General features: G+C 40.2%; 2 long non-coding RNA genes across 3 annotated transcripts; both read right to left on the bottom strand.

Moving 5' to 3' along the window:
• Nucleotides 1–8,972: 8,972 nt before the first annotated feature.
• On the bottom strand, nt 8,973–10,521 carry LOC149165181 (uncharacterized). The gene is made up of 5 exons (XR_016260315.1): nt 10,474–10,521; nt 10,196–10,285; nt 9,932–10,039; nt 9,745–9,816; nt 8,973–9,608 (listed from the first exon to the last, which is right to left on the bottom strand). It is a non-coding gene; the product is annotated as an uncharacterized LOC149165181 (long non-coding RNA).
• A 23,100-nt stretch (nt 10,522–33,621) lies between these two features.
• Nucleotides 33,622–54,178, bottom strand: LOC149165180 (uncharacterized). Of its 2 annotated transcripts, none has more exons than XR_016260314.1 (4): nt 53,955–54,178; nt 34,755–34,833; nt 33,809–33,895; nt 33,622–33,691 (listed from the first exon to the last, which is right to left on the bottom strand). It is a non-coding gene; the product is annotated as an uncharacterized LOC149165180 (long non-coding RNA). The 2 variants fall into 2 exon arrangements; XR_016260313.1 differs by having other exon boundaries at nt 33,623–33,678.
• Between the last annotated feature and the right edge of the window lie 17,911 nt (nt 54,179–72,089).

The raw sequence follows: 72,089 nt of genomic DNA, 5'->3' as shown, positions 1-72,089 counted from the left end.
GCCGAAATTCTCAGAGGTTGTGCAACATCTAGACAGGAAGACCAAATTACCAGGGAAAAGGTTTGATTTTCAGTTGCAAGTTGGCAGAAAAGTTGAGTTGCCCAGTATAGTAATTCCAACAATCAGAGGGAGTAGCAACAACTCAAATTTTCGCTGAGGAGATTTCAAGTTGGATGCATAGGGTTTTGCAGTAGTTTCAGTTGTAGAATCAACATTGGGTGGAAGAGAAATTGCACACACAGAGGGAGATTTCTCTCAGAGGGTCTCTAGCCAAGAAATTCAATTTTCCTAGTTGCAGATTGGTAGTAGTAGCTTACAGATCTGCGCATTCCAGGAGTGAGTGTGAATAGCAGAGCAACAACCGCGCAGTGGAAAGAGGGAGACTTTCGGGTTCATTTCCTCCAGTTTTGAGTTTCACAGATTTTGCAGCTTTGTAGAGATGGTCGTACGAGATTTCCAAAGAAGGCCATACGAGTTTGTCAGATTAAAGATCTGGAAAGTAGATTGACTTCCAATTGCTGGAGAAAAGTACTGGAGGAGGTGCACGCTGCAAAGCAAAAAAGGGTCCCAGCCAGGGACTAAGCTTAAAAGGAGATAGTGGGGCACCAGATCTAGGAGGAGGAGTATGAAATTCCAGTGTGTCAATGGGAAGGGTCCAATGCAGCTGCGACAAGAAGATCAGTCAACTCAGTTCCGGATTGTTGTAGCAGGACCAACACTTTTGCTACAGGAGCCCACAATATCATAGTAGCAAGTTCAATGTGAGTAGATGCAATCTGTCATTAGACAATTACAAAGCTAGTTGCAGTCACTACCCGAGAGGCAGTGGCAAAACTAGTTGCAGTGACACTAGTGCGAATTTCCCAGTTACAGTATGTAGGTGCAATTCCAGCTAGGAAAATCCCAACGCAGAGCTACACAATCCCATTTCCAGTGCAAGAGGACAGTGCGAGTTTCCAAGAACGAGTAGAAAGATTTCCCATAGGGAGATCAAGACTCATAGGGAGTATAATTTCAGAGGGAGCATCCCTATGGAAGCTAGTACTTCAGGATTTGGGGAGATCATACTCATTATTGCAGTAGTTGCAACAATAGTGCAAAATCATCAATAAAGCAGTAGCAACAACAACATGAGTAGATTAGATTTCGCTATGTTGGCAACCATATCTTCAGGAGTGAGGTGGGGTGACTTGGAGCTGTAGCCCCAGAGAGATATAAAGATGGACAAGGTCCTTGGGGAGTCCACCTCATGGATCATTACCCGACTATAGGGGCCCACAGTATTCAATAGCAGAATGGATCAATGCCAGAGTTAGATATTGGGGGGTGTAGTGCAGAGTGGCACAGTGTAGAGTCAAAAACAACACAGAGTATTCAGTGGACAGTGCAATAGCTAGTAGCAACTAGAGACTCGGATGACATATGCATCATACTGAACACATTTGATTCAATATTTTGGATGCTTCTCAGTTGAAGTTGTAGTAGCAACAACAACAAATGAGAGGGAATTGCAGTGCAGATGTAGAGTTGGCAACAGTATGGCAGTGTCAACAGCAACAAGGATGCAACATCAAATTTTCACAGTAGTTGGTGGGCAGCGTCAGCCAGACATCAACAACGTGATAGGAGATGATACAGCAGCATGATAGGAAATGATACAGAGACAAAGTTTTGTGGCAGAGTGCGCAACACTAGAACACAATCATCGCTAAGAGGGAGTGTTAGTTTTTGTAGCATCAGATGTGTTCTAGCCAAGAAATTTGGTGGAGAGGCTAGAATACATGAGCTCTCCAAAACCCATAATCGTTTATGAAAATTCCACCTAGAGATGACTTAATTAGATTATTCACCAATTTTTAAATGTTTCCTAAGTCTAAACTTAGGGAATATGGTTAATTAATCAAAATTAAGTCAAAGGGGAGAATTCTCTAGAAACTCACACGGATCGACTCTAAGATCATGATCCTAGCCCCCTATTAGGTTTTAATCTTGGTCATTGGTGCTCCAACAAAGGATTATAAGAGGAAGTCGATGGGAACTTGGAGAACACATTAGATACACCAGAGACACTTCGAGAAATCAATTTTCTAGAGTAGCAAGAGTTAGTTGCCAGAGAGTTCGAGCTTTAGAAGGAAGCAGAGACAGTGAGGGGCAGGGATAGTAAGTTTGGAGGAAATTTTCTAGATCCGGAGAGTCAATGATAAGAGGGCTAAGTTTTCTCAGTGAGGCTGCGCAAAAGCAACGCAGGAGCTTTAGAGGCAGAGTACGATTTGGTGAGACAGAGGTTCGATTCAGTTGTTGAAGGTTGGGAAGATTTCCAGAAGGTGCTAGCGAGTCATTCTCAGAGGCTAGATTGGGCAGAAGACTTGATTAGTTGCAATTCTAGGTAGAGCGTTCTAGTGCCTACACATGCTTGATGTAGAGGCTGGTGCAGGGGTTTCGGGGAGCCCATTCAGAGCCAGTTTCAGAGCTAGATCAGTGCCAAGTGAGACAAAATTTGTCTCACTAATTTTTGGGGCCAATTTCTCCTGTAGTGGATTGCGAGTTTGTGCATCCATATTGTCTTCAGAATTTCTCACTGCGACTTAATAATACAAACCCTTAGATGCTGCACCAGTTTTCCCAAGTTGGGTTTTTTTTTTTTTTTCTGGGGACATTTGTCCAAAAATAACAGTGACTTTTATGTGTGTGTGTGTGTGTGCTAGAATTTGCTCAGTTTCCAGTGCTATTTTTTCTTCCATAGTTTATTTGTGAAAATCTCAGTGTGAATTATTTGGTATTTGTTGTAATAGACAACAAATAAAATGTTAAACAAATTAACAATTAGGAAAATAATTTCCAATTGCTATGATAGATGAAATTTTCACATGGTATCAGAGCATAACTGAGTAACTAGGAAGCTCAAAAGCGGAGGAAAGAATTTCGCTATTCAGAGGGAGCAGGAGGTCGAAATTCTCAAAGGCTGCGCAGTATCCATACAGGAAGGCATAATTACTGGGGCAAGGGTTCAAATTTCAGTTGCATGTTGGCAAAAAAGTCGAGTTGCCCACGATAGTGATTCCAATAGTCAGAGGGAGCAGCAACAACTCAGATTTTTGCTGAGCATATTTTTGGTTGGACGCAGCGGATTTTGCAGCAGTGTCAGTTGCAGAATCAACATCGGGTGGAAGAGGTATTGCACACACAAAGGGAGATTTCTCTTAGATTGGCACTCACAACTAGCAGATCTGTTCATTCCAGCAGTGAGTGTCCAAATTTTGCAGCTTTGAAGAGATGGCCATACGAGATTGCCAGAGAAGGTCGTATGATTTTGTCAGATTGTAGATCTGGACAACATATTGACTTCCAATTGTCGGAGACAAGTGCTGGAGGAGGTGCGAGTTGTCTAGTGCGAGCTGAAAATCGAAGAAGGGTCCCAACTAGGGACTAGGCTTAAAACGAGATAGTGGGGCACCAGATCTAGGAGGAGTATGAAAATCCAGAATGCCGAATGGGCAGGATCTAGCGCAATTTCCACAAGGAGATCAATCAACTTAGTTTCAGATTGTTGTAGCGGGACCATCACCTTTGTTACAGGAGCCCACAGTATCATAGTAGTAGTTTTAGTGCCAGCAGACACAATCTGTCAATAGACACTTGCAAAGCTAGTTGCAGTGAGTACTCGAGAGAATTGCAGAACTAGTTGTAGTGACAGGTAGGGAAAATAGCCCAGTCGCAGTATGCAGGTGCAATTCCAGCCAGGAGATTCCGAGTGAAGACCTATGCAATCTAGTTTACAGTGCAGAAGGACAGTGCAGGGTGTGAGGAAGGAGCAAAGATATTTCCCATAGGGAGATCAAGACTCATATGGAGTCTAGTTTCAGAGGGACCATCCCTATGGAAACTTTAGGATCTGGGGAGATCAGACTCATTATCACAGTAATTGTAGCAACAGTGCAGAAGAATCAACATAGTAGTAGCAAGAACAGTATGAGTGGATCAAATTTTTCCATGTTGGCGGCCATACCTCGAAGATTAAGGTGGGGTGACTTGGGGTTGTAGTCCCAGAGAGCTACAAATATGGGTAGGGTCCTTGAGGAGTCCACCTCATGGATCATTATTTGGTTACAGGAGCCCACAATATTTAGTAGCAGGATGAATCAGTGTCAGAGGTGCAGTCAGATTCCAGAGTGACAGTTGCAGACTACTAGTAGTCAAATATTGGGGGGTGCAATGCAGAGTTGGTAGACGTGTAGAGTGGCACAATGCAGAGTCAAAAACAACAAAGTTTTCAGTGGACAGTGTAATAGCCAGTAGTAGTCAGAGACTCGAGTGACAAATGCATCATATTGAACACAATTGATTCAATATTTTGGATGCTTCTCAGTCGCAGTTGTTGCAGTAGCAACAACAACATATGAGAGGGAGTTGCAGTACATATGCAAAGTTGGAAGTAGTATGGTTGTGTTAGCAACAACACAAACACAACATCAGAGTTGCATAGTAGTTTGTAGGAAACAACAACCAGACATCAACATCGTGACTGTGATGATACATAAACAAAGTATTGTTGCAGAGTGTGCAACACTAGAATACAATCCTCGCTAAGAGGGAGTGTTGGTTTTTGTAGCATCGGATGTGTTCTAACCACGAAATTTGGTGGAGAGGCTAGAATACATGAGATCTCCAAAACACAAATCGTTTCTGGAAATTCCACCTAGAGACAACTTAATTCAGAGGCTGAGTTCGATTTGGCCAGACAGAGGGTCGATTTAGTTGCTGGAGGCCGAGAAGATTTCCGGAAGGTGCCAACGATCCATTCTCAGAGGCTCGATTGGGCAGACGGCTTTATCAGTTGCAATTCCAGGCTGAGCGTTCTAGTGCCTACATAGGCTTGACGCAGACGCTGATGCGAGGGTTTCATGGAGCCCATTCAGAGCTAGTTTCAGAGCTGAATCAGTGGCAAGTGAGGCAAAATTTGTGTCACTAATTTTTGTGGCTAGTTTCTCTTGTAGTGGATTGCCAGTTTGTGCATCCATATTGTACTCATAATTTTTGACTGCTGCTTAATAATAAAACCCTCAGTTGTTGCACTGGTTTTCACAAGTTGGGTTTTTCTGGGCACATTTGTCCAAAAATAACGATGTCATTTTTGTGTGTGCTAGAATTTTCATAGTTTCTAGTGCTATTTTCTTCGGCAGTTTATTTCTGAAAATAACAGTGTGAATTATTTGGTATTTGTCGTAGTACACCAAATAAATTGTTAAATAAATTAAAAATTCAGAAAATAAATTCCAATTGCTGCGATAGATGAAATTTTCACATGGTATCAGAGTGTAAGTGATTGGCCAGAAAGTTCGGAAGTGAAGGAAAGAATTTTGTTATTCAGAGGGAGCACGAGGCCGAAAATCTCAAAGGCTACACAATATCCAGATAGGTAGACCAAATTACTGGGGCAAGTGTTCGAGTTTTAGTTGCAGGTTGGCAGAAAAGTTGAATTGCGTAGGATAATGATTCTTCCATAATTTATTTGTGAAAATAGTAGTGTGAATTATTTGGTATTTGTCATAGCAAACAACAAATAAATTGTTAAATAAATTAACAATTAGGAAAATAATTTCTAGTTGCTGCGATAGATGAAAATTTCACATGGTATCAGAGTGTAAGTGATTGGCCAGGAAACTTGGAAGTGGAGGAAAGAATTTTGCTATTTAGACGGAGCAGGAGGCCAAAATTCTCAAAGGGTACGTAATATCCAGATAGGCAAACCAAATTACTGGGGCAAGGGTTCTAGTTTTAGTTGCAAGTTGGCAGAAAAGTTGAGTTGCCCAGGATAGTGATTCCAATACTCAGAGGGAGCAACAACAACTCAGATTTTCGCTGAGCAGATTTCTGGTTAGACGCAAGGGGTTTTGTAAGAGTTTCAGTTGCAGAATCAACGTTGGGTGGAAGAGAAATTGCACACACATAGGGAGATTTCTCTTACAGGGTTTCTAGCCAAAAACTCCAATTTTCCCAGTTGCAGATTGGCAGTAGCAGCTAACAGATCTTCTCATTCCAAGAGTGAGTGTGAATAGCAGATCAATAACCGAGCAGATGAAGAGGGACATTTGCAGGTTTATTTTCTCTAGTTTTGAGTTTCACAGATTTTGAATCTTTGCAGAGAAGGTCGTACAAGATTGCCAGAGAAGGTCGTACGAGTTTGTCAAATTACAGATCTGGACAGTAGATCGACTTCCAGCTGCCAGAGACAAGTGCTGGAGGAGGTGCAAGCTACAAAGCGAAGAAGGGTCCCAGCCAGTGACTAGGTTTAAAAGGAGATAGTGGGGCACCACATCTAGGAGGAGTACGAAACTCCAATGTGCTGAATGGGCAGGGTCCAACGCAATTGCAACAAGGATATCAATCAACTCAGTTCTGGATTATTGCAGTGGGACCATCACCTTTGGTATGGGAGCCCACAATATCATAGTAGCAGGTTCGATGTCAGCAGATGCAATCTGTCATTACACAGTTGCAAAGCTAGTTGCAGTCAATACGCGAGAGACAATTGCAAACCTAGTTGCAGTGACACAGGTAATGCGAATTGCCCACTTGCAGTATGAAGGTACAATCCCAGCTAGGAGATTCCTAGCATAGAGCTACGCAGTCTAGTTTCCAGTGTAGGAGGATAGTGCGAGTTGCTAGGAGGGAGCAGAGAGATTTCCCTGAGATTTCGAGGGAGTCTAATTTCAGAGGGAGCATCCCTATGGAAGCCAATACTTCAGGATCTGGGGAGATCAGACTCATTATTGCAGTAGTTGCAGTAGCAACGCAAAAGCATCTGAAGAGCAGTAGCAACAATAGTATGAGTAGATCAGATTTCGCTATGTTGGAAGCCATACCTCTAGGAGTGAGGTGTGGTGACTTGGAGCTATAGCCCCAGAGAGTTACATAGATGGGCAAGGTCCTTAAGGAGTCCACCTCATGGGTCATTACCTAGCTACAGGGGCCCACAATATTCACCAACAAGATGGATTAGTGTCAAAGGTGTAGTGAGATTTCATAATGAGAATCGCAAACTAGTAGCAGTCATACGTTGGGGGCGTTGTACAGAGTTGGCAGCAATTCAGAGTCAACAGCAACGCAAAGTCTTTAGTGGACAGTGCAGTAGCTAGTAGCGGTCAGAGACTCATGTGACAGATGCATCATACTGAACATAGTTGATTCAGTATTTTGGACGCTTCTCAATTGCAGTTGTTGCAGTAGCAACAACAACAGATGAGAGGGAGTTGTAGTGCAGATGCAAAGTTGGTAGTAGTATGGCAGTGTCAACAGAGTCATAGATGCAACATCAGAGTTGTGCAGTAGTTGGGTTTTATATTAACAGCTTAGGTGCCAACTAATATTCAAGTCAAATAATCCAAAATATAATATGGTAGAAAGTAAGATCACAGAAAGATTATAGTTTTGTAATCAAACCCTAGAGTTTTAGTTTGTGATCATGAAGTAAATGAATTTAAGTGTATTCATTGATGAGTTGAACAGGACTTAATGGCTATAGGAATTTGTATTCTTGTAGAAGGGTTTGGAATACCCTTTGGTGAAAGGAAATTGCTATTGTTTGGTACGAATTAATCCTCCCCGTAAGAAATTACTGATCAAAAGCAAAGGTGAATGAGAAGATGGGATTTTGAACAAGGGAGAGAATTGTCATTGGATGTGTGTAGTCCAGTATTACTTCAAGAAGTTCTGGTAACTCTTGAGATTCAGGTAATTCATATGTGATTCTGGCAGTTGCTTTTTGTACAAATGTATTTGATGATGATGAAGTTGTTAATGAAGAGCTGAGCCTGAAACACGCTGAGATGAAATTGAAAGAGAAATCAATCAAGTCAAATTATGACTTCTGATGGATAAAGTGATAGTATTCCTTTCACTGTGGGCATAGTTTGACAAAATTGTGAATCGCAGTTATGAAACACTCCAAAATGGGGTTGGCATTCATAATTCTATGAGGGATTTTAATCATATTACTTTGAAATCTTGTCACTACCTTGACCTGTTTCATCCAGTATGACCTATGATGGCTCTAGCAGTTTTATAGTTCTAGAACTATCTTCTCTCTCCCTTGATCTGTTTCATCGCCCGGCATAATCTGAGATAACTGCAAGTTTCATAAAATATGCTATGAGACTAAAAAGAAAAAGAAAAAAGAAATTGTAACTTAAATTTCCAGAATGAGGTGCTGAGTTGAAAGTGAACATCATATGTATACAGCCCCAATTTGACAAGTTTCAGAGCTTTTTGTGTGTATTCTACCTGTACAGATTTTAAACTTAGAATTTTCCCGACATTTGTGGCATTTTTGTCAAAGATGTGCCCCTCATACCCTTGATGGAAAACTACATCTCTAACACAGCCATCATTCAAGAACAAGTAAATCATGCATGATCTTCTAAGAGGACAAGGACATCTTTGACTTATTAGCAATATTTGAGCAGTTAGTTCTTGACACATTGGTTAACACAAGAACCAAGAAGAACAGTGATGACTCATTTGTTTTTGTATTGTACCCCATCAACAATGACTCACTGGGCAAAGGAAAAACAATCCCACCGAATGCCCTTTCAGTTATATGGAAAGATGTTCACAGACCTTGCTACATTCCTGTTCAAATTTGAAATATTTGCCAACAGTATAATTATGTGAAGGATGAACAGAAACTTTGATTATTTCTCTTCATATTGAAGGATGAAGGGGTAAAATTGTTCATGGCCTTGGAAGACGACCTGAATAAATCATGGAAAGATATCAAGCAAGACTGCTGAGACAAATGCAAAGAATACTGCAGAACCACAGACCAAAAGAAGGAAATTCTGAGGATAAAACAATGAGAGAATCAGAACTTAGAAGGGTGTTACTTGCTGGAATGTAGGGAAATTTAGATATAATGAGAGGTGGAGATGTAACTACAAACTCCTTTACAGGTGGAGCATCAAGAGTTAATCACCTTACCTGTCTTCGGGGAACCTCTACTCGTCCTTGGGGAACCCAAATAGCCTGCGAGCATTCAACTATAGGTCTGACAGCTACAAGTTCTATGTTTCATTCTATAATCTGATCATCATACTGTATGCTCTAAGGTTTTATTGGTACCATGATGTTTTATAAAACATTGCATAAGTTACTTTGAAGGTGTGTCAAGGAAAATACCAGTATGGAAAACCTTGCAAGAAAATGCAACATAAAAGGCCTTGCACATTATACTATCTCACAGATCCATAATGGCCATACCTACATGGTAAACATTACAGAGAATGCTATAAAAAAAGTTGACATTAAATGGAAAAGGCTCATGATGTAAGGCATGATATGTTCTATTGGGAGCATCAATAGTTTGTCTACCAGTATCCAAGTTTTGATTTTAAACCAACAAGCCCAGCACACATGTTTTGTGAAATTCATGGTTCAGCCAACTATTCCATCATAATGAATGAAAACCATCATCACTGGGATAGTTAATGTAAGTCAAATTCCTTTTTCAGCTCAGCCTTCGGTGGAGCTGCTTCATGATAGAATGATGGCATGGGAGATGCTTTAAATGTCAAACTTTTCCTGAGCATCTTTATCTCATCTTCTTGCAACTCCTGCATTTTATGCACAGCCCATAAGAAAGTTAAAAGAATAGAAAATGCATAAGAGCAGATTAAAAAAATAGAAGCTAACAAAGAATATTAACAGTAGATGGATTAACACAACATTTTGTTATAGTGTGAAAAACACCTTTGTTTTAACTTGCAATTGGCTTTTCTCCACTTCCTTTGCATTCAATTTTGCCTCTAATTTTGTAAAAAACTGAAATATTTTAACAGAAATAATATTCAGTGACAAATTCTAAATCCATGATATGGAAGGGATAAGATTATCAAGACAATGAAAGAGTGTCATACCCACATTCAAAAACAATTACCTCTTTATGCTTCTCAGCTCTCTCATTACATCTAAAGCTGAAAACAGGTCCAAAAGGAGCACTGCCAGATTGCCCTTAGAATCTCTTATTGATTTTGCACTAGCAGTTCTAAAAGAAGTGAAAGATAAATCTTTGTATAAACGGCAACCAAGTCAAACAAGAAGGCAATTTCCAAGAGTAAACAAACTGACTAGAAGATTTCTTAAATCATAAATTCATAAGATATTCATTTCCTTACATTCCAATTAAAAGATTAAAAGATACGAGGAAAAAGTTGAATGAGCATCTTCCTCTAGCTTTGTATTCACTTGCTTGGGAGGATTCACATTCTGGTCATGTAGACTACCCATTTCACTATATGCAAGGAAGAATTCCACATTAGAGATTAAATGAACATCTTCAAGGATACTATTCAAACATGAAATCTGTTTATTCAGCATAAAAATTATCGATCCAGACAAGCAATAATTTACAACAGAAACATTCTTAGAATATAATATAACATTTGAAAAAGTTGAAAAGGCAAAATGAGGATTACTCACTTGTAGATTTTCAGAGAGCAAAGGATTGCAAGCAGCTTGTGTATCCAGTTTCACAGACACAAATATAATAAAAGTTGAACTCATTCTTGCCAATTGTCATAGACCTGACTAACCATCTGATAATAAATTAGGAAGCATGAGTCTTCATTGTAGCCTCCTGTTTTCACAAAAATGAATACACCTAGACAATGGACTTTGTCATAATTTTTCACTATTATTTTTATCTGATATATCAATATTCTCTTTCAGCTGTTTAAGGAAGACACAAACTCACTAAAGTTGAAACTTTTACAAGTGATACTGCAGTATGAGTCCTACATCTAAACCTAACAAATTTTCTGCAAATTTCTTGTGAACCTTCTTCAAGCTTTATGTCCAGCCTTAAATATAGAAATACCAGTTACACCTAACTTTTACCATGTCCTTCTTAGGAACTGAAGAATATGGGGTATCTCTTGCACCCATACGCTTGTTCATGTCATAGCTGCTACATCAACAGGCCATACTCCTGTAGAAGCCCTTTTGTCAGTTGTCTAAGTTTAACCCATTAGAAATTCTTCCTGTACTATCGGGTTTATTTCTTCCTACTTGTTTAATTATATACAAGTTATTTACTATGTAAATATTGAAAATAAACACAAGTACAATATCAACATCTACAAATCATTAACTGAAAGAAAACAAGCACACAAGTGACACCGTTATTTTTGGACCAATGTCCCCGGAAAAACCCAATGCGAGAAAATTGGTGTAGCGATTCAGAGGGTTTTATTATTATGCAGTTTTCAGAATACAACCGGGGTGCTAGAAATGGCTCACCCAACAGAGAATGCCCTCGGCAGTAGTACCTCTCGGAGACAAATATTTTGACTGATCAATCATCAGATGAACAATCCCACATCAACAATTGCAACTTCACTGCTCTGTGTCACTCTAATAGGGACTGCATCACCCTTCCTCGGCTCACCAACACCCAGTTTGCCCCACGAAAACCTCCCAGCGCTGCCTCTTGGCACTGCGTTAGCCCTTAGACCCTCTGCGTCACACACGCTGGCCTCTCCTGGCTCTGTGCAGCTCCTAGCTGCCTCTCCGTAGCACCCAGTTGCCTCTTGTCAACCTCTCTTGGCTCTGCACTATCTCTCTAGTACCAACTCTGCCTCTCTGTTATGTATTCATTGCCCCTCGCTACTGATCACTGATTCTATCTCCCTTAGCAAACCCTGCTCTAGAGAATAGAATGACTGATCACTCTAGTGTGTTCTCCAACTGACCCTCAAGCCTCCTCTTATACTTTTCTCGTTGGTCCATCAACGACCAAGATTAAATCTCTAATCAACGACTAACATTAGATTTGGCTTCATCCATGACTTTTGGAACCTTCTAACCCATTTTTATATTAATACCCATTAATATTTTATTTTTCCCAAGTTTAGACTTAGGAACTCCATTAAAAATATTAATTATTTTAATATCTCCCAAACTGGTTAGAATCTGCCCAACCCATTTTTGGGTCTTGGAGATCTCATGTGCTTTATCCTCTCCACCAATTTTCATGGCTAGAGCACATTCGATGCTACCCCAAATCAACAACTATCTCCAAAACACTTGAAGTAGCATTGGCATTTCATAGTTGTTAAGATTGAAGCATTTCTTGAATTCAATTATTTGGCTCCTCGCTTGAAAGAGTTTCCATGCAAAGCATACTACAATTTGAAATGTTCGAAAGCTATGCTTGAAGGTTGATGTCTCCTAGAACCTTTGAAATGAAAGGTATGTATCTTCACTATAACTTTGTTTGAAGATCTATTGTCATCATAAAAGCAACTCTCACCAAGTATGGGTCTAAATGCTCGAATCATAATATTCTTTGTAACTATTCACAAAATCGCATTATTGCTCCTTAATCTGAAAATTGTGTCAATAAAATACGCCCTTACAAATCATATGCATTATATGAAGAACAATTATGCAAACACCTATTGATGCGTGGTATGTAATCCATCTTGATATGATATGGACTATGACTTGTGTTTGAAGGTGCAAGGTTTGGTATATCTTCAAAACAAAACAAAAACACACATAGTACTGAATGTTTGAAGATGGCAGATGTTGAAAAGATTGCATGAATATTGTGCTATATTGATGACAAGGTATGTTTGCCCAGTCCTAATGTCTATACTCTAGGAAGTCAATATTCCAAATAAGAAATCATACCTTGATGAATTGAGTTCATTGGACATGTCAGGATTATGAGGTCGAGTTCCTATTCAAGATTGAAGGTTAAGTTCTCTTGAGAAAAATGATCCATTCTCTGGGGTTGAACAAGTCAAATCTGATGTATAGTTGATCTGTGAAAAATATCATTTATGATATAGATCTATCATCACATTGGAAGATCATTGATCTTGACACATTTTCCTATTCGATGACAATGATAAATATCATCACATGTGTTCTAGGGTTTTGGACGTTTGAGAATCTAGGGTTTGTAAACCCTAGTAGGGAAAATAGGCTTGGATAAGAAAGGTCTAGTGTTTATGGAAAAAACCCTAGGATTGAACCTAGATAAATTATTCTGCTAAAAGAAGGAACCCTAACCCTAGCAAGGATGGAATGACATCATAATGATTCAAGGATGATTAAGTTGTAAAATTGGATGCAAGGGAGCTAAGATCAAGGGGGAGCTGACATTCCCCTATAATCCTCAAAAGATAAGCATTTTATATCTCTCTTGATTGAGTATTACTATTGTTGATTTACTATTAATGAGTCTCTTGTTTTTTAATTCTTTGCTTGGTTGTAATTGTTCTTACATGGCCTCCTAGTGAGGATTGCAACTACATAATGAATACTTCTAGAGCTTTGGCAGTAGATGAAAAGAATGGAAGAACAAAGCAAAGATTGTGTTGAGAGATATTGTACTAAATGAGATCCAAGCTTAGAGGGAGCAGGCATATCAGAAACTTTGAAGTATACATGGATTTGTGTTGATGGGAAGTCAGTGGTAAATTCCAAATGAATCTTAAAGATCTTGCATGCAATAAGTTGACAAGATAGAATTGAGAATAGAATGTTCTCCCAGTAAGAGGGAGAGGATCATGACAAAATACTTTCTCCTGTTGTAAGGTACACTTCTATTAAAATTATTGTCATTGCTTTGAAAATGCACTAGGTGGATGCAAAGAATATTTTTCTCAAAAGGAAATGTACATGAAGCTACCTCAGGGCTTTGAGGTACATGAGAAGAAGTCTTGAGATTAAAGAAGGCTACTACAAGAAGACACACTCGGCTTGGTTGATCTCATTTGATTTGTCTCTGATGGAAGTTGGAGGACTCGTGTCAAAGGGAGTAGTTGTGGCAGAAACAATTGGCCATGGGAGAAGTTAGAGAGCCGCATATTAGTTTTAGAGGGATTAGATCTCTAAGTTCAAAATTATTAACTATCATTGACATTATCAGGCTAGATTAGCTTATATGTTCAGAGGCCACAATGGTGTAATTACCACAACAGGATATGTCTTAGTGTGAGAGGGAGCACCTAGTTAGGGTCATAGGCAAACAGTTGTGGTGAGAAACACAATAAAAGGGTTGGTATACCAGCGTGGTACATTTGGTCATGGTAAAGTCAGTTATGTTTTGAAATTTGTCTCAAATAGTGAAGTACAACTACATATTCAGATTGGGCAGAGAGTGTTGAAGACATAAAGAGTTCATCAGGATATTGTATCAGTTTGGGCTCCATTATGATTATGAGCATGAAGAAGATATTTGTTGCACTCAGTATTGCAATGGCTACATAAATTACAACTGGATTGGCTGGTTGATAAGTAGTTTGGCTTCAGAGGCTACTTGTAGGATTGTCTTGATTAGGTGCAAGTGACGACCATGATGACAAGTCGAAGAACCACGAGATTCAGTACTAAGACATGGTACAGAAAGAAGCAGAATGGCTTCAGTATTATTCTATAGTGTAACACACTATTGGTAAATCCTTTGTCCCTGAGTAAAGTATTTATGCTTCAAGGACAAGCTTGGACTTGTTGAGAATTCCTCTCTCATTGAGAGGGATTGTTGATGCAATAACATTGTGGACTGAAATTCTCCCTGTGTTTAGTACATTGGCCTTTGACTAGAATTAGGGAGATTATCCCTGTCTAGTACATTGACCTTTGACTAGAATTAGGGAGATTATCCCTGTGTCTAGTACATTGACCTGAATTAGGGAGAATGGTCCTGCAGAGGGTTGGCATTCTTCACGGACCCGAATTAGGAAGAATGGCCCTGGAACATCAAGCTCATTTAGCATAGGGCCCCAAATTACTCTGATAAGAGTGTGACCTTTGGCGATTCACCATGTGTCGGGACATTGACCTGAATGATGGTGAACCAAGACTATTCCAGATGCCATATGTCAAGTTTTGACCCAAATTATAATGACTAGTTGATGCCAAATGATACACCATGTGTTTGAAGTACTTACCCAAATTATGGTGAGGTTATACCATAAGTTTGAAGTATTGACCCAAATTATGGTGTGGATGTACCATGTATCTGAAGTATCGACCTGAATTATGGTGAGGATGTACCATAGGTCTAAGGTACTAACTTGAATGATGGTATCGTGCTAATGATATTGATTTACACTGTGTCAAAAATGTTTGACTCGATTATGGTATTAGGCTTGATGCTATCGATGTACCATGTGTCACAATTGTTGGCTCAATTATGGTAACTTGTTTTACCATGTGTTACGAGTGTTCACCTATTTATTGTGATGATTTGTAATAACTTTTTCTTAGAGAAATCTGTCAACATGATAACATCTAGATAGTCATTATGAATACCTCCCTAGCTAAGAGGGAGTGTTGAATTTTTGTATCTATGGTTGGTCTTCATAATTATTATTTTAGTCATTGATGTATTTGTAAAGCATGTTCTTCATGTTATTTTCAAATATATATATATTTGATATGTTCTTCATGTCGGTTTTGAAAAACAGAAAATTTGAATTTTGAAAAATTAAATTTTGGCTCCAAAATAGCTAGGTCGACCCTCCTGCTAGTAAAGTCAGCCTAGTTTCTAGAGACACCTATTCGGCCTATCAAGACACCATATATAGACATCATTCGACCTCCCTCCAAGTGCAATACAAATCCGCTCTATTGAATCAACTTCAAACTTCTTGAGGCAAAAGAATGAGCAAACATTTTGAGGCATAATCTTTTGCTTGGCCATGCAAAGGAGACAAGAAAGAAGGACAAGTTCAATGACAAATCTCTAGCTCATGTGTAGACCAAACTTCTGAGAAAACACCTTACCTATCTTTGTGAAAAATTGAATTTCTGAGGAAAGACTCTAAGACAAAAAAAGGATGAGTTCCTGAGATATAATAGAGTTGCAGGACAGAGTTCTATGAATTAAGGAGGACGAAATTCTACCCTAGCTAAGCATACCAGGGCAAGTTTCTTAGGCAGAATTATGACTTCACTAGGAGGCAGTGGACTAGGCTTGAACTACCTACTTTGTTGGCATGGTTGACATTGTATTTGACTGATGTATCTATGTTGAACTTGATGATTTCTCTAGGGAAAAGGTTGTTGGGTTTCCCCCATGTGGGTTTTCCCAAGGTAAACACTTGTATTTTTTGTGTGGTTGTCTCTTCATGATCCTATTGTCATATATCTTAATTTGTTGATTTCTTCTGTGTAATTGCTTAATAATGAAATAATGGATAAGAATGTGAAAAATATTTAAATCATGTGAACTTTGAAGTAATTATCAGTATAGAAGACACTATAAAAACTAAACACTTTTGATTATGATTAACGAGTAAAGGAATACAAATCTTACATATGCTATTGATTTGAACTTTTCTATTCCCCATCCCTCTCACATTATTGATCTTGAACAAGTATGATATAAAACATAGATGAAGTTTTTCAGACATGATGCAACATACTTATCCCTCGTTTGCTAATTTGGTATGGCTTTGAATTAATTTTAACAAGAGGACTATATTTATTCACTATTAGAAAGACCCTTAGGTTTTTCTAGTGTAAGTTAATTTTGCTTTTTCATCTTTGGGATTCATTGGATCCATTTTCAAATCAATCTTTTTTTTATCCTAAACATATAACAAATGGGATTTGATCACATTTTTTTCTTGAATATGATGTTTTAATTAATAGAAAATATTAATAACTTACGAACAAATTATTTTTCCTAGCCCTAAAAGAGCTTGGGGAGAATTCATACCTTGAGGAGATACATAGGAGATACATTTAGTTAAATAAAATTGACCCTTGTGAAAACCATAATATATAATATGCAAAAAAATGGTTTGACTCTTTGCATTGTGGTACTAGGGTCAATCCCCAATGCTATAGGAGCTCCACCAAATGGTTGAGATATAGTTGTACTTTGTTTTATTAGAACCAATTGAGTAGAAAAACCATTGAAAATGACATTGTTAAGTGTTCCTAGATGCATTATAGAATTTCAATCCCCTTCATGCATGATCTGACCCAATAACAATAATTCAACAATGAATTATATACGTAATTACAATTCATTCCTAAGACTGAGATATGTCATTCTGTGAAAGAGAAATTATTTATGTAATTATTCTTTGGGAGAACACACTCCTATTATATATGTCGTTGTGGTTCATTGATTTTGTGAAATCACCTAATGAAATCACCCCACTACATTATATATGTTGTGGTTTAACTTTGTTAAGATCAACCCCTTACTAAAATGACCAATGAAATAATATATGAGTTAGTGGTTGGGTTGCACTTGACATTATATATGAGTTAGTGGTTGCACAAGATTGATCTCTTTTCCAGTGATTTCCTAAGAGTGTTTCATGTATTTTCCTTCCTCGCCCGAAAAGTCAAAGCCAAACACATGAACGTTTTTAAGCTACTTGAAAATAAAACAAATTGTTTTCTTATTTTGTTCTTCTTATCTACCATCAGGAGTAGGGGCCCTGAAATAGAGATGGCTTTGGTGGTAAATTGGGGAGTGATAAGGTGGGCTTGTCAGGAGTAGCTAGTAATGTCACTAGTGAAAGGGTGAAGCCCAACAACTTTGTGATATGAGGTCCTCCCAAAAGCATAAGAATAGTAGAAGTGGAACACTTGGCCCGACCGAGAAGAAAGAGCTTTAGATTCGCCTTCCAAACCTTAATAGAAAAAGAAACAAATAAAAGAGAAGCTTAGGTTTAGAAGTCTAGGCAAATTTGTACCCCCTCTGGAACTCGAGTGTGGGAAAATGGAGGAAGTTGTTGGCCCCATCTTCTCTTCCTCTCAAGGAGTGTTCGGGTAGCCCAATCCCTAGGGGAAGGAAGCAATATCTACCAACCAGTGGTGATTGCAAACGAGTTTCCCTCCCTAGGGAATGGATATTGATAGGGATTTCATAATTGAAGCATCGAACTCTCATATGATATTTAAAAAAAAGAGGCTAGCACTAAAGGCAATGGCATCTTGGACTCGCAAAGCTTGTTCAACACTGCAAAGGGAAAGGTACACATTTATCCATATGGGAAGCAGGAACGGAATATTAATAATGCAAACACACCTTAGGCCAATATCTACCATAAGTCTTTTACCTATTGCTGTTATTTCTACCAAAAGAGAAGGAAGGATAAGCACTCTAATAAGGCTTTAGGGAGTACTGGAGTCTCTATCCTTCTATCCTTAATACACTTGGCCCAGCTGGGAAGAAAGAGCTTTGGATTTTCCTTCCCAGCCTTAATAGAAGAGGAAACAAATAGAAGAGAAACTTAGGTCCATAAGTATAGGAAAATTCATACCCCATTAACACCAAAGGAATATAGACAAATAAGAGGAAGACCCATTCTCATGGACATATGCATATTCAATTGCTTGTAGTAATATTGTGGAGGTGCAACAAGGTACCCAACAATGTTGCATATAACTTGTGCCCATGCCATATGGCTGCATAGAACCTCCCCAAGGAAGAGCATGACCTATACAACTACCAATAATCTAAATGGGCATGATACAAGACTCCATTCAGTTTTTTAAGGGTGGTAAGGGCTCAATAGAAATTCCATACACCACTCACAAACTCACCAATGGAAGGTAATAGCATCATAACCATAACCATTGATTCCTTTTAAGAAAAGTATGGTATGATCTGGGTTATTCAAACATTAAGCTTATGATTTTTAATCCCTGTGAAAATTTCATCTATTAGAATAACTAAAAAATATTCTTCTAATTTTTTAATAAATTATGCAGTTTATTTGCTACGACAAATATCGAATAAGTTTACTACTGCAATTTTCATAATAAATTACTGCGGAAAATAAAATGCTGGAAATAGAGAAATTCTATCACCCACATAGAAAATATTAACACAAATATTTTTGGACAGTTGCCCCTAGAAAAACCCAATGTGGGAAAATTGGTGCAGCAGATTAGGGTTTTTCTATTAATTTTCAGCAGTGAATATGAGTACAAGAATTCTGGCAATCTATATAGAGAAAAACACTGAGAGAAATTTTATAAGAAATTTCTCACTCTCCACAGCAACTTCCTGACGAAGAGATAGACCATCTGCCCATACGTTGGTGCCTCTGCGTCACTCTCTATGCAATGCTCTTGTGGAATACTGTTGATTTGGGGTAGCATCGGATGTGCTCTAGCCATGAAATTTGGTGGAGAGGTTGGGGCACATGAGATCTCCAATACCCAGAAAGGGTTTGGACAGATTCTAAACAGTTCAGGAGATATTAAAATAATTAATATTTTTAATGGAGTCCCTAAGTCTAACTTAGGGAAAATAAAATATTAATGTGTATTAATATGAAACTGTGTTAGAATTGTCGAAAAGACATGGATCAAGCCAGATCTAATATTAGTCGTTGATTAGGGACTTAATCTCGGCTGTTGATATGTCAACAGGGAAAGTATAAGAGGAGGCTTGAGGGTTACTTGGAGAGTACACCAGAGTGATCAGTGATTCTATTCTCTAGAGTGGGGTTTGCTAAGAGAGATAGAATTAGTGATCGGGAGATGCAGCTGAGGGGCATTTGAGTACAGAGAGACAGAGAGGTAGAGATAGTGTCAGGAGAGCAGCGCAGTAGCCGGGGAGAGTGACACAGAGCCAGTCAGGGTTCACGCAGGGTCACGCAGAGGGAGCCGGGAGCTGCGCAGAGCCTTAGAGAGGCCAGCATTGCTGACGCAGAGGGCCAGAGGGCTGATGTAGACCCATCCGGGGTGACGCAGGACCAGCGCTGGGCAGAGAGGGCTGACGCAGTCCAGAGAGAGGCTGACGCTGGGGTTTCTGGGGCAGATTGGTGCTGAGTAGCTGCTAGAAGGATTATCCGGGGTTTCAGCCAAGAGATTTGTTAGAAACTGAGGTATTACTACCAAGGAAATTCTCTGTTGGGTAGGCTAGTTTCGGTACTTAGATTGTACTCTGATATTGCTTAATAAGAAAAGCCTCAGATAGCTGCACCGGTTTTCCCACATTAGGTTTTTCTGGGGACATTAGTCCAAAAATAATGGTGTCATATGGTGTGATTATTTTTGTTTCCTTTAGTTATTGATCTGTAATATGTTGAGCATGCACTAGTGTTTATTTTCAGTATTTACATTGTAAATAACTTGTTAAATAAAATAACAAGTAGGTAGGAATGAATCAGATAAAGTGCATGGAAGGTTTCTAACTAAGTAAACTTAGAAACTTCAACATGGTATCAGAGCATGATTGCAGATCACAAGAGGACTAAGGACATCAGCCGAGCGGAGCAATAGCAGCAGAAAACAATTGTCCCGAGGTGACAAAAGTTGTTTCTAGTAGAGCAGCAACAAGGAAGGGTGACGCAGTGCCTGCATTATCAAGGGTGAGCCAAGAAGAGGTAGCGCAAAGGCTAAGGAAGGCAAAAGGAGCCTCACGCAGAGCCACGCAATAGCTGGAAGGGCTGACGCAGTTGGCTGAGGAGGTCGGGTAGCTGGTGCCGGGATTGCGCAGAACCTAGGAGCTCTCACCTTCAGGTTGCTGGGGTTTAGAAGGCTGCGGGAATATTGCAGAGTGGAGTTGGTGAGGTATTGTACTCAGAACAGTACCTGACAGAGCAAGGCCAAGAGGAGTTGCTACCGAAGGTTTCTAGCCGAGGAACCTGGATCAGTGGTGCGGTTGCACAAGATGATCAGAGTAGGGGGCATCTCGACAACAGCAGAAGGATTTCCAGGAGGGAAATCGGGACTCAAAGGGAGTCCATAAGAGAACTTCCAGACGGGAAGTAGAGACTCGGAGGAGTCGAACAGAGAACTTCCATGAGGGAAGTAGAAAAGCATCATGGCACTACACGGAGTAAGAGACCAGGATAGACTGGATGGAGCGTCGAATTTCGCATTTTGGAAGGCCAGAATCTTATCCGTACTTTACAGAAATCATGTCAAGAACTTCGCCTTGAAGGTAATAGTTATCCCAGTCAACCCCAATGATAACGACAAGTACGAGGAGGCAATGGCGAGGGCCAAGAGCATCATCCTTGATGGGGTCAAGGATCATGTAGTACCACATATTGCCGAGAAGGAAACAACATATGAGATGTGGGAGGTTCTCAAGAAATTGTACCAGCATACTTTTGTGCAGAGAAGAATGCTACTTGAGAATCGATTGAGGTCGTATCAGATGAAGAAGGGAGAACCGAGTGACACCTTCCTCGGAGGACTAAATGAGATCCGAGATCAGTTGACTGCTATAGAAGCCACACCGGATCAGGAGCTAATGGTGAGGACAGCCCTGAATGTTGTCTCGGAAGACTGGGAGGTATTTTTCCAGAGTATACTGGGCAGAGGGACTCTCCCACCTTGGGACGAGATGTGGGCGGCTCTTCGCCAGGAAGAGATCAGACGACAGTTGAAGACGGGTAGTAGCAGCAAGGGGATCAAAGTCAAACAGGAGGAGGAAGATGTTGCCCTAGCATCTGAGGGAAAGCAAGAAAAGCAGAAGAAGAAGGATCTCTCCAAGATCAAGTGCTTCCACTGTGGGGAGCTGGGTCATTATGCGACCCAGTGTCCAAGGAAAAAGAGTAAGGGAGAGTCTTCTGAGACTAAGGCAGTGCCAGCGAGGGCAGAGAAGGAAGTTTTGACAAACGATGACTGTGCCATGAGTGCACACGCACCACTTGAGCGGAAGTGGGGAGACATCGAGGTGTAGTCAGGTGGACTACAGGCGGTGAGGGGCAGGATCCTCAAGGTACCCAGCCTCTTGGATTAGACCTTGCTACAGAAGCCTCGAAGAGGAGTAGCAGGACTAGCTGAGTCGGGTAGAGACGGATTTAGATGGAGCAACAGAGAGAGCTACAGTGCAGGAGTCCCGAGACAGCGCAAGGCTAGCAGGCTACAACAGTGCGAGAGGCACAAGAGTGTTGCACCAATGGAGGATGGCACAGAGAGGTGTGCAACGGTGCGAGAAGCATGGAGTTGTTGCAACAACACAGAAGTTAGAGAGGGAGCACTTGTCAGCGGTAGAGGGAGCTTCAGCATCAGTGGGTGTCTCTAGCCCAACAATGAGGTCAGATTGGGAGATCAGTTACTTACTTCAGTAACTGAGTTGCAGTGCAGTAGTGGGAAGCACGATGCAACATGATGAGAGGAGGTGAGTGCGGATGCAGTGCTGGGAGAAAGGACCAGTAGCAAGCACATATGCAGAGGGAGTTGTCGTACAGATGCAACAGTGGCAGTGGCAGAACCATGGGCAGCAGTACAGGATACAACAGTGTAGAGGATGGTGGGCAGCAGGCCTAGCATTAGCACAGGGACTGATGCCGGATGATCAGAGTAATACTCAGTGAGGAGTATTGCTAGAGCACAGTCCTCGCTAAGAGGGAGTGTTGATTTGGGGTAGCATCGAATGTGCTCTAGCCACGAAATTTGGTGGAGAGGTTGGGGCACATGAGATCTCCAATACCCAGAAAGGGTTTGGATAGATTTTAAACAGTTCAGGAAATATTAAAATAATTAATATTTTCAATGGAGTCCCTATGTCTAACTTAGGGAAAATAAAATATTAATGTGTATTAATCTCGGTCGTTGATATGTCAACAGGGAAATTATAAGAGGAGGCTTGAGGGTCATTTGGAGAGTACACCAGAGTGATGAGTGATTCTATTCTCTAGAGCGGGGTTTTCTAAGAGTTAGAATTAGTGATCGGGAGATGCAGCTGAGGGGCATTTGAGTGCAGAGAGACAGAGAGGTAGAGATAGTGTCGGGAGAGCAGCGCAGTAGCCAGGGAGAGTGACGCAGAGCTAGCCAAGGCTCACGCAGGGCCACACAGAGGCAGCCGAGAGCTGCACAGAGCCTCAGAGAGGCTAGTGTTGCTGACGCAGAGGATGAGAGGGCTGACGCAGGGCCTCCTAAGGCTGACGCAGACCTATCTGGGGTGACGCAGGGCCAACGCTGGGCAAAGAGGGTTGACGCAGTCCAGAGAGAGGCTAACGCTGGGGTTTATGGGGCAGATTGGTGCTGAGTAGCTGCCGGAAGGATTATCCGGGGTTTCAACCAGGGGATTTGTCAGAGTAGTTGTTGATCTGTAATATGTTGAGCATGCACTAATGTTTATTTTTAGTATTTACATTGTAAATAACTTGTTAAGTAAAATAACAAGTAGGTAGGAATAAATCAGATAAAGTGCATGGAGGGTTTCTAACTAAGTAAATTTAGAAACTTCAACAAATACGCTCTCCCTCACGCTGCCTCCTCCTAAATTCGGAAATCTGCCTTCCAGACTCTTGTTTCTACCCTTTCTCTCATCTACTACTCACCCTCTAGCTCTCTCTCCTCTATTGAATCACAACCACTGAAAAAATCGATCTGCCTGGGCAACTAAGTAACTACGCTGGTGTATTCTGCAGCTACCCATCAACATCTTCTTATAATATTTTGTTGGAGCACCAAAGACCAAGATTAAAACATAATCGATGGCCCAGATTATTTCCCTATCGGTCCGTGTGAGTTTCTAGAACATTCACACCATGACTTAATTAATTTTGATTAATTAGTCATATTCCCTAAGTTTCAACTTAGGAAATATTTAAAAAACGAATAATAATCTAATTACGTCGTCTCTAGGTCGAATTTCCATAAACTATTTCTGGGTTTTGGATATCTCATGTATTCTAGCCTTTCAACAAAATTTCATGGCTAGAACACATCCAATGCTACAAAAACTAACACTCCCTCATAGCGAGGAATGTGTTCTAGTGTTGCTGCCCCTTGTAGCACCATCCCGTCTCTGCATCATCTCCTATCACACTGTTGATGTCTGGCTGTTGCTTCCCACCAACTACTGCGCAACTCTGATATACGTTGCACCTGTGCTGTTGTTGCACTTGTGCTACTGCTAACCCTGTTGAACTGCTACCAACACTGCAACTCCCTCTCATCTATTGTTACTGTTGCAACTGAGAACCATCTGAGATACCCGGTATCTGCTACTAAAACGAATTCTCCACCATACCCATTTGTTCCCTGAACTGGATGAACTTAGCTCTCCCTAGAGCCTTCATGAGTATGTTTGCTACTTGATCTCCTGTGGGAAAATATTGCAGCAGGATTTCCCCACACTGTACACAGTCTCTGATGAAATGACATTTGATATCTATGTGCTTCGACCTGTCATGAAACACTAGATTCTCAAAGAGTTTTATGCAACTCTGATTATCACAGTAGACACTGGTTGCTCCCATCGTCTGCCTGAACAGGCTCATGAGCAGCTTCCTAAGCCAAATAGTTTTGCATGTAAGTTTGTTGGTTTCCATATATTCTGCTTCTGTTGAGCTCAGTGCTACTGACTTTTTCTTCCTGCTACACCAAGAAACCATCCTTGATCCAACACTGAAGCAGTACCTGAAGATACTTTTCCTATCCATTGAACTACCTGCCCAATCTACATCTGTGAATCCACATAATCTGACATCATCTCTTCGAGTATATTTCAACCCATACCCAACTGTGTCGCGCACATACCTTAGGATGTGTCTTGCTATTGCCCAATGTACCTTTTTCGGCTCAACCATAAACTGACTAAGGGTATTGACAACGAAACAAATGTCTGGCCTAGTGTTGACCATATACATGAGAGACCCAATGTGATGTCTATACAAGTTGGGGTCAACTTCCTTGTCCCCTCATGCATCTATCTTCTTCCAATTGGTGATCACTGGCGTATTCATGGGCCGACAATCCTGCATTCTGAACCTCTTCAGAATATTTGTAGCATATCTCCCTTGCCCAAGGAAGATCTCCCCATTCTTTTGTCAAACTTCCAATCCTAGAAAATAGTGCATCAACCCCATATCCTTCATGTCGAATTTTGTTGCAAGGTTCCTCTTGCAGTCTTTTATGAGCCCTATTATCCTGTCAAAAAGAGATCATCCACATACAAAACCAGAATGAGTGGCTCGTCCTCTACCATCATGTAGTAGAGGTTGGGATATGCATCACTCTCGACAAATCCCAACTGCTGCAAGTAATTGTCAATCCAACCATACCACACCCTGGGTGCGTGCTTGAGCCCATATAGGGATTTCTTCAACCTGCACACATGAGTGCGCTTCTCGTGAATTTCAAACCCTTCAGGTTGTTCTATACACACCTGTTCTTCTATCACCTCGTTCAAGAATGTTGTCTTGACACCCATCTGGTGAATCTCCCATCCCATCTGAGCTACTAGGGATATAACATATCTGATAGAGGTATATCTTTCGACTGGGGCGAAGGTCTCCTCGTAGTCTATTCCTTCTTTCTGTGCACACACTTTTGCCATGAACCTAGCCTTGTACTTCTCTACATTGCCATATGCAGCGTACTTAATCTTGTAGATCCATCTGGAACCTACAACTGATCTGTTTTTCGGCCTTGGCACTACCTCCCAAACATTATTTGTCATGATAGAACTATACTCTTCTACCATGGCATCCACCCACACCTGATGTTGTGTGGCTTCTTGAAAGTTGGAGGGTTCTGCAACCTGAGCTACCAAGGCTTGATATCTATCAAGTTGTCTGCGTTGTCTCTTGTTCGTCCTAGAAGTTCTGATAAACTCCTTTGCATCTCTCAATGTATGACAAACTTCCCTGTTGGTTCTACCACTGGTGGTGGGAGGTCCAATCAGTTCCTCCTCCTGTTCCTGCTGCTTCGTTTGTTGAGAACTCCCCGAATCTCCTACCCCTGAGGAAATACTAGCACTAGTCACTGTACTTGATCCCTGTGACTGTCCTCCTGCTAGTCCCACTCGCTGTCCCTACTGCTGGACTAACAAAACTTCTATTGATTGATTATGATCACCTGCAAGCATCTCTCAAGATCTCCTAAAAGCTCTGTCATCCATGTGTTGAAGAAAGCGTAACTATGTCCGGTCTTCATAAATCTACTTTTGATATTTGTATTTATTCAAGAAAAGAAATATTATTTTTGTTATATTTATCAATGAGTTTCTTGCTCATTGAAATAGGTCTAGCACATGTCAAAGTTCTATAAGTGAGTCAAAGACTCAAAAGAAAATGTTAAAGACCCTTAAGGGCATGTTACACCATGTACATATTTGTATAAGAGTCAAAGAATATCCCTCCAAGCAAACACAAGTCCTCTCCATGCAACGACATCATCAAAGGAATAAAAAATGATGAAGGAAACTCAAGTCGGCCTACAGTCATCATGTTGGCCTCAAGTCAGCCTAAAGGAGGGACAATCCTCTATATATAGAGGTTGTCCACTCCCTCAAACGACAAGCAATCCACCTTTGAAATCAGCGAGTAAGGAAGACCAAGAAAAGGGTGAAAAAGGACGAGTATAAGGAGCCTTTAGTGCAGCGAAGAAGGAGAAGTCATCACCGAAGGTTGGCGGATTGTTTCTAGGGTAAAACACAGTCACACTGCGAGAAAAGGAGGCATCTATGCGGTCATAACAGCAGAAAAATAATAGTCTCATACTTCTCATTGTTTGGGCTTAAAACTTAGGCCTATAAGGCCTCCCACTAGAGCAAAGAAGAGACCCTCCAAATTGAAGAATAAAGGAACCAAATACTCAAGGAAACCTCCCACACTTGTGACAATTTAGGGCTGCAAGATAGTCATATCAAGTCTGCAACTACACCTTCAAGAAGAAGCTCGGTTGGTCAAGAGGAAGGAAGGGATCATCACAAGTAAAGGGTCTCACTAAAGATCAAGGATAAGTGTATCTTCTAGAGCAAGTACAACAAGGAATATCAACAGTTGTAAGAAGAACGAAGTTCCGAAAGGAGGACGAAGTGTCGGGGAATGAAGTGCAGGAAGAAGGAAGGACTTGACTTGTGCTTGGACGATATTCGTGTCAAGGGTCTAGGGTTTGGCATTGATCAATAGAAGCTCCAATAAGAGAAATTTACGAAAAGGTTTTCCTCTATAAGAGAGAGAGGTTTTTGCCTGGCAAAGAGCCAACATCTTGTGTGCTTGTTCTTATGTTTTTGGTAGCAGTTTGATGAAGTAAACACATGCATTAATAATAAGAAGAAGAAGATCAAGCTAACAAGATAAATTGTAAAAGAGCTTCACAAATTTTTATAAAGTCTAGAAGAATCCTACTATACCCCATTGCCCTAGATTCTTCAACACCATGAACTTTACATCTCGTCTCACTACAATCTTCCTACTACTAGGAATGTAGATCATGTATGCCTTTGAGTTCTTGCTATACCCGACGAGGAACCCCTTCTCTGCAGTCTGATCCAATTCACTGTGTTTTTCATCTGGCACATGGTAGTAAGCTACACTCCCAAAAATGCTCAAGTGACTTACTTCGGGCTTCTTTCTTGTGAAGACTCCCTCTAGCGTTTTCTTCCCCAATGCTCTATGAGGAGTTTTGTTCTGAATGTACATTGTTGTGTTACATGCCTCTTCCCATAGAAATCTCGGTAGTTCCTGATCATACAACATAACCTTTGCAACCCCAATTATTGTTTTGTTTTTCCGCTCCGCTACTCCATTCTGTTGAGGGTTATATGGAGTTATCCATTCTCTTTTAATGCCTTCCTTTGTGCAGAAATCTGTGAAATCTTTATCAATATATTCTCCACCATTATCTGAGTGAAGCACCTTGATCTTCTTCCCTGGCGCGTTCTCTACAAGTGCCTTAAACTCTTTGAACCAACCAAATACCTCATCTTTGGTCTTTAAGAAATAGATCCAGGTCTTTCTGGAATGGTCATCAATAAAAGTGACGAAGTATTCGCCACCACTAAGAGCCCTAGTGGACATAGGGCCACAAATCAGTCCTAACACACCATTTTCTTTGCAGTCACTTCTCGGGAATGCTTCCTTTGCGTACTTTCCAAGTACACATCCTCTGAATACATCATCGCACTCTGTACTGAGAACTAGAACTCCTGTTATAGTTTCTCTAAGAATTTTGAGTGCTCCATGGTGTAAATGTCCCATGCTCTTGTGCCACAATTCATTCAACTCCTTTCCACTACCACTGGCACTGCCTATTAGTGCCATTGGAGAATCAAGCTACAACCTGTATAGCTTGTTGCTTCGAGCTCCAATTTGTTTCACCTTCTTCCAGCTTGAGTGTTTGACATACACTTTCTTCCCTACGAAGTGTACATCATACCACTTGTCCTGCAACTGGGACACTGAAATTAAGTTCATACCCAATCCAGGCACATGAAATACATTAGTAGCGTTGGTGCTGACTCCTGACTCCCTCTGAAACTCTATGGTGCCTCTCCCTACAAGAGTACATTTAGTTATGTTGCCCATTTTGATCTGGAAGTCCATCTGCTCTTCTTGATAGCAAGAGAAATATTATCTAACTCCTGTCATATGAGCTGAAGCTCCACTATCTATATACTAGACACTAGGTGAAGATGATCCTGATAGGCAAGAAAATTCATCCTCCAACCTAGAAGATAAATCTGAATCATCCTGACTGTTAATTCTGTCCATAATTTTATGTGATATTTCTAATTCCTCTCGATGTTGAATCTGCTTAGCAAACTACTGCAAAAATTACTACATTTGGCTAGAGATTTGCTCTGCAAAAAGTATAGGGCTGCTCCCTCTGCCTCTGAACTTTCTTAATCTGGAGAAATCAAGTTTTTCTGTCGCTCTCTCAGAAAAGCTGATTTTCCTCAAGAATTACGACATCCTAGCCAAGAGACTACGCTGCCCTTTGGGGATTCGAATTGTTGCTCACATTGAGCAGTGAACCTCTTCCTTTCTCTGCTACTGAGATCTCTGACTGATCATATCTGCTCTGATACCATGTGAAAATTTCATCTATTGCAATAACTGAAAAATATTCTTCTAACTTTCAAATAAATTATGCAGTTTATTTTCTATGACAAATATCAAATAAGTTTACTACTGCACTTTTCACAATAAATTCTGCGGAAAATAAAATGTTGTAAATAGACAAATTCTAGCACACACATAGAAAATATTAACACAATTATTTTTGGACAATGGTCCCCAGAAAAACCCAATGTGGGAAAATCGGTGCAACAGATGAGGGTTTTCTTATTAATTTTCAGCATTAAATCTGAGTACAAGAATTTTGGCAATCTAGACAGAAAAACACTGAGAGAAATTTTAAAAGAAATTTCACTCTCCATAGCAACATCCTGAACAAGATATGGACCCTCTGTCCATACGTTGGTGCCTCTGCGTCACTCTCTGCGCAGTGACTATGCAGTGCTCTTGTGGAATACGCTCTCCCTCACGCTGCCCCCTCTCTCTCACCTATTGCTCACCCTCTGGCTCTATCTCCTCTATTGAATCATAGCCACTGAGAAAATCGATCTTCCTAGGCAACTGAGTAACTGCACTGGTGTATTCTCCATCTACTCATCAACTTCTTATAATATTTTGTTGGAGCACCAACGACCAAGATTAAAACATAATCGATGGCCCAAATTATTTCCCTATTGCTCCGTGTAAGTTTCTAGAACATTCACACCATGACTTAATTAATTATGATTAATTAGTTATATTCCCTAAGTTTAGACTTGGGAAATATTTAAAAAAAAGACTAATAATCTAATTAAGTCGTCTCTCGGTGGAATTTCCAGAAATGATTTCTGGGTTTTTGAGATCTCATGTATTCTAGCTTCTCCACAAAATTTCGTGACTAGAACACATCCAATGCTAGAAAAACTAACAATCCCACAGTCCACTCCAAGGTTAAAAAGAGAGTGGAATTATGTGTATAGCCCAATAATTAGAGACAGTGACGACTCCAAGGTAAAAAGAATGCGATCTAGGTTTATAATTCTTTGCATCGTAACTAGTGAGGAAATAAACCAACTATCACACAATTGAGAGCGGGTGTTATTCTTTCGACCAAGCTCAATGTTCAAGAACCATTACGTGTCGTCAAAGATTCAACCAATGAATTATGGTGCTACATGAGTCTATAATTTAATAGTAATGTGGACATTACCTTAGAATTGAAGGAAGTAATCATGGTTAAACTTACAAACCTAGTTCATACAACAATTGAAACACACCATAGGACAAATATTTCACCCTGGAAACCCAAATGGGAAATCCAACTTCAAATGGGTCATAGTTTCTTTATTTTGACAATCTCTGATTATAATGCTCTGATGGCTCTCTCTGTCTCTTTCTCTCTACCAAAAAAAGTCGTTGAGAATAAAATACGATAAAAAATAGGGACATAGGAGGTAAAAGAGAGCCAACAAACATGACCCTTTGTTCCTCATTCCTCAACCTTCTCTCCTAATTTTATTTTTTAATTCTTTTAGTTTTCTATTTCATTCTTATCTTATTCAAGTATACATTTACATTGATTCACAATGTTTGCTAACTTTCATACCATGCCTAAATAATTTTGCAAATATTGAGCCTTGCACCCATTTCATAACCATTTTAAATCAGATTACCATAAGATTGTTGACATTGACAGTTAATTTATCCTACAGTGAGTGAGAGAACCCATTGCCTACATCATTCTAGAGCCTAGCAATTGTGTAAAATTCATTATGTTGGGGAAGTAAATTGTCTAAATTGTTCCTTGACAACCATTATTCTCGTGTTAATTCTTATTTTCATTTTCTTTCCTATATATTTATTGGAAAAAAATAAGAAGTTAGAAGCTCTAGAATGTGTCTGTCAAAATGTTTGCAATGTTGAGAAGAATATTTCACATGTTTGTAAAGATATTTGGAATCTTGTGATGAATATTTGGTGTTAATTGTTTCAAGGGATTTCATTTGGAAGGGCTTATCTACCTTATGCTTATGTTAGAGAGCCCATGCTAAATTTTGTTGTTGTAATGAGTTATCTTGGATATCTGTGAGTTAAAATTTCTGATTAGAGAAGCACTTATAGCTTATCTTTTTCCATGATTGTCTTCATGTGAAATTTCACTGCTACTCAAGTTTAGCAATTGTTATAGTAGTTAGTAGACCAGTGATTTTGGGACGAATTTAATGGATGCCATATAATATGTACCTCATTCCCTCGATGGAGTTCACAGACAATGCCCATGAACTTGCTCTACAATATTTTCGATTTCAAGAGCCATGTACCTCATTCCCTCAATGGAGTTCATAGACAACGTCCATGAACTTGCTCTACAATATTTTCGATTTTAAGAGCCCGCATATTCTCATCTTGCCTCCTTGCAGTAAAAGAGCACACAGTCTGAATCAAAACCCCACAACTGGGAACCATTTCTACGGTTCTTACACTAATCCATCATGAGATGAGGGCAAGTTGTGGACTCTAGAAGCGTGAGAACAACAAAGTGCAAGAATGATGGTATTATAATATTATTGCAAACTTTGTTGTCCTCTTGAAAATATCACTGATTAAATTTATAAACATCTCTCAAGTCAGAAACCCAAAATTCTGCAAAAATATATGATGGGGGTCATGGTGGATAAAATATAAATGTCGAGCAAAGATTTCTACTGCTCACGACTTCAATATTTAATTAGCGTACGCATGTCGAGATAACATGTAATGCTCTATACCGCATTTACTTGGCATTGCTCTCAATGGATCTTCAAAATGGAAGAAGAGTTAAGCCCTTCATCATGATTTAATAACAACACCTCACAAATAATCTATAATAATTCTTATAATCATGTCGAAAAGGTTAGCCACAAATTCCAAAAGCTGGTAGTGAAAAAATATATATGATCAGTTTTGGAACTCATACCGTCAAATATTGGATTTCCCTTTTAAATAAAAATGATTTAAATGCAAAAATTTCTGCATGCTTTAGTATATATAATTTTACATTTTCTTACACCCCGATATGGAATGTGTTTGGAATCCACAAAAGAAAAACTATGCATATTAAAAGTAATCCTTTCTATAGGTCATGAGTACTTTTAAGGAATAAATTTCCATTTAAGATTTTCCTACAATATGAAGACTTGTAGACTTTGATAAGCTGACCGTCATTCTTATTTGTGTGATTTTGCAAGTTACATGGAGAATAAAAAATAATAGATAATATTACACTTGCCACAGAATGGCAACTAATGACCCTTCACACCAATTCCGACTTGTTTCTGGGCAGAACAAGAGATCAATCTGCTAAACTAACAATCTAAGTCATTGGACACGTCCCTCAGGGTCACGTGTCTCGTATTTCATGTGTCGGACACAAAATACGACCTAAAACGCGTCCAAAACGTTTTTTATCATGTCCTCCAATTGTGACATGAGTTTTCGACGTGGCAAAAATGTGCCCTAACGTTTTTGCCCCTTAGGACACGTGTCCCACAAAAGGTCACTCATAGAGCCCGTGCATGGTTTATTTTTTTGGTTTTTTCAGTCATTTTTCACCATCAAAGCTCGCTGGAGTTGTTGTTGTGTTGGAACTTGGTCATTGTTTGCTCGTTGGAGTCGTTGTTGTGTTGTGTTGGAAGTTCCTTTAGCGATTCCCCACTATCAACTTCACATCGACCTAGGTCCTAGATAATAGCGTTCATGGTTTGGAGTTTGTGGTTTGGGGCTTAAATTTCTTGTTTTTGAGCGTGTGGGGACCAGGTCAGCATTTTCTTGTAGTCCATACGCCCTTACCTATATAATTTCTGTCAATCTATTCAAGAGACTTTCCAGGTGCTGGCTGCCATCCACGATTTTTAACTTTTGAAATAGCTTTCTTCATGGTCTCTATAGCTTGATTCATTTGCTTGTTCTCTAAAATATCCATCCACAAACATTTCCCATGTTTCCACAAACATTTCCCATGTTTTGAAATTTGGTTTTCCTTCTTTTTCTAAAACATGTTCAAGAAAGACTCTGCGGCTTGCCTTTTCAACCATTCCTTTTGTGATATAGGCATCAATTAGTACATTGGGCACTCTGATATCATAACTTAGGCCATCGAATTCCCACTCTTCAAAACATTTTTCGACTCCCTGCATATCTCCAAGTTTGACCAATGAAGAAAGCATGCATACATAGCTAGTGTATTGTTTTGATTGCAAATTTCAATGGCTACAGAGAGTTGACTTAAATATATAGGGCTCCACCTAGTTGAGTATGTCTTGCACTTGCCCACATTTTCCAGGATGTGCAACCTGAGTAAGTCAGATTCATATACTAGTCAACAAGAGAGCTAGAACTGTCGAGAAAGAAAATATTAGTGTCCGATGTCATATGTGCCATATGCGGAATGCCCCTGTTGAGATCCTTGATTTGGTTCTCAATCTGTTTAATAAGTTAATAACATGAAGATTCAAGAATGAACAATGAACTGTGAGTAATGAACATCATTGATGTAGTAAATTAATAAACTAATACTATATTTCAGTATTATATATATATAATGTGTCCGTCGTGCCCTGTTTCTGCGGTTGCTGTGTCTCGTGTCCTTGTGTCATGTGACTTAGCTGGCAATAGAATCAGAACCATATACTGCATAAAAGTCAACTTATTAAAACTGGTCTCATGCTGCAACTGGTGTTGGCCTCTTACTGGTCATGATTTCCTTAATAGATGCAATGCAAAACTCATCTTTAGCTTGTACAACCTCGATTGTTACTAGTGCCTAGAACTTCAGATACCTATCCGGACGGTACAACAGATCAATATTATAGTCAAATTTAACCGTATTGATCATTTAGCGAATAAGAACCTACCTTCAGCATAATCGTTTGCTCCAAATACTGCAGATCCTGCTACTAGTGCTTTGGCACTAGCTTCAATAACTTAAATTAGAGAACGATTAGTAAAATCTGCAAATGTGAGCAAACAGAAGAAGAAGAGAACAATAGCATCTGAGAAAAATCCCTAATCAGCAACAATATAAAAGCTTTCATACCCACCTTGTGGACATTTGAAGGAGTAACTGAAATGTTAGTTTATGATTCTCAGGTTGAAGGATCTCTGGTGGCCTGTAATGCCACACAAATCTGCACAATAGAGGCAACATTAACATAGTGAGCTTGAGAAAGTCCATCTACTTCCTTACTCTATCCACACACATTCTCCTTAGGTCTGAGATTTTTTTGACTTGACTTTCTATAAAGCTCTACCCACCAAAGCCGGGATTGACTGACATAATCAAGACCAAGCCTACCACTGGCAACATTACCAACAACACAGTGCAACATCTGTGATCAACCTTCTCAAAATTAAGGTTCCTTGCAAACTCAATAATCACAAGCTAAAACACAATGTCATATTCATCTCCACTTTTAGATATGCTTGCTGCAGCACAGGTAGGTTTTGAATATTCAGCATATCATCTGTCTTATTCTCTTACATAAGCATGCACTAGTGCACACATGCAAAGAATGTGCATTACCCATGTAAATAAATAATGGAGTTCAATGATGAGGTGAAAAAATGTTGCAATAAGCTACAATTGAAAAGTTCATTGGAAGCCAAGTTCAATTGCCGATTGCAGAAACAAAACTGGGCAAAAGAAAACCCTAGTGTCAAGAAAAATTTAACAATACAAGATTAAGTCAAAGACAAATCAAATCCACCATACCTCTTCTAATAGATACTGTACTAAATTAGAACTATTTCATCCAATTTATTAAAAAGAAATGCTATTTGATACCAACAATCAATTTGTTACAAAACATAGCAGATAATGTTTAGATAATCACGAAAGAGTTGCATTAAATACCATTCCAGTGCCTGCGTAAATAAATATTGAAGTGCAATTTCGAATAAATTGTTTGTTAACATATTTTGCAAACATAAATAGATATAAATGCTATTTTTTTAACAACAATTTCTGAATTTTCCGTCAAAACTTACTATCAAGCACATATTTTATACAACTTAATGGAGTTGTTGGGTTCAACACTACTCCAGCTTTCGCTCCAAGACTCTTGATCTGAATTTCAAAGAAAAAAATGTTGAAGACAACCATTATAATTTGACAAACAAAAAAATATAAGCCAATAATGAATGTGACTGTTCATATGTTTATATGAGGAAAATTGCTCTAAGGCCATGTCGAAAGCAGAATATATGTACCGTTTTGCATGCTAGAAATTAAAATTTACAATAAAGAGAACAATTTTCCATTTAGGAATATGCCCGAGCAAACAACCACAAACATTGGAAAAAGGTTGGACTCCAGACACCAGAGCTTGGATGGAAAACTTGCTAATGAAAATGGAGATTTCCCAAAGAATACCAAAGCCACAAGAATTTCTCCCAGTAAGAGGTTTTGCATAACAATTTTATTGTCCTCTGGTATGCAGTTTCCTTACGATCATAGGGAACTTTAAACCAACACATCACAAATCAATAAATTAGATTTACATGAAAACTGAAAAAACGTGGTTGAAGCACACATATCAGGGTCAATTTAGCATCACTACCCATTAATGTCAATTAAAGTCAGACAAGTAATTTTATTGATTATAATAACAAAAAATAGAAAATTATAAGGCAGGAAAGCAAATTGTGATAGGGAACTGTGTAGATACCCAAATGACATCACATCTACAAAGTTACAATTATAATTTATAATATGAACAAAAAAGCATATTAAATGAAACAGGCCCAAAAAGCTTGGGATTTGTGAGGAATAGGATCCAGAAGAGCAATCTGAATGGCTCTGAGCAATATAAGTATGGCCATGCTAATATCTCAGAAAAGAGTGAACAACAATCTAACAAATGAATCCAAAATACCTCAACAGTTCTTTAAGCTTGAGAAATACTTCAAAAAGATTATTTTTAAATTGCTTAAAAGTAACTAAAATGTTACTCTTGGTCTTTATCGTTGAGAAATCAATATGCTTGTAGATTAGGGTGATTTCTCTTACTTGATAATTACTTGTGAATGGTTGTTGACTTCTTATTTAATTTATTATGTTCTTCTTCATCAAGCAATTACCAAAATACAAAATATGAAGACCACAAGAGTCAAAAAACACGGGAACTTAGGCTCCAAGTCAGGGAAAAACTCCACAAAGGGTAAAACCCAAGAAAATTATCTTCTTATAGAATCATATCAAAGTGAGATATCCAATACCCAAGACCAAACAGTCACAAAGAACCCAAGTCAGCCCTCTTCCAAGTCTCTTCCACCAAATCAAAGTCATCAAAGTCAATGTTGGTCAAATCTCTGAATTTTAGTCATCCCCTAAAAACTTGGCCTGTGAAATCTCGGGCCATGTATCAGCTCTCAAAAACCATAGAGAATACTCGCGCATGTGGACAGATTAGGGCAGAAAACAAGACTCTCTTTCTCCTTAGACTTTTCTCTCCTCCTTTTACTTCACTGATTTTCTTCTTCTTCCTTTCACAGAAATCGAATTGGTAATGTGAAGCACAGTTGCCAATATATAGTTGTTCGAGCATATGAAGAGGCACAACTTATGGGCTGGCTGACTTTTCCATCTTGAGGGCCGACTTGGTCTTGTGGTGACAAAATTGACTAAAATAAAAATTTTCTTTTCTTACAAATAGTCCAAATGGAACTTTGACTCATGACAAATTTTCTTATTGACTCAATAAACCCGAGAAGCATGAAGAACATGCTTTGACTTAGAAAATAATAATAATTATAATAAATTTATTTTTCTTCTTTTTGTTTTTACATGAAATACATATTGATACAAGTACAATGATAATTATGAAGATTGAACGTAGTTACATTTTTCAACATTTATTCCCGATGATGGGTGATGCATTCACCAGAAATGTCTAAATTTCAAATCTACATGGTTTTATCCAAAAATCTTTATAGCAAGATAAAAATGTTGGTAATCAGGATTGTTCTTCACAAATTTATCCTCATGAAGTCTGAGTGGGCTGCATAGACTTACATAACTACTAATAACCATTAAAGGGCTTAATCTATGTGATTCTCTGTGCCATATACACATGCCTGTGAACTAAGCAATATTAATTTAATCGCAGTTTTGTTCTTGAGTAATGATATGAACATGCCAGGTTTTGAAAGGGAAGGGCCAATGCATCATAACTGAACTATAAACAGACTGCAAAAGTCAGTTTGGTAGATCTCAATATCTTTTACTGTAGCTGTTCTAGTTAGTATCTAGTAATGTATTCTGTTACCAGTACATCATAAAACTTGAGCTATTAACTTCCACCAAACTGTCTCTCAAATAGAGATATTAGATAATAATCCCACCTGATTTACTGTTCGGTACAAATGGATAGTGGAAGATTGCTCATAGTGGACACCTAAGTCACCGGATTCCTCCTAAACCCCCTACGAATCCTGAATCCAGCGAATCCGACACGATTCGGTCCGGATTCGTGTCCAAATAATATTACACGTCGTGTCCTTTTCCGACACGTCGAATCCGAGGTCGTGTCACGATTTTCAAAAGCATGTCGCGATTTTGGGAAATGTGTCCTGTTCATGGTAATGTTAAATTCTTAAAGTAAAAGGATGAAAATGAAGATTAAGGAGAATGTCACTTTTACTTAAATTTTTAACATTACCATGAAATGACTCAGGATGTTTGAGAGTGGTTCCGACCTCATTGGATTTCATATGGAGAAAGTAGAATTTTAGATTTCATTCAAAATCCAGCAGACTTATCAGTTTTTCAGGATTTTAGGATTGGGGGATTGCAATGTTTCCATTGAATTTTGTCATGTATTAGGGTATGGAACTCGTATTTAATCAAGAGCACCAATCCCTCTATGTACCTTGATGTTAGTGACATTGGTTGTCGAACTCTTGTATCATGAGCCTCCTAAAAATGTACGCATCACTCAAACAAAATCTTGACTTGACATGTTATGCTTGTTCTATCTTATGTTAATGCTTAAAGGGTGATATTAATGACAAAGATCCCTATACAGATACAGAGGTAATGACAAAGATACCTCTGGATATTAATGCTTAGAGGGTGATATTAATGACAAAGATCCTGATTTTGCAACAAGACTAAAAAATTAGACATTTCTCGTGGTGGCAAGAGGGCCAAGCATAAGAAATAGATAATAGATTGACATGTATTTGAATTTTGTATGTACCATGCATGCTAATAGCTATAGATGAATCTATGTTTGAAATCAATAAATTTGTATCATTAATTAAAATTTGTGTAAGAAATATGATAATATCTAATTTATATATATATATATATATATATATATATATATATATATTATGAATATATATATATATATATATATATATATATATTAAAATAAAATAATATATAACGAGTCCTAACGTGTCCTGTTCCGGGGGGTCAGCGTGTCCGAATCCGACACCACGAATCTCGAATCCTACGTGTCCCGAATCCCCGTGTCAGGTGACTTAAGTGGACACTAACAATGTCTGCCCCAGCCTTGATAAAATCTAGTACATGTTGTTCCGGTTCAACAATCATCTATATTGAATGAGTTGAAGCATTACTAAATCAATTAACACATTTAACTGCAAGACCATAAACTCATAATCCATCAACATCAAAAACAGTAATCACATTTTACTATCAAATCAACCCATCTTTTATCTCACAACTAATACACAAAATCTAAAATATCTAAAGATCACATCTAGATGTTCACTCTGAACAATAGACACTCAAACAGAAAGAGTCATATGAGAAAGAGTGTCAATTAGACAAATGTACATCCAGTGACAAATCAGTCATGGGTCATAATGCAGCAATCACCCGAGGTCCGATGGTGATATTTGGCACAAAATGCCCATCTAGGATATCAACATGAACCCAATTGCAATATGCCAACTCCACAGCTTTGACCTATGAATTGTACAAACATATGTCACTCTGAAATCAATAGTTAGACCAGTGAAGGCGAAAAATCAAAGATTTTGCAACTAAAAAATTTGCAATCATATAAAGCAGCCCCTTTTTTTCTTTTTTGGTTGGTAGATCACCCTGTGTTAAGGAAGTGGGCTTACATTCATCTTATGGATAGCATGACAGAGTTGTATCTATTCAGTCGAACTAACATGACATCAGAACTCAGGGAAACTTGATCAACAACATTACCATGGAAAACATGCCCACCAGGTTTGCACGTGTGTAATCCTCATGGGAAGTGCTCCAACTTTTCACCAGACCATAACACAATAGACATGCAAAACAGCATCTAGCTTTAGCACATTTTACATAAACCCTTGAGGAATGGCAGCTTTCCCTAGCAATAGATAAATCCATATTTCTAATAAGTGCCTCAAGTTCCCCATTCCAGGAGAAAGTACAGGAGCTCAAAATACAAAGAAATCCAGACCCAAACTAGGATTGGATGATAAGCCCAGGAGTTCATTATCTTGCACAGTGTTGATTTGGGGTAGCATCGGATGTGATCTAGCCATGAAAATTGGTGGAGAGGCTAAAGCACATGAGATTTCCAAGACCCAGAAATGGTTTGGGCAGATTCTACCTGGTTAAGGAGATATTAAAATAATTAATATTTTTAATGGAGTTCCTAAGTCTAAATTTAGGAAAAATAAAATATTAATGGGTATTAATATAAAATTGGGTTAGAAGGTTCTAAATGACATGGATCAAGCCAAATCTAATCTTAGCCATTGATTAGAGATGTAATCTCGACCGTTGAAGGACCAACAAAAAAAGTATAAGAGGAAGCTTGAGGGTCAGTTGGAGATACACTAGAGTGATCAAAGTTGCAGCGAGGGACAGTGAGTACAAGACAGAGAGGCAGAGATAGTGTCGGAAGACCAGCGCAGAAGCAGAGAGGCAGACGCAGAGCCAGAGGGAGCCATGCAGAGGCCAGAAGGGCCTGCGTCATCCACGTAGAGGCTGTAGGAGTGACGCAGAGAGCCAGAGAGATTGCGCAAAGCCTCAGAAGGCTGATGCAAAGGGTTTTAGGTTGATGCAGAGGCCAGGAGGGCTGACGCAGTGCTTTAGATTGTGCTGGAGAGGGTTTCATGGGGCATAGTTTCCGAATATCTGCTTCCGAAGAGAGGTATTATTGCCAGATATTTTATCTCTGCTGGGTGAGCCAGTTTGGCACCCAGTGTACTTAGAAAAGCTGCTTAATAATAAAAACCATTAGAACTGCTGCACCGGTTTTCCCGCATTGGGTTTTTCTAGGGAAGATTGTCCAAAAATAACGGTGTCACTTTTGTGTTTGTCTATTTCTTTCAGTTGTTGATCTGTAGATAGTTGGGACTGTATTATGTTTATTTCAGTGTTTATATGGTTAAATAACTTGTTAGTAATTAAACAAGTAGGCGAAATAAACCAGAGAATACAAAGAAAATTTCTAATGGGTAATACTTAGAAATTTGTAGGTTTTAACGTTGTATAGAAATTACCTGCATACGAATTCTTAAACAAAGAAAATAAACAATGCGAGAGCATAACCCATAAAACACATATGCACAGAGATTTTTCCCTGGATCCCAAAACCGAGACTACCAGCTTGATTTTTCATTATGTTCCTTTCAATGTTACAATACATATTTATACATGCCGAAGCATCCAATACCATGGACTGAAAACCATCGCGTCCAATACCATGGACCGAAAACCATCGCGTCCAAAAAACATGTGCGAAAATCATGCACAAAACCATAGGTGGGTCCGCCCAACCTAACATATGGTCCAAAACCACCTATTAACTACGTGGAAAGAATATAACACAACCCAACAATCTCCCACTTGTTGTTTTCTTTCCACAGGGGGCCACAAGAGAGCTTAGTCATTTTTCAACCCTGAGATTCCCATTGCTTCTCTACACCAAGAGAACTTCTCAAAGCTCACAGATTTTGTCAATGCATCTGCAGTATTCTTCAAAGTGTCCACCTTTACCAGCAACACCTTTCTGTCTTCTATCATATCCCTCACAAAGTGATATTGAACATCAATGTGCTTTGTCTTTGAATGATAAGCAGGGTTCTTTGCCAAGAAAATTGCACTTTGGCTGTCACAGTCTATTCTTATAGCTCCCTATACTAACCCCATACTTGAACAGAATCTCTGCAACCAAACTGCTTCCTTGCTTGCATGAGTGGCTGCCATGTATTCTGCCTCTGTAGTTGATAGTGCCACTACAGATTGTTTCTTACTCATCCAACTGACTGCACCTCCAAATAGGTTAAACACATACCCACTTGTAGATCTTCTCTGACCCAGATCTCCAGCCCAGTCTGCATCAACAAAGCCATGAATATCCAACACTCTGTCCAATCCTGGTCTTCCTTGGTAGCACAAACCATAATCACTAGTGCCACGCAAATACCTGAAAACCTGCTTCATTGTTGTCCAGTGCTCCTTCCCAGGTTTTGACATAAACCTGCTCAATACTCCCACTGCATGTGCAATGTCTGGTCTAGTACAGACCATTGCATACATCAGGCTACCCACTGCACTTGCATATGGAACACGGGACATGTCCTCTTCCTCTTCTTGTGTCTTGGGACAATGTTCAGCAGATAACCTCACACCTACAGGAATAGGAACCTTCACCGGTTTACTATCCAGTATATTAAACCTCTGGAGTATTGTCTCGACATACTTCCTCTGGTTTAACCAGAGCTTCCTCTTTGACCGATCTCTTTTAATTTCCATGCCCAAAATACAGTTTGCAGCACCAAGATCTTTCATGTCGAATTTGGAGGACAATTGGGTCTTCAAATCCTGGATAATTTCTTTGTCATTTCCAACCAGCAACATATCATCCACATACAGGACCAGATAAATAATACGGTCACCAATTAATTTAAAATACACACAATGATCTGCTTTGCTTCTGGTGAAGCCAAGTCCCCGTATAAATGTATCAAATTTCTAATACCATATCCTTGGTGACTGTTTTAACCCATACAGAGACTTCTTTAACTTGCATACCAGTTCTTTCTTACCCTTCACCGCAAAGCCTTCAAGTTGCTTCATGTAGATTTCCTCTTCCAAATCCCCGTGAAGAAATGTTGTCTTCACATCCATCTGTTCTACCTCAAAATCAAAAGCAGCAGCAACAGATAAAAGTAATCTAATAGAAGTTACCTTGGGAATAACCTTTTGCTACCAACCGAGCTTTGTATTTCTCCACCTTTCCTTCTGCATTTGTCTTCTTCTTGAACACCCATTTGCTGCCAATGGGTTTCCTTCCAGCCGGCAACTCCACCAGATCCCAAGCCTCATTTTTGTGCAAAGATGCCATTTCATCGACCATGGCCTCTTTCCAGAGTTTTCCATCCTCTGAATCCACTGCTTCCTTCACAGTTCTGGGATCATTATCAGTAACAGACAAAGCAAAATTTGAACTGAAAGCAGATGGACTATACCTTTCTGGCTGCCTTCTTTCTCGAACTGATCTTCTCACAGCCGGAGTTTGTGGCTCTTCATCTTCTGATTCTTCCTCCTTTGGCTCAAACTCTATCTTCTCAGGTTCCTTTGGTTGGACTTCATGTTGAATAACATCTTTTACCTCTCTGAACAACACATCTCGGCTGTACACAACCTTCCGTGTGACTGGGTTCCAAAGCTTATAACCCTTTAAACCATCCTTATACCCAATAAAGATGCACTTTTCAGATTTACTATCCAACTTGGTTCGTTTCTCCTTTGGAACATGTACATATGCATCACATCCAAATACCCTTAGATGTGAAAGAGAGGGTTTCTTACCAGTCCATACTTCTTGTGGAGTCTTATCCTCCAACGCTGATGAAGGTGATCTGTTGATCAGGTAACATGCAGTATCCACCGCCTCTGCCCAGAATTCCTGTCCTAACCCGGCACCACTGAGCATGCTTCTTGCCCTTTCCATCAACGTCTTGTTCATTCTTTCTGCGACTCCATTTTGCTGAGGTGTATATGGAGTAGTCTTCTGCCATGCTATACCACACTTCTTACAAAATTCTTCAAATTCCTTGCTGCAAAATTCTCCACCATTATCTGTCCTCAGCACCTTTATCTTCTTCTCTGTCTGATTTTCCACCAGAGCCTTAAATTCTTTAAACCTGTCAAAGACTTCAGATTTCTTCTTAAGAAAATATATCCATGTATTCCTTGAGAAGTCATCTATGAATGATACATAGTACACAGACTTACCCAGTGATGGAACCTTCACAGGTCCAAACACATCACTGTGCACAAGCTCTAATATCTGTTTCGTCCTCTTACCACCAGAGGGGAAACTCACCCGATTCTGCTTCCCATATACACAATTTTCACAAAATCAAAATCCAGAGAGCTATTATTCATACCTTCTACCATACCTTTACCATGAAGTATTCGAAGGCCCTTCTCTCCAATATGTCCAAGCCTTTGATGCCACAACATGGTCTTCTCTCCAGAGACCACTAGATTCTCTACTCCATTTTCAGGAACCATAGAACTATTGCACCCATCAACAACAGTGCTACCTTGCAGCTTGTACAGAGTTCCAATCCGAACTCCCCGCATTAATATCAGTGCTCCTCGAACCATCTTGCAGGTATCTTTCTCGAACACCGTCTTTACACCTGCATCATCCAACTTGCTTACAGAAATCAGATTTCTGGTCAATGCAGGAATATGTAGAACACCGGGAAGTGTTTTAACCCTTCCACCTTGCAACTTCAACTTTACTTTTCCCCGACCAATGATTCTAGCCTTCCTATCATCTCCTAAGAAGACATCACCACCATCGTATTTCTCATACTCGCAGAACCACTCTCTATGGGGAGTGAAGTGAAAGGATGCACCTGAGTCAATCAACCATGCCTCATGATCTACATGTGTATTTGAAGAAGCCAAGTACACATCCCCACCTTCATCTGAGGTGGCTTTCGCCTCTACAGAAGGAGCATCATCAGATCCCTTTCCTTTATCAGGAGCTTTAGATTTACAATCCCTTCTGAAGTGCCCTTCCTTTCCGCATTTCCAACACACCACCTTTGTAGGTTTTCCTGGAGATTTAGATCTCCCACTCGATGACTTATTTTTGTTTCTGTTCTGGGACCATCCTCGTACAGACAAGGCATCACCATTCTGGTTGTCCATATTTTTCCGTCTCATCTCCTCCGTCAACAAGGCTGAGACTATTTCATCAAACTGCAAAGCAGTTGCATTGCTACCTATTGCAATAACCAGACTATCCCACGAATCTGGTAGAGAACACAACAGACTGATGCACTTATCTTCATCTGAAATTTTAATATCAACAGATAATAACTGACTTACCACAGTATTAAACGCATTCAGATGCTCTGTCACCGAGTCTCCATCTCTCATCCTCAGGTTATACAGCTTTTTCCGCAGGAACAGTTTATTCACCAGAGACTTAGATTGGTACAAAGTCCCTAACTTGACCCACAAAGCCTTTGCCGTAGCTTCCCCTGATACATTCAGCAATACTGAATCCGAGACACACAATCGTATTGTGCTCTTTGCCTTCCGATCCAACTTCTTCCATTCTTCATCGGTCACTCCCGATGGTTTAGTACCCGGATCTATCGCGATCCACTGATCTTTATCCACCAACAGATCCTCCATCTTGAGTTTCCACAACTCAAAATTCTGACCATTGAACTTCTCAATCTCTATCTTTCCACTGCTCGCCATCTTCTTTCACCACCAGAATCGATCTCGCAGATCTCCCACTGAACAGGGTCTACCACAGGCCCGAGCGAAACCCCTCAGCAACAAAGGCGTCCCCTTGAAGCCAAAACAGCTCTGATACCAAATGTAGGTTTTAACCCTGTACAGAAATTACCTGCATACGAATTCTTAAACAAAGAAAATAAACAATGCGAGAGCATAACCCATAAAACACATATGCACAGAGATTTTTCCCCGGATCCCAAAACCGGGACTACCAGCTTGATTTTTCATTATGTTCCTTTCAATGTTACAATACATATTTATACATGCAGAAGCATCCAATACCATGGACCGAAAACCATTGCGTCCAATACCATGGACTGAAAACCATCGCGTCCAAAAAACATGTGCGAAAATCATGCACAAAACCATAGGTGGGCCCGCCCAACCTAACATATGGTCCAAAACCAAAATTTTCCGGGGCACTGCGCTGGACCCCATAAAGTGGGGTTACAGGTGCCCTTCAAACCACCTATTAACTACGTGGAAAGAATATAACACAACCCAACAAAATTTCAACATGGTATCAGTCTTCAGAGGGTTGCAGATCACAGGAGAGCTGAAAGCGCCAACTGAATCATAGAATTTGCAGTAGAAACAGCTGTCCCGAGTGACAGAAGTTGTTCCTAGGCAGAGAGCAGTTGAGAAGGGTTGACGCTGAGGGCCTGCGTCATCAGTTCAAGCCAGAGAGAGGCCAGTGCAGAGGCTGAGGAAGACAGAAGAGGCTCATGAAGAGCCACGCAGAGACCGGGAGGGTTGACACAGTTGGCCAAGAGAGCAAATTAGCCTTGCCGGGATTGCGCAGAGCCTGGAGGCTCAGTTCTTCAGCTGCCGGCGTATAGGAGGTTGTGGATAGATCTGAGAGAGTGAAGCTGGTGGGGTGCTAATGCGGCCGAGATAGAACAGTTCCTAACGAGGCAAAACCAAGGTAGAGGGAATTGCTACCTAGGCGGATTTCCAACCAAGAAATCCAGGTCAGTGTTGCAGGTGCATAGGAGATCAGAGAGGTGCGACTCGACGGTTCAGGCGAATATCCAGGAGGGAAATCGAGACTCAGAGGGAGTCTAGCAGAGAACTTCTAGGAGGGAAGTAGCGACTCAGAGGGAGTCGAAGAGAGAACTTCCAAGCGGGAAGTAGAGACTTAGAAGAGTCGAAAAGAAGAGCAGAGAGATGGCTATGAACGGATTGAGGGATCAGGATAGGCTAGACGGGGCGTCCAACTTTGTCATCTGGAAGGCCAGGATCCTGTCCGTTCTAGATAGACATCGTATCAAGGCCTTCGCCTTGAGAACCGTGGCTATCCCAGTTGACCCAGCTGACAATGAAAGGTATGAGGATGCGATGGCCAAGGTGAAATGCATAATCCTTGCTGGGGTCAAGGATAATGTGGTCCAACATTTTGCCGAGAAGGAGACGGCAAAGGAAATGTGGGATACCTTGAAGACATTGTATCAAGGCACTTCTGTGTAGAGGAAAATGCTACTGGAGAATTAGTGGCGATCGTACTAGATGCAGAAGGGGGAGCAGATAGATCACTTCCTTAGCAGGTTGCAGGAGATCTGAGACCAGTTGACTTCTATAGGGGCCACGCCGGATCAGGAGTTAATGGTGAGGACTGCCCTAAACGCAGTCTTCGAGGAGTGGGAGAAGTTCGTCCAAAGCATTATGGGCAAAGCAAATCTTCCAGGATGGGAAGAATTGTGGGCAGCACTTCGCCAAGAAGAGATCAGATGGCTGACCAAGACGGGAAGCAACAAGAAAGAGGAGGAAGAGGATGCAGCTCTGGCATCTGCGGGAGAGCATGGGAAGAGGAAGAAAAAGGACCTCTCCAAGATAAAGTGCTTCAACTGTGGGGAACTGGGGCATTATGTGAACCAATGTCCGAGGAAGAAGAATAAGGGAGAGGCGTCTGACTCCAAGGCAGCACCACTGAAGGCGGAAAAGGAGGTAGAAGATGATGACGATTGTGCCATGAGTGCTCATGTACATCTAGAGAAGAGGTGGGGAGACATCGAGCTGTTGTCAAGAGGACTACAGGCGATGAAGGGCAGGATCCTTGAGGTACCCAAACTCTTGGATCATACCTGGCTACGGGAGCCCCGAAGAGAGAGTAGCAGGATGGCGGATGTCGGTAGAAATGGACGCGGATGAAGCAGCAGAAAGTGCTAGTAGTGCAGTAGTCCCAGACAGCGCAGAGAGGGTTGCAGTAGTGCGAGAGGCACAGGGGAGGTTGCAGTAGTGGAGGATGGCACAAAGAGGTTTGCAATGGTGCGAGAGGCACAAAGTTGTTGCAGCAGCACAGAGGTAGCAAAGGGAGCTCAACATCGGGAGGGTTTCTAGCCTGACAGGGATGTCAGTGGTTGGGTGGATCAATTACTTACGTCTCAATAACTGAGTTGCAGTGCAGTATCAGTTAGAAGTAGCACAATGCAACATGATGAGAGAGAACTACAGTGCAGATGCAGTGTTGGGAGAAAGGACCAGCAACAACACCGATGCAGAGGGAGCTGCCGTACAGAGGTAGCAGTGACAGTGGCAGAGCCATGGGAAGAAGTACAGGATGCAGCAGTGCAGAGGATGTTGGGCAGGGACACCAAGCATCAACACAGGTACTGATGTTGTATAATCAGGGTGATGCTCAGTGTGGAGTATTACTAGAGCATAGTCCTCGCTAAGAGGGAGTGTTGATTTGCGGTAGCATCGAATGTGCTCGAGCCATGAAAATTGGTGGAGAGGCTAAAGCACATGAGATCTCCAAGACCCATAAATGGTTTAGGCAGATTCTACCTGGTTAAGGAGATATCAAAATAATTAATATTTTTAATGGATTTCCTAAGTGTAAACTTAAGAAAAGTAAAATAATAATGGGTATTAATATAAAACTGGGTTAGAAGGTTCTAAATGACATGGATCAAGCCAATCTAATCTTAGTCGTTGATTAGAGATGTAATCTCAGTCGTTGAAGGACCAACAGGAAAAGTATAAGAGGAGGCTTGAGGGTCAGTTAGAGATACACCAAAGTGATCAATCATTCGATTTTCTAGCGCGGGGTTTGCTAAGATAAATCGAATCAGTGATTAGAGTTGCAACGAGGGGCAGTGAGTACGAGGCAGAGAGGCAGAGATAGTGCCGGAAGACCAGCGCAAAAGCCAAGAGGCAGACGCAGAGCCAGAGGGAGCCACGCAGAGGCTAGCAGGGACTACGCAGAGGCCAGAAGGGCCTGCGTCATCCACACAGAGGCTGCAGGAGTGACGCAGAGAGCCAGAGAGGCTGCGCAGAGCCTCAAAAGGCTGACGCAAAGGGTTTCAGGCTGACACAGTGCTTCAGATTCTGTTGGAGAGGGTTTCGTGGGGCAAACTTTCCGAATATCTGCTTCTGAAGAGAGGTATTATTGCGAGATTTTTTATCTCTATCGAGTGAGCCAGTTTGGCACCCAGTGTACCCAGAAAATCTGCTTAATAATAAAAACCCTCAGAACTGCTGCACCGGTTTTCTCGCATTGGGTTTTTCTGAGGATGATTGTCCAAAAATAACGGTCTCACTTGTGTATTTGTATATTTCTTTCAGTTGTTGATCTGTAGATGGTTGAGACTGTATTGTGTTTATTTCAGTGTTTATATGGTTAAATAACTTGTTAGTAATTAAACAAGTAGGCGAAATAAACCAGAGAATACAGATAAAATTTCTAACGGGTAATACTTAGAAACAATGTTGCATTAATCGTTATTGGGATAATATCGGCGCGAGGGAAAAATCGGAAAAAATCGTAATTATTGGGAAATAATAGGAAATAATCGGGAAAAAATCGTTTGGTACCAAAATATTCATTTTTTTTCAATTTTTTTAATATCTAAACCATCTACAACATAAAATAAATACATTGACACATAAATATGATAAAAGAACTAATATATAAGATGTTCAATATCATTTCTAGTGCTAAAATCACACATAATATTGAAACATGTCCTGAATAGTAAGTCCTGACTCCTGAGTCCCAACTCAACCTCAAAATATCAACAAAAAATATAATAATGTATCTCATCATGTCATAATGTCATATACAATAAAATGAAGAAAATAACTAAAGTCTGATCCTATTGATTTTCTCTGCCCCTCTTGCGAGAAAATGCCACAACTTTCCCTTTCCCTCTAGATGTAGATGCTGGTGCTGGTGGAGTTGGTAGTGGAGACTGTTGTGCTCTAGAAGCTGAAGAACTAGAAGTAGGAGCTATAGGAGGTAGACCATGTCCTCTACTGGTGGCAGGGGTAGCCCGGGCAGGTGGTGTCACCTGGAAACATTACAATCTCCCAATCCTGAAATCCTGAAAAATTGATAAGTCTGCTGGATTTTGAATGAAATCTAAAATTCTACTTTCTCCATATGAAATCCAATGAGGCCAGAACCATTATCAAACATCCTGAGTCATTTCATGGTAATGTTAAAAATTTAAGTAAAAGGATTAATCTTCATTTTCATCCTTTTACTTTAAGAATTTAACATTACCATGAATAGCATATCAATACTAGGGCCTAGACTTGATCATTAAGCTGCCCCACTCAAAAATTATTTGTTTCTTTCAAAAAAAATTGCATTTCAAACATTTGGCATCCCTTATAAAACCGCGTTGCCCCGACCCTCGACGATAAATTGGGAAAAAATAGCGATTTTTTCGAAATTATCAGGTATAAAAAAAATCCACGATTATTACTCGCGATAATATCGGCTTCGGGAAAAAATCGCGATAAAACGATAATATTGCGATATTATCGCGATTTTCACAACACTGCAGAAATTTCAACACATACGAAGGGAATGTTTTCCTAATATTTTGTAAGGGACAGTGATATTTATGACAATTAAGCTAAGTTTATTAACTGATCTTAGACTTGAACCTAAGTTGGTCTTTGAAGATGTAATATTCCTCTTTGGGAAAACCCTGAAGTGTCCATTGCATTTTCCAGAGCTTGTATAGTTTCCCAGTGAAGTCTTGGATGAAACCAATTGATAAACGTAATACCCACTGTATTTTTTCATAAATTTGTTTGTTTACTAGTGATGTCTTTCGTCAAACAGTATTATGAAATACTCCTGTAGATGTAATCTCTTTGGGTTTTGGTGCCAATGAGTAGACAATGCCCAAATTAACACTTAAGGGAGTATTTTATGACAACACCACCATATTTATAATTAAGACAACAAGAATAACAATGTTGATATACTAAAATCAGTCATAAGTAACCAAGCTCTTCACTGATATATTGTTTCAGCAACACACTATTGAGATTGGTAGCTTGGGAGGTACTCCAAGCCCTAGGGTTCGGGGTTTTGGAGGAAGGAGCACCAAAAGTCGCTTTGTGGGCTTAGGACCCAAGGTGTAGGCTTTGCACCCAAGCTTGTGGGTGTAAAACCACAAGGAGTTTGATTGAATTGACACTTGGAGGATGTAAGGGACCCTTAGAAGAGCAAGGGGACACATTAAACACCAAGAGATGTGAAGTAGAAATGAAGTTATGAATTTATTTGTATCACTGGTGGGTTTTCTCAACAATAGGAGAGGTCGGCTAGGGTAAAGAGTTGCCCTCAAGACAACTCCTTGGAGCTACACATGAGCATATAAAGAGATGAAGGCGTGGAGGTCATGTAACATATCCCCCTTATTAACCAGAGGTAGTTACTATGATGAACGACTCCCATGGTTAGATTATGAGAATAAGGTAAAATTCATTTTTTTTAGCATCTTTTCTTTCTAAGGGATCCCTCATACATTCAATAACTATTCTTACCATGAGCTACTACCCATTATTAACAGAGCCTAACCCTGAGGGCATCGATGAAAATTGACCCTGTGACCTTGGTACTTTAACAATGAGAACTCAAGCAGCCAAATTTAAAGGTACCATCCTCAGCCAATTAGTTGCCAGCAATCAAGATCTGAAAACACAACAATAATGTCATCTTCTAATGTTCAAAGCTACTAGAGGCCACAACATCCCTTACATAGTCAAGTAGACATGATTCTAGAGCTTAAACTCAATCAGGGAAAGTGTATCAGCCCTCTTTTTTTTTTTTGAAGATCAATGAAAGAAGATTCTTTCCATGCCCACTCACATCATATACATCATCAAGTGGAAAGCTCTCAGTTGTTCCAGAGCTGTTTACGTTCACAAGATTTAATAACCATCATTTAAAGCTTTGTGTTCATGTATTCTTTCCAGCCAAAAGACTGACCTTTTCCAGCCTATATTTAAAAGCACAAGCACCTTCCTTAAGAAGTGAACCAGTCAACTTATTGTAGATTTTGTTTCATTGAAGTGCTCCACCTATTGATGTATCTATCCATTTGAATAGGTTCCCTTGCACACATCTCCATGTTATTGGTTCAAGGCACCCACACATGGAGGGCATCTTTTCAGATGATATACTACTTATTGAACACTTTTTTTTTGGAATCGGCCAATATGGCTGAAGCATCATTGCATCAATTGAAGCTACACAAGGATCTATCATTTTTAGGTTCTAATACTGCTACATAACTTATACTTGGTCAGAAAGGTGTAGAATATTCTACATGTGATGGCCTAGAGATAACAATACAGAGAGAAGATGACCTTCCTTTTAGTCTCTTCCACAAACATGTGATTAGAACGGACCTCATATTAAATGATTATAATATGTGGTGCTCCTTTGTTGGAAGAATATATGATTTGGGTTATTTTTCCACTGTTCATGAGCAGCCCTGATATTAGAAGCTCTTCCAGCCTTATAGAAAAAAGAGTGAAAGAGAGGGATTATGTTCATGACTGCCACAGCTTGATCTTGAGTTTGGTACTCGTATTGTCACTTAGCTTTGTGTTTAGCTTGACTTTTGCCTACATTAACACAATTAAGGATTGGTGCGCTGTCAGAGACCTTTCATCGTTTATAATAGAGGTCTTATTAGCTGACGCAAACAGCCCATGGATAGATTTTTCATATGATGCCTGCTTAAGCTCTTGTTTTAAGACAACAAATTTCCCACCTTAATTAAAGCATTGTTACTTCCAGAGACTGTAATTCCTTGAAAGTACACCCTGCGTAGCCATCAAATAACAATACTCCATACCCAGCATTGAGTTGAATAACTATATTTAACAGTATACCTAACCATGAATGCAGTTAAATGATTTCACACATTATCATGCTCAGTGATATCCTAACGTGACTTTAAATAACATCAGTGTGTGGCAGTACTTTATAACAATAACCAAAATGCTATGGTGACAGCATATTGCTCACACTTAGATATTCACACCTAATTATTGCAACATGTTATGACTGTGCAGTAAGAGTAGATGTCAGTATAATTTAGAAGCCATAGAGATCACATAGTGTCATGAGTTTCTCTTGTTGCCTATGAAATAAGGAACCAAACATAGCTACAGCAACTAGTACAAACTTCTCTTTCCTACTGTATCTGTATATATGAGGCAAATAACACTTTGTATAGTCTTTAAAGAGGGCATACATCAATGAAATTCACACAGGGAAATTAGAGGTAGTGACTTGATAGGACTTATGTCCATAGATTTTAAGCTAGGAACCCAACAGAGATAAAACTACAATAAACATAGTCAATCATGCTAATCTGTACATAACACAAACCTTGTTGCTCCAGATGACTTCAAAACACTAGGCAGCATTCCTATGAATCACATTTAAGACAACAGGGGAAGTTTCACCCTGATGGTGTCTTTCTAAATGCCTAGTCATGCTACCTGGTGACTCAAATTTAAGAAGACTTGAGACTTTGCATCATGTCAAGGTTCCTTGTGGGCAATACTGTCCCAGAAGTCTGTATATTACTTGCCTATGACGTGTAAATCCTCCGACTTGTGGAAGTACATTAAGCATATGGGTTAACAACAGTGCCAAATTGTACAATTTTATCCATGACTACAGAATCCCATTAATCCACCTCCTACAATGCAAATTAGGAAGTACCGTAATCTAGTGTCCCTGGTACATGGTGAACTGTCCCAGAAAATTTCAGGCATACAGTCAATAAGGTACCTAACATTGTGTGACTCAGAACGAGCATTGGGATAAGGTCCATAATTTTCCTCCCTACCATTGACAAGCTGCCAACAATGCAGCTGCCACCTCCTAGCTTGTGCAGTCTATCCCAATGACCAGACAAAGGATTCCAGAGGTCTGTCCCACCTCCACCCTGCATATAGATGTTCAGCTATAGGATTGTACAGGAGTTCCAGAGGTAATTCTCCTCCACCCAACAGCTCCCAGGGATTCCAGAGATCTGCCTCCGCCCTGAAGTTGCTCAGCAACTCCTTACAGTGCTGGGAATCCAGAGTTTACTAATTCTGAGCACTTAACAAGGAAGGGTCTGTCCCACCTCCGCCTTGCACATAGATGTTCAGTTGTGGGCTTGTACAGGGATTCCAGAGGTAATTCTTCTCCACGCGACAGCCAATGAGGGGCTCCAGAGATGAAAATCTCCACCTTCACTTATCCCAGGGATTCCAAAGATCTTCCTCCACCCTTCTAGCATAAAAAGTACTCATTTATAGGCTAGTCCAGGGACTCCAGAGGTAAGCCACGTCTGCCCACCAGCCAATGAGGGGTTCTGGAGGTGAAAACCTCCATCCTCACCCAATTCAGGGACTCCAGAGGTTTTCCTCCACCCTGAACTTGTTGCTGCAGTAACCCCACCCTGTGTAAGGAATCCAGGATCTACCGCACTTTGAGTGTCCCTGCAAAGATGATTAGCCAAGGCAACCAGAGGTCTGCTACCTCCACCCACCAAGAAATGCAGAAAGGAAATTTTGACAACAGGGCTCTAATCCATGCCATAGATTACACAATTGAATCATAGTTTGAAATCACTGCTACCATCAGCACAGAGAAATAACGTGGCTCATTGAAACTGCTACTATAATCCATCTTAGTTGCAATCACAGTCCTACAGCAAAGACAGTTTGGTTTCAAATTCAATGCCAAAGCTAATTTCACCCAGTAAATATTCATAGTTCACAGATGCAGCTTTTAGAAAAGTTGTGCATGACTCTTGGAGCAGAGTTATATTCCCTATTTAGGTTATACTTACTGCCTCTCAAACAACACGGTTTGGTTTCAAAACCAACTTTCAACAGAGAAATAGTTTGGTCTCAGATTCACTATTAAACAACTTTCATCAGAGAGAAACATGATTCTCTATTTTAAAATAATTCTAGAATGGCAGAACGGTCATAGATAAAGAAAAAAAACCTTTCAATTCAGTGATTCCAGGATTCTAAATCCCACCCCAACTTGTAATATAGTAATTTTACTTATCCACAACGTTAGACCCACGGTTTACTCATTAGTTGGTATGCAGGCAGGGAATATTAATTCTGAAATTTATATATTAAATGAGTATGGATCAACAACTTACCCAAGGGAGTTGCTAGCCTAAGTCCTTCGTTCCCTGGTATTGTCCAGGTCTGTTCTGCTCTCTTCACCACACAGGATGCACAACCAGGCTTCATGTGCCTCTCTTCTCTGCTGTCACACACTAAGTCTCCCGTTCGCTCTTCTCTTTTATTTCCTGCCTTGACCTACGCTCTCTGTTTCCTTTTTTCTTTGTCTCCTCCCTTGCTTCTCCTCCATATCGGCATAGATCCCTCTATCTCCCAACAGAAAATCCTTCTTTTTCTTCCCCGCTCCATTCCCTCTTTTTTATGCTGTTCGATCTCTGTCTATGATTGGTTAGGGTCCAGTCTAGCCCAACTCCTCTGGACCAACCAAAAATGCCCCCGTCCTAGGTTTTTAGAATTTTTTGCCATCTGTCAGATATTTCCTTTTCTTGCAATGTTTTTCATGAAGTTTTTAATAAACTGCATGCATCTAAGTGTTACCTCCAAGACAATGATTTCCCCAACTTAAGGTTCACACACATATAATTAAGTATATATATATCCACTTTACCATACTTGTGCAGTTTGGACATGTCTAGCTAGTATTCACATTGTTGCAAAGTGACCAAGGAGGCCTATATATTTATCACTGGCAATATTTACAAAATAACCCAAAAAGCCGTATATGTATATTTACCATTTTTTGAGTTGTAGACAATATTTACACAACTAAACAAGACAACATTTACCATATCTACTTGAGTGCATGATGGTTGGGATAATCAATATATTTGCAGAATAATCGGAGTCATTACAACGCCTCCCCCTTGGAGGAACACCGTCCTCGGTGTTCTATGACCATATACCGCAAAAACAATACATGCTTAAAACAAACCTTACCATTAGATTCATCTCGTCAAAGATGATTCTGCTGATATAAAATTTCATGTCAAATGGGTACTGGAATCATAAGATATGGTGTTATACTTATTTAAAATGCACTCATTATTGAGCTTGTAAAGAAGGAAACATTTACATCGGTCTTCAAGACACAAGGTGAGATGATCATGCACACTCATTGTGACCTGAGTAGACTGTAAAAGACTAGACCAGAAAAGGAATACACTCCAAATCAAGTTCTGGAATTGGAAGAGAATGCTTAGGGCTACTTGACATCACCATATACAGTTAGATGCAAACTTCCAAGGCATCACCAATTGGGCAATTGAGTCACACATTTTCACAAGGCACCATTAGTTCCATCTTTTCTAGTGGGGAAATCAATGCCCTTGGATGTTAGGAAACATCTCCCTTCTACACCTACCATGTGGGGAGTAGGTTACACCACTCTGAATTATTATATTTCTTGGGCGTTATTAGCCTAGCCCAATGTCTTAATGACATTTGTAGAAATTTTGAAAAACTGCCCAATTCTGAAATTGCCACCTCACTTTAAATGAGGTCATGAATTTATACGCAGGACTTCCAAACTTAGGGTTGCACTAAAATATTTACATATGCAGACCTTAGTCTTGGCAAGTTCAACTGGATAAACACCAAAAAAAAATCTTCCAAAACTGGATCAATACAACGACCCTTAGGGTGTAGGGTGTAGTTAATCAAGTATGCAAATAATATGAAAATTACATTAATTGACAGAAAAGATATGACACACATTTCATAGCTGAAGTTTTCAACTAAGGCATGCCAAATCACTCAACATTTCAACCTTGTTAGTTCAACAAACCAGAATATCCAAACAGTCATAAAGGAGAATTTAGGACAGCAATGGTAGAATCTCCTTATTATCACAATATATTAAATAAAGCAATATACCTCAGTTCATTCCAAATTAGTACAATAATTCCTATCAGCTTATCTTAAGCAAAGATTCCTCCCAAGCTTCCCAAACCCTAGCTAGGGAATCTACAGTCATTGTAAATTCTAACCAGTGATAATAAGGCATTGCAAGGGATCCAACCACTACAGGGATCCAACCACTACTACAAGGGATCCAACCACTACTACAAGGGCCTATCCAAGGAGCTCAACAATGCGCTAGATCACACCAATTCTCCAAGTTACAACCAAAGCACTTTCATCACACAAGCTCTATGCTCTTCAATTGCATTTCACAAGCCAAAGAACCCTAGCACAATGCAGTCAACAGGGACTATCCTTGTTAGAAGAGTGAGTGTACGATCTTTAAGATCTATCACATAGCTAGCATTACACCAACCAAAATTTTCTATGGCATGCTTTCTATGAGTGTTTCATTACAAGGGAACTTCCTTCTTTTATATATTTAATAGGTGAGTGAAGCCAACAATAAAACATTAACTAAATCCACAAGCAAACCCTAGGCTAAGTCAACAACAAAGGCTCCAAGCGGAGTGCTAACCAAAGTTGGCATACACCCACCAAACACTCCAAATGTAAGTCTACCAAAATATGAAATATCATTTTTTTTGTATATCTAAAGCTATCAAATTGGTCATGAATATGAACAGTCCTCTTAGTGATAACTAAATTTCTCATGAATTTAAATAGTTGTCGTGATATTCCTATAAGAGTGTGTGTCTATCTTAAGGCAAATTTGCTTCATGAGAACTACTCAAAATGAATGATTTCCCTAAATTTGAATATTTCCTTTGTTACAAGCATTTTTCATCCTTAGCCAATTCCACTAATCAGAAAGTGAGGATTAATTTTATTTTTGAGATTTATAATATAATATTCAGTTTTCTCTATTTAGTATTTAGTTGATTATTGTAAGAGAGGATTTCAACTTCACGAGAGAGAGTGCTCCTATCTATAGCACCTATTTTAATTGTTATCTCGCTGATGTCTAGTTGATTGTACTCATTTTTCTTCTTTGAAAGATGCCTTTGTGTACTTTATGATTCACATTCTTTAATCTAGCTTATTATGACCGGTAGGCTACTTTTGCTTGTGACGCAGAGAAATGCAGAAAAAATATGGAGAAAGACTAGAAGAATGGAACTCAATGCTAGAGATATATAAACAAAAATATCATGTTGAGGCATGTTGAATTTTCTAAGTCTGTCCGTTAGAAAATTAATCTGTATTTTGCTAATTTATTTCTTCTACTTGTTTAAATTCGAACAAGTTATTTAATACATTTAAATATCGAAATAAACACAATACAGTCACAACATCTACAGATCATCAACTGAAAGAAAACAAGCACACAAGTGACACCGTTATTTTTGGACAAATGTCCTCAGAAAAATCCAATGCGGGAAAACCGGTGCAGCTATTCAGAGGGTTATATTATTATGTAGTCTTCCTGAGTACAACTGGGTGCCTAACCGGCTCACTCAACAGAGAAAAATACACGGCAGCAATACCTCTATATTTGGAAATAGGTATTTAGAAAACCTGTCCCACGAAACCCTCTCTAGCACAACTGAAGCTCAGTGTTGGCCCTTCTGGCCTCTACGTCAGCCTCCTGCTGACCTACATCATCCCTCTGCGGCACTGTGCAGCCTATGGGACCCTTTGTGTCACTCCAACAACCTCTGCGTGGATGACACAGTCCCTCTACCTCTACGTTGTCTTGTTGGGCTCTGTGTGGCTTGGACTGGCTGCTGCTCTCACTCTCTCTGCTTCTGTGCTGGTCTCTCAGTACTGTCTCTGCCTCTCTGCCTCGTACTCACTGCCCCTTGCTGTTGATAACTGATTCAACTTTGCTTAACAACCCCGCTCTAGTAAAATGAATGACTGATCACTCTGGTGTGTTCTCCAACTGACCCTCAAGCCTCTTCTTATACTTTTCTTGTTGGTCCTTCAACGGCCAAGATTAACTCTCTAATCAACGGCTAAGATTAGATTTGGCTTGATCCATGACTTTTGGAACCTTCTAACCCAGTTTTATATTAATACCCATTAATATTTTATTTTTCCTAAGTTTAGACTTAGGAAATCCATTAAAAATATTAATTATTTTAATATCTCCCAAACTGGGTATAATCTGTCCAAACCATTTCTAGGTCTTGGAGATCTCATGTGCTTTAGCCTCCCCACCAATTTTCATGGCTAGAGCACACCCGTTGCTACCCCAAATCAACACTCCCTCTTAGCGAGGATTGTGCTCTAGTAATACTCCACACTGAGCATCACATTGATTGTCCAGCATCGGTCCTTCTGTTGATGCTAGGCCTCCCCGCCCAACATCCTCTGCACTGCTACATCCTATATTGCTGCCCATGGCCCTGCCACTGCCATTGCTACATCCATACGACAACTCCCTATACATCCGTGTTGTTGCTCGTCCATCCTCCCAACACTGCATCTGCATTGCATCCCCTCTCATCATGTTGCATTGTGCTACTGCACTGCAACTCAGTTACTGAGAAGTAAGTAACTAATCCACCCAACTTCTGACATCCCTGTTAGGCTAGAAACACTCCCGATGCTGAAGCTCCCTCTGCCACTAACAAGTGCTCCCTCTACTGACCTCTACGCTGCTGCAACAACTCCTTACATCTCGCACCGTTGCACACCTCTTTGTGCCATCCTGCACTGGTGCAACACTCTCGTGCCTCTTGCACTATTGCAGCCTGTTAGCCTCACGCTGTCTGGGGACTCTTGCACTGTAGCACTCTCTGTCGCTTCATCCGCATCCGTCTCTACCTACATCCGCCAATCCTGCTACTCCTCTTCGGGGCTCCCGTAGCAAGGTATAATCCAAGAGGTTGGGTACCTCAAATATCCTGCCCCTCATCACATATAGTCTTCCTGACTATAGCTCGATGTCTCTCCACTTCTTCTCAAGTGGCACATGAGCACTCATGGCACAATTGTCATCCTCCTCGACTTCTTTCTTCACCCTCGCTGGTGCTGCCTTCGAGTCAGAAGCCTCTCCCTTACTCTTCTTCCTCGAACACTAGTTCGCATAGTGACCCAGCTCCCCACAATGGAAGCTCTTGACCTTGGAGAGGTCCTTTTCCTCTTCTCCTGCTTTCCCGCAGATGCTAGAGCCGCATCCTCTTCCTTGTCCTTCTTGATAATGACCCCTTTGCTGCTACTCCCCACCTTGGTTAGCCGTCTGATCTCTTCTTGGCGAATAGTCACCCATAGTTCTTCCCAATCCAGAAGACTCGTCTTGCCCAGTATGCTCTGGACAAATGTCTTCGAATCCTCGGAGATTGCGTTTAGTGTGGTCCTTACCATCAACTTTGGATCGGCTTGGCCCCTATGGAAGTTAGTTGGTCACAAATCTCCTTCAACCAACCAAGGAAGATATCTATCTGCTCTCCCTTCTGCATCTGGTATGACCTTCGCTGATTCTCCAGGAGCATCTTCCTCTGCACAGAAGTATGCTGGTACAATGTCTTCAAAGTGTCCCACATCTCCTTTGCCATTTCATTCTCAGCAATATGTGGTACCACATGATCCTTGACCCCATCAAGGATGATGCAGTTTGCCTTAGCCATTGCCTCCTCGTACCTTTCATTAGCTACCGGGTCAACTGGGATAGCCATCACTCTCAAGGAGAAGCCCTTGATACAATCCCTGTCTAGAATGGACAAGATCTTGGCCTTCCAGACCACAAAGTTGGACGCTCCGTCCATCCTGTCCTGATCTCTCAGCCCATTCACGACCATCTCATTGCTCTTCTGTCGCCTCCTCCGAGTCTCTCGACTTCCCGCCTGGAAGTTCTCGGTTCGACTCCTGCTGGGTCTCTTTACTTCCCGTCTAGAAGTTCTCTCTGGACTCCCTCTAAGTCCCGATTTTCCTCCTAGAAATCCTTCTGCCAACTGTCAAGTTGCTCCTCTCCAATCGCTTGTGCAACTGCAACACTGCTCCAGATTCCTTGGCTAGAAATCCACCTCGGCAACAACTCCCTCTACCTTGGTCTTGCCCTATTAGGTATTGTTCTAACCACAGTACCCCACCAGCTTCACTCCACAAACTACCCACAGCCTCCTATGCCCTAGCTACTGAAGGATTGAGCCTCTTGGCTCTGCGCAATCTTGGCATCGGCAAAACAACTCCCTCAGCCAACTGCGTCAGCCCACCCGGCCTTTGCGTGGCTCTGTGTGAGCTTGTTTCTGCCCTCCTCAACCTCTGCGCTGCTTCTCTCTAGCCCAGAATGATGACGCAGTCCCTCTGCGTCACTCCTTCCTCTGTCGCTTTCTGCAAGGATCAGCTCTGTCACTCGGGACAGTTGAATCTGCTACAAATGCTCTGCTAAGCTGATGCCTTCAGTTTTCCTGTGATCTGCAACCACGCTCTGATACCATGTTGAATTTTCTAAGTCTGTCCGTTAGAAAATTAATCTGTATTCTGCTGGTTTATTTCTTCTACTTGTTTAAATTCAAACAAGTTATTTAATACATTTAAATACCGAAATAAACACAATACAGTCACAACATCTACAGATCATCAACTGAAAGAAAACAAGCACACAAGTGACACCGTTATTTTTGGACAAATGTCCCCATAAAAACCCAATGCGGGAAAACCATTGCAGTTATTCAGAGGGTTATATTATTATGCAGTTTTTCTAAGTACAACTGGGTGCCTAACCGACTCACCCGACAGAGAAAAATACATGGCAACCATACCTCTATATTCGGAAACTGGTATTTTGAAAACCTGTCCCACGAAACCTTCTCCGGCACAACTGAAGGTCAGCGCTGGTCCTTTTGGCCTCTTTGTTAGCCTCTTGCTGACCTGCGTCAGCCCTCTGAGGCACTATGCAGCGTCTGGGACCCTCTGCGTTACTCCAGCAGCCTTTGCGTGGATGACACAGTCCCTCTGCCTCTGCGTTGTCTCTGCTGGTCTCTGCGTGGCCTAGACTGGTTATTGCTCTTGCTCTCTCTGCTTCTGCGCTGGTCTCTGAGTACTGTCTCTGCCTCTTTGTCCCGTACTCACTACCCCTCGCCGTTGATCACTGATTCAACTTTTCTTAGCAACCCCGCTCTAGCAAAATGAATGACTAATCACTCTGGTGTGTTCTCCAACTGACCCTCAAGCCTCTTCTTATACTTTTCTCGTTGGTCCTTCAATGACCGAGATTAAATCTCTAATCAACGACTAAGATTAGATTTGGCTTGATCCGTGACTTTTGGAACCTTCTAACCCAGTTTTATATTAATACCCATTAATATTTTATTTTTCCTAAGTTTAGACTTAGGAACTCCATTAAAAATATTAATTATTTTAATATCTCCCAATCCGGGTACAATCTGTCCAAGCCATTTCTGGGTCTTGGAGGTCTCATATGCTTTAGCCTCTCCACCAATTTTCATGGCTAGAGCACATCTGATGCTACCCCAAATCAACAAGGAAAAAAATTCATGACTTTCTTCAGGGTGGACTTCTTTCTGACTGGGAATTAGCTCTGCCAGTAAGTACTAAATTACAATGCCTTTTTATTTTTTCTTGATACAGAATAATAATAGATGTTGCTGCTAATTGTTGCAAAGTTTAATTTGGTCTGGTCGATTAGTAAGAGGGTACTTCCACACCCAACACATGACTCCATTCCACACATGGACGTGCTTGGCAAAGTGGATTTTGTATGGTTTGTTGTAAACTAAGTTCAATTATGTCGTGCATCATATAATTTATGTGTGGTTGGGTATACGAATACAGAGATTCTTGCAATCAGACCAGATAGATGCAACACATGGGTATTTTGAAAAGTGCTGACCTAGCAAGCTCAACCTAAGTCTACCTAAAAGAATTTGAGGATTTCATGCGGCCAGAAAGGTCATGGGGCGGAAACATCCATTATGGTTGTGAGAACATGCCACGGCTGGGATCTCCAATGGAATTGTCTTGCATGGTAGTGGGTTAATCCCATTTGCAGCAATTTTCCTTGTGTTTTCAAACTACATGAAGAGTTCAATGAGGCTCTCTTCTCTCAGCAATGTTGTGGAGTGGGTACATACTAATCCATGACTCAATTGGTCTAGTGGAAGATGGCCCAACACACCAGCTAGTTGAGCATCTTGCAGATCTGCGAGCTGTACTGAATTTGTTGGTCTTGAGACCTGGTGATTACAATGAAATAGCAGGTGCATACAAAATAGCAATTGGATATATAAAAGGACCATCCATAATTGCACTATCTAGGCAAAAGTTGGCTGCAAACCTGGCAGGGACAACAATTGAGGGCGTGGGTGATAATTCTGACAAAGATCTTGATTAGAACTGGATCAGAGCTCTGCCTTTGCAAGACTGCTGCCAAGAAACTCAGAAAAGGATGAATGAAGATAAGAGTGGTCTCTTTAGCTTGTTGAGTATTGTTTGAAGAACAATTGCAAGGATATAGGGATGTCATTGTTCCTCCAAGTATTGAGAAGAGACTAAGTGTTGAAGCTGGTTCTCCTCTGGGATGGAGAGAGTATGTGAGATCTAAGGGGCTAATACAAGTTGTGAGAGATTTTGGAGCTAGTGGAGCTTAAGTGGATGTCTTTGAGAAAATGGGATTTACAGAAGAAAATATAACAGAACTGTATTCTAAGCTTCCATGCTCATCCCACCCAAAACAGTTTCAGAATCAGCAGCACCATAGTTTGCTACATGAGAATAAATGTTGGTTTGTGTATATGTACAAAATTAAGACCCCCACAACCATCTGCAGTTGTCTCGCTATTGCATTCAATCCTTTTAAATGCATGTTTTTACTTTTCAATTTTCTGTATCCTACACATACACGGTCAAATATCTCCTTTATGGTTAGTATGTATTCTTATGACATGGGAGAACCTCATGAGAGTAATTGGCAGAACGATAATTGTAATCTGTGCTATTCTAGGGGCACCATTCTCATGGGCATTTCCTACTCCAGAGGTGTTAAGATTCATATACTTGTCCCCTTCTTTTTATTTTTTTTTAGATGTCAGTTGGGCATGTGATGTGATGAGTAGTGCTCCTGAGGATATTTGTTCTCTCTTGGTTCTGGATCAATTTGATAGTGTTCCAATAAGCAACAGGGGGTTGGGCTTTCCTCTACTTAAGTTGAATATGCTAGTTTAGTTCCTTTCGAGAGGCATCTTTCTTGGAATTCAGATGTACTTGGTGAGCTACGTTTTGCTCAAGATCATCCTTTTGTCTTATTTTGTGACAATTAGAGTATTATTGAGCTTAATCATAATCTAATGAATCATACAAGTCTAAACACAACAAGGTTTGGAAGCACCATAGTTGGCACCCCCATGCTTAGGGAAAAGTTGTACAATTTTTCTTCCATTTATAGATCAATTTGGACTTGCTTATTGACACATATTGGTGGTATGTGATCTGCAGCAGCCCCTAAGCCCTAGGGCATAAACAGAGTAAGCATTAAATAGTGAAAATGCCAAGGGAGGACTTTGCTTGGGCTTATTATAAAAAAATTCCAGCTCCAGTTAAGCTTTGTTACTTACGTAAATTTTGCAAAGATCCATGTGTTGATTTCTAGTAGCACCGGATGCGCTCTAAGTCTCAAATTTTGTAGGGAGGCTTGGGCACATGTATTCCAAAGAACCCAAAAAGTGTTTTGGGAAATTCCACCCGGATACAGTTTTATTAAAATAATTAATAGGTGTTAATCTAACTGTGGGTGTAACTTCTAGAAGAAGACGAGGATCAAACAGAAATGATCTTAGCCATTGATTAGCTTCTAATCTGGGCCATTGAATGTCAACGAGAAGATCATTTAAGGAGGCTTGAGGGTCATTTGGAAGACACATCGAGAGAGATCAAGAAGATCAAATTTCTCAGAGAGGGCAGCGCAACAATTGCTAGAGTGATCTTAGTGATCTTTTGCAGTGAGGGGTAGAGATAGTATCCAGAAGAGGGAAGCTTTTCTGGGCTGGAGAGTACAAGGCAGAGAGGGCAGAACGACGTCCAGAGAGAGGTAGACGCTAGCCCATGCAGCGCTGAGGCAGTGGCAACACAAGCCTTAGAGGGAGATCGAATTCCTGCTGAGGAAATCGAGTTTTAGAAGTTGAGAGCCGGGGTGAGAGACCAAGAGGCAGATATTCGGAATTTCCAGCTAGTAGAGGGTCTAAAGGAGGAGCAACGTGATTCCCAGCAGGGGTGATGCAAAGACTACGTCAGGCTTACGCAGTTCTGCGCAGAGGCCACGTAGAGGGGACGCAGAGACTACGTGAGGCTTATGTAGTTCTACACAGAGGCCACGTAGAGGGGACACAGACGATCCAATCCAGCGTGATTAGACTCACATTCTTCTAGTGACAGGGTGAGAGCATCTCAATACTTGTTTTGTCCAGTTTCTCTCTGTATCGGATTGCTAGTTGAGCATCCAAGGAATTGTACTCAAATTTGCTACTGCATAATAATAAAACCCTCAGATTTGTTGCACTTGTTTTACCGCATTGGGTTTTTCTGGGGAAATTTGTCCAAAAATAACGGTGTTATTGTGTTGTATTTTCTTTCTTGCTCAATGGCTTGTTTCTGTATATAAATTAATTAAGTGAAGGTTGTAGTGTATGTATTTCAATATTTGTCATAGGAAACTGCAAGTAATTTGTTTAAAGCTAAGTTGCACAAAATGGGGAAACGGGTACGAGTTTCCGAAACGGACACAGGTACGAAACGCGACCTCCCCAAATTTTGAAAACGGGGAAACGCGAATATATGTGTGTGTGTGTGTGTGTGTGTGTGTGTGCAATCATAAAGCATACATGATACATTATAATTTATTACATTTAAACATTATGATTAAATTTACATCACATTTACTCATGAATGATCACATAATGAAAATAAAAATATCGGAATATCCAAAAGCAACCTTTATTATATATCCAAAACTCAAAATCAGCCTTTATTATATATTAATATATGAGGCTGCAAGTACAATAAAGACTATAAGGCTGCAAGAACTATAGAGACAAAAGAATAATCCTCATCATCATAATCCTCATCAAAAATAGAAGCAGAACAATGCTCAACAGTGGATGGTGGTGCTGAAGAAGATGATGGGCCAATTCCACTTCCAATTTGGACCTCAATATTCAAGGCAGCAAGAGAGAGATCCAAATCAGGACTTTCTGCATCCACATCCCATTCTTTAGAAGGACCATTGTTGTATTCTGGACCCCTACAAGATGCAAGGCGAAGGTTGGAGTGCACATAAACAAGATCCTCTGCCTTCTGTGAGCCCAACCTATTGCGCTTCAAAGAATGAATAAAACCATAAGTGCTCCAATTACTTTTTGCTGATGAAGAGCTTGCCACTCGTGAAAGAATACAAATGGCAAGGTTTTGCAAATGTACACCATTTTCTCCATGACAAATCCACCACCTAACCGGATTCATGGTGCTTCTCTCCTCCAAAGCTGATATATCTGCATAATCATCTATTCCTGCAGCAAAACTGGCAAATTCTTCCTTTACCTCCCTGTGTAGATGAGAAGGAAACATTCTCATAAGGGCTTTTTTCACCCCATTAGCCACCTCTCTATCCTTATGGGGTGCCTTCCTCTTCCCATTGCTTTGAGCAATAAGCTCCTCATCATAAAATTTGGGGTTCAAAGCATGTGCTAAACTGTGCAATGGAGTGTTGAAATTGTTTCACCTATCAACAATGATTTTCTTGACTAAACCAGCAAAATGATCATCAACAAACAAAAGTTGTGGAGACTCTTGCAAAATGATTTCCATAGTTTTCTCAACCATGGAATCCATGCCATCATACACCTCTCCTAAGAAAGGTTTGTTAGTGTCAGCACTCCAAAGAAGCTCAAATGTAGGGGTTGTGAACTTTAGCTAGAAATCTACCTTGCTCCACCAATCCTCATCAAGGCACAATCTACGCACCATATATCCTTGCTCTGAATCTGCTTCTCTCCACTCAATCCAAAGTTGACTCACCACCATAGAAACTAATGCATGCTTAACCTCAACAAGGCGGCGCAGCATCAGGAAGTTTGAGGCATATCTTGTCTCAGCAACTTTTAACAACTCCAATTTGGAGTACTCTCGAAATATGGCTTGAGATTGGTGGTGGTTGGTAATGAACTTGACAATCTCCCTTGCTTCCCCTGTGATTTCCTTTATCCAGGAAACTTTGTTGTCGATCTCCTCTAAGATCAGATTCAGATTATAGACAATGCATGGTGTCCAAAAGATGTGGTCATACCTCCCCTCAACAATTAAACTTGTAGCTTTGCAAACTGGTGCATTATTCGGGATAACTTGCACCACCTTGTTAGGCCCTATTTGTTCAATAGCTTTTGTAATAAGATCAGCAATGAACTATGCATCTTTTACCTCTCCTGAGCAGTCTTCTGCCTTGATAAACATTGCTCCTTTGGGGGAAGTGGCAATGATATTTATCAACGGTTTGCACCTTGTATCTATCCATCCATCTGAGACTATGGTAACCCCAGAGCTACTCCAAGAAGAACGAAATGGTGATAAAATATCCTCCACAAGCTCCTCATTTTTGAGAAGCTAAATTCTGACTTTCTCATAGTTGGGCCCCTTGTACCCTTGAGGAGCTTTTTTAATTGCCCTTATCATATCTTGCCAGTAAGGAGAGCGAACAACATTGAATGGGATACCACATGCATAAATGCACCTAGCCCAATGTTGCATGAAGCGGGAGCAAAGCGGAAGCGCGGAAGCGCGGAAGCGGAAGCGGAAGCGCGGAAGCGTCATTTTCCAAAAATCTAGGAAGCGAAGTGTCCGCGGAAGCGTCTGCTATATATATATATTTTTTTATATTTTTTTGCATTTATACTCAAAACAAACATCCCAAATACCAAATTAATTGTAGAAGACATGAAAACATGCATATTTTTGCATAAATCAAGATAGATATGGCATCCATGATTCCATTGTAGTTACTAGTATGTACAACAATCATCTATATTCTAGCTATTACAAACATACATCAAATTTTTAAGCATATTATAAAACATAAAACATTTAAGCATATTATAAAACATAAAACATAGAGCATATTATGATTTATCTAGCAAGTGAGCAACTGTCAACATTTGTCATGTCCAAAATTCAAATAATAATGTTTACAAAATATGTCACTTGGTCACCGCCAAGCCAAAAAGGTTCAAAATTCAAATTCACAAGTCTACAAGTCTAATGAGTAATCTATGACAAAAAGTAGTAGATTGTGAATATATCTACTAATCTCTCCTCCTTCCACCACGAATAGAACGTGGTGGCAATGAAGAAGATGGTGCCTCTGGAAGTCGTGGCACTGAAACTGATGAATAAGAACCCCCTGCTGTTGGTGTTGAACCATGGAACCTAGGAACCAAGGGACCAGATGAGGGAGCATCTGCTATATTTATATTTTTTTTTGCTTTCATTTGTCACCCTAACCCAAGGTGGACCCACCCCCAACAAGCAAACTCACCTAAAATTTAAAAAAAAATTGAAAAAAAAAACGATTTTCTAAATGCTTTTCCGGAAGCTTTTCTGGAAGCGTCTCGGAAGCGTCTGGGAAGCGCCTGGGAAGCGCCTGGGAAGCGTCTGGGAAGCGTCGTACGAAGCGCGCTTCGGCGCTTCGGAAGCGCCAGCGCTTCCAAATTTCCAGGAAGCGTCTAAAAATTTCGGAAGCGCGCTTCCGGGGGCGCTTCCTGGGCGCTTCCGTACGGGGCGCGCTTCGGGCCTAGGATCCGGGGGGGGGGGGACGCTTCCTGCAACATTGACCTAGCCACTCTGGAATCAATTTCTTCTCTCGCTTGCACATTCACCAATTTAGCAATTCTGCTATCTTGAACTGAAGGGGATGTCCCTCTGGTATTTTTGGGATCAACAGCGGTCGAATTATGGTGGTACGGAAGTCTCCTGAGAAGCGGACTCCGCACCATTGATTTATATCATAATCAGAATGGGTACACAAAACAATAATGGGATATAGTACCCCTATCCCTATATAGGGATAGCGGTACTATATCCCATTATCACAAGAAACTTCAATTACTTTTTTCTTTTCCTACCAACTCGATTTTTTTATCCCGGGCAATAAACATGCGTGGGCCATCTCACGGAGTATGTGTCCGGACAATCCAAAGTCTCGATAGTTGGCTCTAGGTCTTCCAGTCGAAGAACAACGTCGATGGAGACGTGTAGGTGCACTATTACGTGGTGAAGATTGCAATTTTCTATGAATTTCCCATTTGTCATCCAATGATGACACTTTGCTTTTTTCCTCCAAAGATTGACGAATTAAATGATATTTCCGTTCCAGTGCTTGTCTCTTCTTCTCTCTCTGAATGAGACTCTTTCTCGCCATAATAGTTCAGTTGGTACTATTACCTACCAGGAATCAAAATATAGATCAGATTTTAGATGGAGTAATATTATGTTGATTACTTTTTCTCTGTGGGGCATTGTCATTGTATCAATGACAATACCCCACAGAGAAATTGATGAAGAAGAATTAACCAAATTTACCTGATGTAGAGGCAATTAAAAAAGCTGCATAAGTGAATATATAACCTACGGAAAAGTGAGCTAATCCAACTAATCGTGCTTGAACAATGGAAAGGGCTACTGGCTTGTCTCTCCATCGAACTAAATTAGCTAAAGGCGTGCGTTCATGGGCCCATGCAAGAGTTTCGATCAGTTCCTGCCAATATCCACGCCAGGAAATAAGGAACATAAATCCAGTAGCCCAAACAAGATGCTCTCCTAATTCAATCAAGTGACTGTGAGTAGTACTCCGACCATAACATAATTGACAAATCCGAGATATACTCTTGCAAGTAAAGGGGGTTCGTATATATATTGGATGTGTTCGAAGGTTTATTAATTGATTGGCAAGTCCAACTCCAATATCCTGATTGCGTGTGGCAATGCATCTCCTATTTATATATACATCGTCTGCTAGCACACGACCAATCAGTATTTGTGTTCGTACAACAATTTCATTTCTGTCCCTCTCTCGACCTCGAATGGGACTTACGAAAATACCTTGGATAGTGCCACAATCTGTTCTACGTACTACAATGTGTTGAACTACTTCAACGAGTCTACGTGTGAGGTATCCAGCATCTGCTGTTCGTACAGCAGTATCCACAACTCCTTTACGAGCCCCATAACAGGAAATAATATATTCCGTTAAAGAGAGCCCTTCGCGTAAATTCCGTCGAATGGGTAGATCGATGATTTGTCCTTGAGGATCTGACATTAATCCTCTCATACCTACTAATTGGTGAACCTGAGATGTACTTCCCCTAGCTCCTGAGAAGGACATCACATGTACTGGATTTAAGGGATCAGTCATGCTAAAATTCGGATTCATTTCTTTTCTCAAATATTCACTGGTAGCATACCATATCTCAATCGATTGACGTAATTTTTCCACTGCGTGTACATTCCCATAATGATTCTGTTTCTCCGAAACAGAACCTTGTTGCTCCGCATCTTGGACGAGCCATCCTTTGGAAGGCGCTGTTAAAAGATCATCAATTCCTAATGAAATCGCTGTATCAGTAGCTTGTTGAAAACCCGAAGTCTTGAGTTGATCCAAGATATGTGATGTATATGTCATTCCGAAGTGATCTATTAATCTGCTAATAAGCTTTTTAATGGCAGTTTTATCCATCACTTTATTATAAAAGGGCAAATTATCAAAGGGCAATCTAGTTCGTTCCTTCATAAGGAAAAATCTCCATATTTTCATGAGCAGGATTAAGCAATGGGTTCAAGCCGGTTATTCGAAGGCTTCCTCGATCTCTATATCTGCACTAATGAAAAAATCATAAGATCAATAACATTAGATCCTGAGAGCTGGTAGTGATTTATTTGGGTGTTCAGAACAGGCAAACCCTTGTATGGCTTCTTCCATTTCTCGATTGAAACGAGTACGACCAACAGTTGTTCGAATGTATATATTAAGGATTTCTCCCATTCTACCTTTTCTTATTCGATAATGTTCATGGATTTCGTGGAAAGTACCCAAAGATTCGTATTGAACTTCGATAGGGGCTTCTTGGTTTACTGAGGTAATGATACGTAAATCCACTTCCCCCCACCGGAGCCATAAGGGGCTGTATAAGTCAATTCGTTTCTGTCGGTAAGCTCTAAGCACATCATCATAACTATAAAAGGAAGGTTTCTTACAAGAAAAGCTTTTATTTTCCGAGTGATACGGATGGTACCTATTCCCATAAATACCTTGACTATTTTGGACCGTTGATATATAAAGTCCAAGAAGCATATCCTGAGTCGGTATAGAAATAGGATCCCTGATAGCTGGAGACAAAAGATTTGTCTCAGAAAACATGAGTAAACGAGCTTCTGCTCTAGCTTCCAGAGATAAAGGTACATGGACAGCCATCTGATCTCCGTCGAAGTCTGCATTAAATCCCCCACAAACCGATGGATGTAAACGAATGGCACGTCCTTCTACTAAAATAGGTTGAAACGCTTGTATTCCCAATTTGTGTAAGGTAGGTGCTCGATTCAACAATATGGGATGTCCTTGCATAACCTCTTGAAGTACTTGCCATACAATGGGTCCCTTATCTCGAATCATACTTTTAGCAGTTCTTAGGTTGGGAGCAATATGTCGTCCGATGAGACTACGAATTAAAAATTCTTGAAAAAGCTCTATTGCTATTTCTGAGGGTAATCCACATTGGTACAATGATAGAAAGGGACCCACCACAATAACGGAACGACCTGAATAATCAACTCGTTTGCCTAGTAAATTTTCACGAAATCTTCCCTCTTTGCCTTCGATCACATCTGAGAACGATTTATAAGGCCTATTATGACTGTCTCTCATTGGTTTTCTGCAGATACCATTATCAAGAAGTGCATCTACGGCTTCCTGGATCAATTTTGTTTGATAAATAACAAATGACTCAGATCCACTTCTTGCTAAAAAATTTGTAAGAGTATTATTCCGATTGATAACTCTTCGACTTATTGCTAGATGGTAAAGATTTTATTGGCTGTGAACCTCTATCAGATTATTTACATAGGGGGGGTAGGAAGCAAATTGTTTAGAACCGAACAATATCTCCCCTATGTAACGCAATGGGATTATTGCGCTACTATGTTCGCAGAGGCAATAAAGGTAAATGCGCCGAAAAGATCGATCGGGAAATATGTATCCCAAAGGGCTAGCTATAGCAGAGTGATTATGCTAAAGTTGGGTCGTATAGTTTTTTTTTTTATAGCCTGGTTTTTTTCATGGCGAATATCGATGCTCAAACTTTTTATTCTTATATTTAAAACTCCATTCTCTTCTATTTTTGGAGATAGGGACATGATATATGATCTATTTTTGCTACAGGTATGCGAATGATGCATAATCATTATATCACATGAATCGTTTACCTATGACTATTAAATCTCCCTATAAAAAACGGATCTCCCATCCTCGATTTCGTGGATGAATACACTTCGGATTCTTTCAAAGTATTTCTTGTGGAGTATGCGTTTATGCCTGATTAATCCACCCGTTGTTGATTGGAAAAACGAACGATTGGTAATTTATAGTATTTATTCTGGAATTTGCATCTTTCGTGGAAATTGTGTTGAGTATTGTTCATCAAATTTTCTTTTTATGATTGAAAGAATATGAACTCCCGACCTATGTATGATCGTCATGAATGAAATTATGATTATATTGCTCCGGGACGTTTACCAATATCGGTGATCGAAGATTCGAGAATTAAAACAATTCAAAGTTTAACTTGTCTGTCCGAAGGAACTATGGACGAACATTCTAACCGATTAAAGAATTTCTACCAATTCTTCAGATTCAGTTTGGATTCGATCAGAGAGGACTGATGGGTCGAGACCATACCTTTTTTCCGGATGGATCATAAATAAGGATCAGGATATTTATAATTTGATTAAGAATGTCACATGTATTATTGATCAGAGTCTATTATCAACCAACGGAATTATAGACCAGTTCATGTAATTCCCAGATCCATTGAAATACAAATATTTCAATCCGATTAGGTATGTGGATAAGGTCACTTTTTTTTTTTAGTGAATGCGATCATGAGTAAGAATATTGGAAATTCTCGCGCACATAATGAATCCACCTGGATATCTTTTTCGTCTAATAAGTATGATGAGAAGTATAATTCTATTCCTGATCTTATAATAGAAGATCATTAGATAATGGAAAATAAAAAACTAAATATAACTTTTGTATCTGAGAAGATAAAGGTATAAGGGGTTGATCTATT

Source organism: Pinus tabuliformis, chromosome 5_1, assembly GCF_031772625.1.
Source record: "Pinus tabuliformis cultivar Carrire ecotype Pingquan chromosome 5_1, CPIR1, whole genome shotgun sequence".
Taxonomy (NCBI): Eukaryota; Viridiplantae; Streptophyta; class Pinopsida; order Pinales; family Pinaceae; genus Pinus; species Pinus tabuliformis.
Note: the sequence above shows the minus strand (reverse complement) of the source record. Positions and strands in the feature narration are given on the sequence as shown.